Source organism: Panicum virgatum, chromosome 5K (assembly GCF_016808335.1).
Source record: "Panicum virgatum strain AP13 chromosome 5K, P.virgatum_v5, whole genome shotgun sequence".
NCBI classification, from domain to species: domain Eukaryota; kingdom Viridiplantae; phylum Streptophyta; class Magnoliopsida; order Poales; family Poaceae; genus Panicum; species Panicum virgatum.
The window spans coordinates 5612742-5684830 of NC_053140.1; the positions used below are offsets into that span (position 1 = coordinate 5612742).

The 72089-nt window shown below is 44.8% G+C and overlaps 4 protein-coding genes and 1 pseudogene across 5 annotated transcripts in view; 4 read left to right on the plus strand and 1 right to left on the minus strand.

The window, feature by feature from the left end:
• Positions 1-5758: 5758 nt before the first annotated feature.
• LOC120710451 (transcription factor MYB61-like) lies at positions 5759-7292 on the minus strand. Its single transcript, XM_039996134.1, has 3 exons — positions 6748-7292; positions 6478-6607; positions 5759-6375 (listed from the first exon to the last, which is right to left on the minus strand). The coding sequence occupies exons 1-3, from the start codon at positions 6884-6886 to the stop codon at positions 5874-5876; spliced, it is 771 nt and encodes a 256-aa protein (XP_039852068.1). The 5' UTR covers positions 6887-7292; the 3' UTR covers positions 5759-5873.
• An 8895-nt stretch (positions 7293-16187) lies between these two features.
• On the plus strand, positions 16188-17294 carry LOC120710452 (myb-related protein Hv33-like). The gene is made up of 2 exons (XM_039996135.1): positions 16188-16413; positions 16553-17294. Exons 1-2 carry the CDS (start codon positions 16248-16250, stop codon positions 17164-17166), a joined length of 780 nt encoding a protein of 259 aa, XP_039852069.1. The 5' UTR covers positions 16188-16247; the 3' UTR covers positions 17167-17294.
• Positions 17295-34186: 16892 nt separating this feature from the next.
• Positions 34187-59227, plus strand: LOC120709439 (annotated as a pseudogene).
• Positions 59228-65746: 6519 nt separating this feature from the next.
• LOC120705871 (myb-related protein Hv33-like) lies at positions 65747-66899 on the plus strand. Its single transcript, XM_039990406.1, has 2 exons — positions 65747-65941; positions 66081-66899. Exons 1-2 carry the CDS (start codon positions 65776-65778, stop codon positions 66692-66694), a joined length of 780 nt encoding a protein of 259 aa, XP_039846340.1. The 5' UTR covers positions 65747-65775; the 3' UTR covers positions 66695-66899.
• A 4304-nt stretch (positions 66900-71203) lies between these two features.
• LOC120705869 (dihydrolipoyllysine-residue acetyltransferase component of acetoin cleaving system-like) overlaps positions 71204-72089 on the plus strand; it is a 2315-nt gene continuing 1429 nt past the window's right edge. Inside the window, exon 1 of one of the 2 annotated variants that reach the window (XR_005688089.1) lies at positions 71204-72082. Coding sequence is in view for 1 of the 2 variants with exons in the window: in XM_039990405.1 (XP_039846339.1) it covers positions 71396-72082 (687 nt within the window). In the remaining variant the exon portion in view is untranslated. The remainder of the gene's footprint in view (positions 72083-72089) is intronic. The other variant, XM_039990405.1, reaches the window with a different exon arrangement.

Sequence of the window (72089 nt, forward strand, 5' to 3'; positions counted from 1 at the left end):
CACCCACAGCTAGGGGTGGTAAAGGGCCTAACATTTTGAACTAGAAAATCTAAGGATCGGGCCCTAAAAGGGCCGGGCTCTAAATATATGTATTTTTGAACTAAAAATTTTAAGGGCCTTATTGGGCTGTGAAGAGTCCACTAGGGCCATGGCCCATTACCACCCCTACCCACAGCATACACACCACTCCCACCAGACCGCGATAACGCACTATGAAATTTATTCAAATAATAAGATTACAATGACATTGTTCCACACTCCGGCCGCCACGAGCGAAACATATAGCAATGGCATCTTGCATCTAAATGTATAGTACACACGGATCGGATGTGGCCACCTACACTGCCGGGGCGCGGGGTGACCACGAGTCCAGGGCCAACCGGGGGATCGGATGTCGGCGCCGGCGGACTTGTGACCGGATTGGCGGTGCCGAGGAGCATCCGGGCATCGTGCCGCAGCGTGCCGGCGGCGAGGTCTACATCTGTATATCACACACATATACGCATAATTGCGCCATCATCAATTATATATGAGCAAAGAGATGGAAATGCATGTCGTGTATGAAATTTATATTACCTTCACTCTTAAATATATGATGATGTTGAAAAGAAGGTGATTTGTTTAAAACTAACTCATTTATTTATTTATTTATTTTAAATAAATGATATAAGAGCGCGGAGGAATTATTATTATATCTGCACACATAGATGAAAAGGGCACGTAGTGGTTACAAAAGCCCTTAGTAGCACCTTAGACCCCTGGGTTCTACTTCCTGTGGAAGCGAATATTTTAGGATTTAACGATATTGTTTTTTAAGTGGTAGGCGACGTTTCTGTCGATAGCGAGACACCTAGTGACTCTTAGAAGATGCTATAAGAGTAGGGTTTATTACGTACACATGTTCATGGATATGGGTGTGCGTGCGGTATGGATGTTTGGGTTGTACTGTGTATTCGGAGAAAAAAATCTGCACACATGCATAGAACGCTAGCCTGATTAATGGAATGAACTGCATAGACCGTACCTGCTGGTGATGTGCGAGCCTCGGAGGAATGTGGAGAAGAGACGAGTAGGACGAGCAGTAGACAGCCGCAGATCAGGAGACGATGAGGAGACGGTCTTGGAGCAGAGGCGCGCCACATTGCCACTACAGTAGGTACCTAGCTAGCAAGCTGATCAGGCCGATCGGCCAGTGAACAGGGTGAATAATGTGAACTACGGATCGGAGAGGGAAAGCTGCTGGTTGGGAGAGAAGAGCTAGCTAGTATATATGCAACCGTTGGTGCTGTGTATCTATAGGCAAGGGTGCCGATCAAGAAGGTTGACCTTTACCAAGATACTATGGCATAGACAAATAATCTCAAACAAAATAGTAAAATACATCTAGAATTAATGCTGCCCTAGCTGGTCCTAAAGATCCAGTTCATCGTGCTTTGCCTACAATGAGGCGGTACTCTCTCCGTCTAAAAACCAAATTATCTTTAGTTTCGTTAAATTTATTGAAAGAGATCGGGTGCTCTAGCCTAAGAGGGGGAGGGGGTGAATTAGGCACTAATAAAAACTTAGACCTATGGCTCCAACTAGTTTGCACAAAACTTAAACTAAAACATGCTATCTAGATGTGCAACTAGGTTGTTCTAGTGTGAAACCCCTATCCCAAAAGAGTTTAGCAACCTATAGCCTTTCCTATCAAGAAACTACTCTATGAAAGTAAAGGCATACAAATTGCTAGTTTGAAATGCGGAAGCTTAAAGAGCGGGATAGGAGATAGCAAACTCTTGACGCGGGTGTTTATCCCGTGGTTCGGTTAGCCACAAAGGCACACCTACATCCACGTTGTTGTAGCACTCACTAAGAGTATTGCTACTCGGCCACCAAGTCTCTTCCGTGAACACAATCACGGTCACCTTGGCCCCGGGTTCCACTAAGGAGCTTCTCCACAAAGGATGGGGGTCTCCACGTCCCCCGCACAAAGTGTCTTCGCCGCTCCACACCAAGTCGGAGGGTCGATGACGTTGCCGGCGAGCTTCACACTCCAAGGTGCCGGCGCACCAAGCTCTTGTTTTGGTTCACTAGAGAACCACAGCACAAAGGCTCAAGGCCTTGCAATCACACTCACTAAGAGCTAATCTAGCACTCACACTTTACAAAGCTAGTGCTATAAGCTAAGGATATGATCTATGAGCTCTTGTATGGCTTGGAGATGTTCTTGGATGTGTATGAGGTGTCTTGGGACTCCAGCAATCTTCAAATGGCCGGGGTGAGGCGTATATATAGGCCCCCAAGTCTTGTAGCCGTTGCTCCAACGGTCAGCTGAAAATCTGCGTATCACCGGAAGAACCGATGCCTCTTGGCGGGGTAGCGTCGGTTCATCCGGTCACTCATAACCCAAAGTAACCGTTGAGCTTCTGACAGCTAACGCAGTGATCACCGGTTGAACCGATGCTTTGTACCGATGCATCACTGGTTCATCCGGTGCTTAAGAATCTTCTCCTGGGCGCTGACGTCATTGCACCGATGCCATACTCCGATGTACCGTCGGTTAAACCGGTGCTGAAGAAATTTCTCTTGGGCACTTGACATCGTCTCTGGAACATAGGACGCCAATGCACCGATGCCCCTTTTTGACCCGTCGGTTCAACCGGTGCCTATAGGCTGACTTGGCTTCAATTCCCTTCTGTACCAGAATTCCATAGCGTCGGTTCTTCCGACTACCATCGGATGCACCGATGCCCTTGGCGTCGGTTCTTCCGGTGCTCCTGATCCGAAGAGCTTCCAGGGCGCTGCCCTGAGACCTGCGAGGGGCGGCTCCCCCTCGACCCCCGTCCGCTAACCGGGTAGCGGAACCCCCGTAGGGGCGGCCCTTCGGGCCTTGCTACGCCTATCTTCTCTCTCTTTGTCATCACTTGAACCTAAAATCCTGAGAATGATCATCTTAACAAACATATTAGTCCAAGTGTTGTGTTGTCATTCGATCACCAAAATCACTCGAAATGGCATAAATGGTTCCATGTTCGTTAAATTTATAGAAAAAAGTATCAACATCACAAATAGGTATACTACGAAACATATTTTGCGGTGATGTAAATGGTGATATTCTTATCAATAAACTAGTTTAGCATAGAAAAAAAATCTAGAGATGCATTCTTTTTCGCTCCAATTACCCTCGAACCACGCACGCCAAGCACGAGTTGAGTGTCATCGTTAGTCTTAATTGTTTCTCTCCATGGGCGCAGATCCTGACGCCGAATCATGTTACAGGATTGTAAAACGGCGTAGATTTGACTTGTCTCCACTGCTTGCGTAGCACGTCCGTGTACATGCATGTTCATGTAGTACCTTCAACGATACTAGGTCAACTATGCTCCGGCACACACTGGACAGCTACTTGGAGTAGCCATCAACGCAAGATCTTTGTCAGCCATGGGTGGATCGGATATAATTTTTTGGGGGCAAGTCACAAGAGCTAGCTCGCTCCCTCCTAAGTCTTCTCAGCATATCGACCACGGAGATATTGCCGTACTCCACTGAAACTTTTCAAAGCAGAGAGTAGTACACCAAATGCTTGTCTAGATACAGTATGAAAATTGGGCGCAAACAGCTGATATCGATGAGACGAACTTATTAGCCGCAGACAGACACTCTGTTCTGTCGAACTGCAAGATTGTTGCCAGGAAAAAGGTTTACAGCAACTAGAAGGCCACCAGTTCATCAGCATCTTTTGTACAGTAGTGAGCCTGCCTAAACGTACTCTGAAGTATTGATTCATCAATCATGCCCCGACACAACTCTGAAGCTAGCGCTCTGTTCTATCATGCATCTATGTGCAGCTCGCCATGTGCTGATGTGCAGCGCATGGTCCATGTGGAACGGCGGCGTGGTTGCCAGTTGTCGCATCATATCGCTGGCGGCGGCGGCGGCAAGGCGGCGGAGGCGCGGCGCTGCCCAGAAGCTTCCGCGCACCGTACAGCGCGCCGGCGAGGTCGTCTGCATCTGGATAGAGTGCCAATGGCACCTCTGCGCGGTGCACTGGATCTCAGTTAAAATTATGGAGCACAAATGCACAATTCAAGCAGGTTATTAGACCTGGCTAGCTTCAACACAGACAAGTAAATCCCATATATATGCCGCGTGCAGTTGGATAATTGACATGGAAAAACAATGCAATAAAACTAGCACAGACCTGATGGTGTGCGAGCTTCTGAGCCATCTGGAGATGAGATGAGGACAAGTAGTAGCAAGACGATCGCTAGCAGAGACGATGTTGTTCTCGCACAGTCCATGATCATCACTAGCTGGCTGGCTAGCTGATCGGTCAGGTTAGTGCCTTAGTGGAGGATCAAGGACTCGCCGTTGCTCTGCGAGTATTTATATATAGGCGCGGAGAGAGGATGATTGTGTTATTAGCAAATTAAGTTCACTGCACCTGCAGCTACCATTCGCGATAGATTTCTTAGTTCTCTGCACCATTTGCCATGATCCACACGCTAGGGTTTCGCTCTCCCTTCACCTGGAGGCTGGAGCCGGGGCCAAATTAATTGCTAATCATTATCAGCACCACCGTGAACTACCCTGGCGGCCGGCGGCTCGACGCTGTCTCTGTCTGTCTCCCCGACAGAGTCTCGATCGGAAGCCAGCATACATGCACCTTCCCGAGCGGCGAGTCAGCGCCGCTCGAGATGCGCGCGCAGGGTGCAGATGCGGCGAAGCCCGATCAAGTGGGCACGGGAACGGAGCCGCGCTCGAGATGCGTAGAAAGAGAGGGGGAGATTCGACTTGTCGAAGGACGTGATTCGGCACCTCGAGCACCGCAGCGCGCGTGCAAGGCATTGGATCGAAGGACGGCCGGAGTTGGTGGCGACGGCGGCGCGGCCGCGGCTTGCGTCGCCGTCGTTGGAGTCGGATGCAGGCCTGTTTGACCAGCATGGCCCGGCCCATTTCTCGCTTGGAGCCCGTGCAGGCGTCAGTCTCGGTTGGTCGAGGCCCATTCATAGGATTCCGGCCCAATAGCAGTGCCTCCACCGGGAGATTTGTTTTGTAGAAGAAAAGCTATTCTTCGCCCCCTTCAATTTTCACTACAGTCACTTTTGCCTCTCTAATTAAAAAAAACTGAATTTGACTGGGGATTGAAAAATTCGTTTTTCTAAACCAGACGGTTAAATCGGGCTACCGTGAGAATTGAGCAGGGATAAACAGATCTTGCTACTTCTTTCTACGTATCTCTCTGATCAGAACTGTGCTGGGCTTGACCCGCTCTACAACCATAGCCAGCTCAAAGAAAAAGACCCCCGCTTGATTCTGCAGGCTGCAGGTCAAGCACCAACGTTGAAAGAACCTTGTCGTCTGGTCTCGAGAGCCGAGCCGACCAAGTTGCCATTTAATTTGAAATTAGGCTCCAACAGCCCTGCATACTATATTTCTATGCAGGGCATGTGGAGTGGGGAGTCGGGACTACACTCTGTCAGCAACGAGCAGCCAACGACTCAGTCGTCAACTCGTTTGTGGGAGGGAGGACGAACAACAATCCAGCCGTGGCTCCACCAGTTAATTCGCATGTCGTATGCGATGGGTCTTGTCTGAAAATTTGAAGTATGGGTTCATGCACATCGCCACTGTTACTGTTGTTCATATACAGATACCAGTTCACACTGATTGTATTGTTCATTCAGAGTTAACAATCAAGAACAGACTCGGATCCTTTGTTTAATTTTTACTTTCATTGATTTCGTTTTTGCACATTTAATTAGACACACACACATACACACACAAACACACACTCATGTTACATGAAGCAACTTGAATTTGTGTTACCCAGGAACAAATGGAGCCGAACACTGAAAAGGAAAACAAGAACAAGAAGCAAACTAAAGAAATCAGCAGAACGCATGACCTTCCCAGAAGCTGATCGACCCATCTTGGTTGCCGTCAAGGTAGAAATCCCCGAACAGGAAGCTCGCGTCATCGACCATCGCCTTGAGGAACCCGTCGTCGCAGCCTCCCGCCTCCGTGCACGCGCTCGTGGTGCTCGTCGGCGACGGCGCTACCGACTCCGCAGCTGCGGCGTTCCCGGCCACAAGAGGAGAACCACCTGCCGCCGCGGTGCTACCGGCGGCAGCTGGGTCGGCGACATAGCCGGCAGGGCGCGGACGGTCCTCGGGAGCCGGGACTGGGTTGAACTGCACGGCTGGCGGTGGCGGATGTGTCCCGCTCCCGCCGTCCTCGCCGCCACGGCGGTGGTGGCTCGCGGCGGGCTCTTTGCTCCCGGTCGTGGACGACGCCTCCTTCTGCCGGAGCTTCTTGCGCAGCCGCGCGTTCCAGAAGTTCTTGATCTCGTTGTCCGACCTCCCGGGCAGCCTCGCCGCGATCTGGGACCAGCTGCGCAGGCAATGATCAAATTAGCACCTAATCTATGCATGAAGCTGAGGTCTGAGGACATGTGGCAATGGCGGAGTAGCGGTTAAGCTCAAGCTCAGCTACCTGTTGCCAAGTGCTTTGTGGAGCGCAATGATGAGGTCCTCCTCCTGCTGGGAGAAGCGGCCGCGCTTGAGGTCCGGCCGCAGGTAGTTCATCCACCGCAGCCGGCAGCTTTTGCCGCACCTCTGCAAGCCTGCAAGCAACAATGAACACACGCCACATGAGCAGCCAAGAACCATGGTGAATTGTAATTCTAGCCAGAAGCTCAGATAGCTAAAAGCTTAAGCTGAAACTGAGCACTGAGGCGATACCAATAATAATGCAGCACGGTACCTGCAAGTTCAGGGATGGAGCTCCAGCAGCTGACGCCGAAGCGGGCGATGTGGGACGTGAGCCTCTCGTCCTCCTCCGGCGACCACAGCCCTTTCCTCACCTTCTTCTCCTCGGAGCAGCAAGGGTGTACCCTCCCCATCTGCTGCTGCCCGCCCAGCAATGGCGTGCTCTTGATTCCCAATCGACCTACTAGCTAGCTAGCTCTCACAAGTCACAATCAGAATGGCATGTGCACACTAGAAAAAGTCTGGCTCACTGGATTAAGTACTCGATCGATGCCCTGGTGACAATCTGTCGGATTTGTTAGAAACGTTTTGCTTAGTAAATTGGGGCAGCCGCTGCATCTTGCGCCATTGTTTATCCCCAATGGCCCATGCGTCGTGTACTACTATATGCAGGGAGTCTTTTGTAATTGCGTGATGATGGCTGTAAAGCACCCATGTTCAATCAGGAGCGAGGCAGCATGCAGCCGGAGCCGGGAAGCTAGCTTAGCTAGTTTAACGTGCAGCCGCAGCTTGCTGCCATCGCAAAAGCAGCCACACTCTTGTCTCTAGCTGCGTCCTTTCATAATGATGCGTGATGGGCTTCCGACATGCTTGGACCCTTTATACAGGCGTTGCGGACATAAAGTGTGCTCTTGTGCTTCTTCCCCCATTCAAATGCTGCATCGATGCGTTGATTGGTCACGTTATGACATACTTTTTGCCTATTGATTAATTATTGATGATAAACAGTCTAATAACGCCACCAATTTGCTTACTAAAAAATATACTCGCATGCACTCCCTCGTGTCACAAGCAAGTGATACTTTGAATATCTTCACCCAGTAGTTAAACTTCTGACAAAATAAAAAAAATTCTGAACCGAGTTACCATATTGCTGAATCACATTCAATAAAAAGGTGTTAATAATCGTGCTCAGTGGTTATTATTAAAAACTTATTCAGTATCTAGTTAGATGTAGCTATACCTAAGATGTACAATTGCATATGGTTGTTATGATATATCACAAGTATAATTTTATTTTATTTATTTGTAGAGCACAAGTATACATTTATGAAACCATCACTCTCAAATCAAATTCACTCACATTATTTTCAAATATCCAACATAATGTAACACATAAATAACTGAAGTTTCAAAGGGTTGACTAATAAGAGTTCACTCCAAAATGTTACTTAATTATTTGTGACTATATTAGTATATAATACGGTTCTTTCTTCTAGCCAACAAACAATTAAAACCACAATTTAGTCATTTGTTTTTGGAAAAGAGTCAATATTTCATGATATGTCATTCGGTTATGTACCACAAAACCACTATTCAAAAAGTAAAACAGTCGGACGAAAACACCATAGAATCAGAAAAACAACAGCTAGTTCCTATGAGCTCGTGTAGTCATTACCTGCTGGATTAGTTTTTAAATTTTCAGGGTTACTGTTAATTTGAGGCGTGCTGCATATGCATGCATGGATATCTGCTCATCTGAGGTAGTAGGAATTACTGGAAAATCTTTTTGTCACTTTGTGCAGAACGTGTTAGGCCTTTGGAAGTGTAGGGGTTTATACATATATAATAAGTGTAGGGCCGTTATTACCTAACCTCTCCGTCACATCATGCATGAAATGAAACCTTTGTGTGGTGCATGCACGCATGTAGTAGTACTAACAGATGGCTATCCCGTGTAAAAAAAAACAGATGGATACGAAACATCAATGGCCTACACTTTTGGCCCGTGACGATATTATCCACTGAAATTCCGGAAAAGCTATGGAATTACATGTGTCTTGATGCAAGGACACACATGCACGAATATGGTCCTCCTGTGTCTTTTAAGTTTTGACCATTTCCGTTTTGAATCGTACACGACTCTAAACTATTTGGATCAAAAAATGATTAATTAAATTGCAATAGAAAATTTAACCACATGTGCCCTGTCTTGAATCAATGAACAAATTACTAAATCTGTAAGACCTCATCAGAATGCAACAACAAGATGGCGGCGGCCGGCCGGTTCATGCATCGTACATGCGTGCATGACGATTGACACGGCCGCCCGGGAGATTTTGCTTATTCATGCACGGGCCATATCAACCACGAGAGCACGTATATAATTAAAAGCCGGTTGGTTTGATAGCTACCTTCTACCACATTTTCACGTGCCAATGTGCCATGTGGGGGTTAATAAACAAACCCTAGATGGATGGCCTGCTCCAATAAATCACAACCAAGACACTCGCATGAGTCCACGACACTTCTCTGAGCGAGAGATTTAGTTACACACCGTTACGTGATAATTAAGCACCTAAACAAAAATCAATAACATCCATGAATATTTCTCGATAAGGGAAATTTTATTATTTCCAAGTTTTCACATCGAGATGATGCGAACTTAGAAATAATCAAAATCAAGAACAAGTTATTATGATCCATTGCTTACCTGCTACTACCATGCATTATTAGGTCCGGTTAATTTTCATATTACAAAACTAGCAACTTGAGCTTTTTTATTTTCAATCAGCACTCATCCAATCCCCTAAAAAGGCAATTAGAGAACAATATCTATAAGGGAAAAGGATGTGATCAATTGCAAGGAATCTAACGCACCTCTTGGTCTGTGCTGAAGCATTCCATGGGACGACAGATACTCACTCTATTCGGCTGGCTGTGACTGGTGCTGATTTGTTATAAGAGAAAAGTACTGTTGGTTGGCGGTGGCTAATGGCTGGTGTTGATTTGGTGTGAGAGAAAAACATTGTTGGCTGGTTAGCTGACAAGCCAGCCGAACAGAATGCATGATGTATCCATGCCAAGCTAGCGCTGCTGCGATCATGCATATGGTGTTGTTGAGAATGTGTATCATTTTGTAGGGCAACCAAAGTACAAAAGCCTTCAGGATAGAACAACTCACAATAAGGGGTCATTGTGAAAGCTTAATTTGTTCAGTCATTAGTTTCCATTAATGTATTATCGTGTGATCTAAATGAGGTTTAAATGACTACACTATTGTGATATATGGAGAGACTAATGAGCATTATTGCGCAACTAATAATGTCCTTGCCTTGACTCTTGACTATCAATAATGGTGAGAAATGCCGGCCAATAATATAGTATATATGTTCAATCCGCCTAGCAACTCGATACTCTGATTATCAAAATAAGACATCATAATCCAACAAGATGCAGGCGGCTCTTTGTCCATATGTATGATGCTGAAGGGAACGGAGCGAAGTTTTTTCATGCCCGAGAGTCCATGGTAAATTTACCCATCCTTTTATAGAAACATCGATCCTTCAGTACGTACTTACACTCTACAACATTCCCTTTTCATGTTGCAATCACAGTTAGAATAGACGCATGTATATGCTTCTGCAAAAGCAGCACATCCTTTACTCTCTAAAAGAAACCCAGCACACATATGAGGACATACATTGTGTTCATAATCCTTTAATTTCTGCATGAGTTTATTCGACAATAAGGGACTCTTTGGCACGGCTCCCTGAGGAGCTTCACCACCGGCCAGCTCCTTCAAGAGCTATACCAAACGGTACTTTTCCAAAAAGCTTCGGCACTAAATAGCTTTTATGAAACCGAAACCATTTTTACACTAACGCAGTGGGAGCCAGTGAAGCTGCAAAATGTGGCTCTACGGCTCCTCTTGCTACAGTGCAGAAGCCGCGCCAAATGGACCCCGAATTTAGCATGAAAATTGCAATAGCATTCATCAACTTAATTACGGGGATTGCTACACAACAACCAGGTTCAAAATTAAATACATAAAGTCAAAAGTGATGACCAACTGGCGCCTGGCTAGACAGCTACTCTAGATCAGTATGTTGAGTGGCACCGTGTCAATTGTGTTGCTAAAATGACAGTTTGATTCCCACTAACAATTTTGTCTAAAGCTATAGATGCTTGAACTTTACCTATATGGACTGAGGGTCCAAAATTAATGTTATCCATGTGTCCTGTCCTCTCTGAGTTGCCAGCTAGTGACAAGATATGACTGCCTTTGAGTAATTGATTGAGTTTGAGCTGATCATGCAGAGACATGTGATCATCGACACTGCTTTGATCGCAGATCCTAGCTTGTTTATAATTACCTAGGAACCAGAACAGGAGTCAAAGGACCAATACCGCCAATAAACCGGTCCAGGGAAAACCTTAAACTTGACCAAATACAAGTCCAAGGAAAACCTTGCTAATAACATGCTTTCCTGCTTCAAAAGCAATGTGTGTGTCTATATATATGGCTCATAGTCATAGTACACGTTCCTTGTTGGTGCAATGTAACCACCCAGCCCAACCACCAATCATGCAGATAAAACTAATTAAGCAGCAGAGGTGCGAAAGGGTATTCCATGTGTTGCTTCCCAGTGTAATTGTTTCCCCACAGAAATCTAGAGAATTTTCTTTTCTGACCATAGCTAGCTTAGCTACACATATTGGCATTGATATCAAGTTGATCCGTGTTTACCTACTACCATGCATCGTCAGATGCAACTAATTATCCTATCCCTTTTTGCACAGATAATTGAATGAACTATCCTAGCTATTCGGCTACTGCGGCCCACCAGCAACTTGATCGTATTATCCAATAATCAATCTCCCCTCATAAGGTAATGGGAACAATAAGATCGATGGAAGAATGAGAACAATGTGATCATTGCTTGGAATCCGTTGAGGTTGAGGCAGCACTTTTGTTGGTGAACGAACCTTTACATGGGATAATTCGTGGTGTTCACATCTACATCCAATGAAAGTAGCTTGAGAATGAAGCATGAAAGTAGTATGTTCATGGAAAGCGTGCGCGTCGAACACCTTCATTCATGTTGGTTGCATTGTGTGGAGACAATTTCCAACAAATTAAAAAAAAATAGGTGTATTTCTTCATAATACGCCACTCTATTTCCAACAAATTAAAAAAAATAGGTGTATTTCTTCATAATACGCCGCTCTATTCGGCTGGCTGTGGCGGGTGCTGATTTACTGTAAGAGAAATATACTCCTGACTGGCTTGTGTCCGATGCTGATTTGGTGTGAGAGAAAAACATTGCTGCTGGTTGCCAGCAGAATAGAGCGGTAGGAGATCTGGACACCAATATACTGTATCATTTTGATGGGGAGCTTGATAACAAGCTCAGATACAACCTTACAAGGCAACCAAAACCTAAGAAAAGGTCATGGACAACACTGTAAATGATTGACAAACCCCTCGATGACAGCAAACAAACAAATTAAAAGAGAAAAAATATTAGAATTATAAAACACAACAACCAGCTTAACTTTAATTTGCAGCCCCACTTGCATCGAGTATGTAGCGTCTCAAATTAAAGCAGGCTAATTCATCATGCGGAAAACAAATTAAATCAACAATTATCAGCATTTGCAGACGAATGCATCCTATTTAATTCAACAATCAAACAAACCCACCCAAGCTAGCTAAGCTTTTGTGATGTCTGTAATACATGCATGCGCAACATACACAGTAGCATGCACAGCAGCAGCATGAGACAAATTAATTAAAAAGACGCAGATGCCATCAGCCATTTGATCGCTGTCGAGCTAGTGGCCATGTTGAGCATCTAATGCACCTACTAATCTCTGCCCGATAATGATTTAGTATTACTCCCGTCAGTTAATCTCTCCCGCAATGTATATAGCACTAGATCCAGCCTCTGAGAGCTGCAGATGAATATGCATACATCAGGTTGCTGCTGTATAATAATCTATTCAGGCAAGTTGCATTTGCATTGTCTAATAATAAGCAATTTCTTCTCATCATGGTTTGGGTCCTGTGCACTGGGGAATTTAATCCTATGCATGCACCTAAGCAAGGACACTGACACAGTTTTAATTAATAAGCTGAAATGTTAGATTAGTTGCGAGTACATACAAACAGTGGCCGCCATAAGTTTGTCGCATATGCAACCTTAACTATCATCACACATGCATAATGCAGGATTAAATTATTTAATAATTGCGGAACACATGTCAAGGGAATATACTAGCTAGCTAGCAACCATGTGATTTGATCACTACTACAAAAACTGCTTTTTATCCCGGGCAACAACTCCCTTTAGTCCCAGTTTTTGAACCGGGGTAGGGAGCCCGGGACTAAAGCTCCCCGATCTTTGGTCCCGGGTCAAATAACCGGGACCAAAGGGTCATGTGGCAAAGTAAAAACTATTCTGCGCAACCTAGGACTCAAACCTGAGATGTCTCGGCTCGCGCATAGCTTCTTTATCACCCCACCTACACAGCGCATGTGAGCTTGGATGGGATGATTTCCCTTTATACTAACACATGAAGACCCCTTTGGTCCGGGTTGGAGCCACCAACCGGGACCAAAAACCCCCTTTGATCCGGGTTGGTGGTACCACCCGGGACTAAAGAATTGGGTCTTTAGTCCCGGTTGGAGCCACCAACTGGGACCAAAGGGGGATTAAAGACCTATTTCATCCCCTAGCCGTTGGAACCGGGACTAAAGACCCCTTTAGTTCCGGGTACAATACCAGCCGGGACAAATGTGAAGGACCAAAGACCATTTCTGTAGTAGTGGATTGAGTTCAGAATATGGGTAATTCCTGGCAAATTAATTAAATAATTAGCCCCCACCTCTAACCCAAGAGTGAGGATCATTGAGGATCATTTTTTCCTCGCTCATCAATATTAATTACCTGTTATATCTTGACTGATCATGTACTCGGTAAAGTATCACATCCACAATTCTATATTTTGTGAATGCCAAGCGATGGCTATTTGGTCAGTGTTAGCCTAAATGTAAATTCTAAACAGTCAGTTGCCTGTCGTTTAGCTATTTATTCGGACTAAACGACCATTAAAATGGATTAGACGGTCATTTAACCGGATTGAATGATCATTAAATGGGATAAACAACGGACATGATTAGCCACTGTGTATTGTTTACATGGTGTGTACATGGGCTAAACGGCCGTGTAGGCGAATAGTGATGGTTGAATGTGGTGGTTGTCTTAATTAACCTGTAATGACAATACTTATTATTTATCTACTAATCTGTCAGATCTGGAACAACAGGACTGCTCATAAGGCAGAATGTTCTGGAGTAGGGATGGGGCATAGTCCATACCTTATCCTGTTGTAACTAGCCAGAACAGAAAGAAACTAATTGAGTAGTACTCGGGTAGGACTCCTAAAGCTAGTATTCGGCTAGTATTTCCATGTACCCCTATCCCCCAGACTATATAAATGCAGACAGAGACCCCTCCAAACAATAATCATCTAAGACAATACAAACCGCCGCACAGGACATAGGGTATTACGCATATTGCGCCCCGAACCTATCTAAAGTCTAAAGTTTCGTGTTTCTTACACCTTCGAGTTTCTAATCTCGGCGACACCCTATCTACAACTTACCACCTCGAGGGCATCCCTCGGTGGGTTTGACGGCTAAACACTGACATAATCTATATCAAAGAATTTGTAATTTTGCCATATGAAACATCGCAATTGTGTCTAACAACTTGCTGTAAATGTGGCTTTCTGCTGCACATTTTTTTTTCTGGGCAATAATGGAATTATATGTAAAAAGGGGCAGCAATAACTTAGTACCACAACTTATTTCAACTACAAATCGTTTTTTTTTAAAAGAAGGCAGGAGCGCTGCCAAATCATACAAATCGTAGCCATAAGCATATATCTATTGGCCGCATTTTAGGCCCAGGCTACTAATCCAAGTTTGCCAACTTATATTGCTTATTATATTTGCAATCACCAAAGTTTGTATATATTGTTCGCATATATACAGCTGCTAATTAGAAGTTGTGAGATGCATGCACATATGTTTACCTGACGATGGCGTATAGCATGCATATATAGCCGCCTCTTACGAACTTAATTTCCAATCAAGCAACTTGCCTCTCTCAGGGTGTATGCTTTTTGTCTCTTCCTGCAGCTGGCTAGCGTGAATAATAGGATGGAATGTTGGCAACATCATCCCAAGCTAGCTGACATGTACTATAAGGCCAATGCAATTCGTGGTCCAGTTTATTGTGATGACCGTGAACTTGGCAAAATGGTCATCACCACCAAAGGCCAAGGGTAGCTGACAAAAGGTCATGGTCTTATAGCTTGGTTTGTGACTATGATCATCCTAATTTAAATAACCTTTCTATCGGCTAGGGGTCATAATTTGATCTAAGTGCACTTTCAATGAAGCAAACACATTTGATGCATGCATGTTACTGCTGCAGTTTTGACCAGCTTTTTCCTCACGAAAAAGATTGGCCACCAGTGCTAGATATACCTGAGTTATCCCATGATTCATGATTGGTTGCATTTAGTCTTTTGCTGGATGGAACTACCAACTCCCTCGATCACGGCTGTACATGTAATAACATTAGCATGGTGATGCTGATACCATTAATATCGTAGGCTTAAAAGAACACATGCTAAATACCTGAAAATGCCAAAAATGTATTTAATTTTTCTATTGGCCAATGTTCTTTATACTAACAAATTCCGTCATTTTCAGAATTAATAATCCCGTGTGGTCCTGTGCATAGAGATCCAGCATTGCTTTGTGTGAGCAAACGTAGCACCAGCTAGCTGGCTATCACATTCATGCATATACTAACATTCAATCCACTCATGGATCACTGCCGGAGATAGAGGCTCTAGTACCTGAAGCCCTGTTTGTACCGGTTTTCCAACCGGTACCGCCTCTCCGCTACTAAATAGCTTACCATTCAACCGGTACTAAATGGCTTCTTGCTAAAAAAAAAATAAAGGGAGGTCTGACCTCCAGTCTAGGGCGAGGCGTCCTTGTCATTCTACCTACACATCATATCTGATTGGGTGGGAGATGGTTACATTTTGAAGTAACCCATAGAGTATCATTTAGTACCGGGTCATATTAGCACCTGGTAGGCCATTTAGTACCGGTTTCAAATGTGACTGGTACTAATGTGTTGGACGAATGGCCAGTTTTCTAGCCGTGGATGCTGTAATTTTTTCTCATATCACAAGTCCTATTCTCCCATACATGATATATCCATCATGGCACCTAATAAGTTTTAATGAACATCTAAATGATGAGTAAGAAAAGTGACATAAACATGCATACATAAGCACATGCTCGCAGGGTCACAACACACGTACGGTAACAATGGATGGTGACCTCCACTGAAACCACACACATTATACTATAGACTAGTATAAGACTGAGTCATGCACATCTCGCACTGGTTGGTTCAACAGGTACTAAAATTCAGAACAGGTACTAAAATTCAGAACAGGTTATATTCTTGGTCGCATGCGCCCTACTTGCTCTCCTCCAGGCAGGGAAATATTAGTGTGCAGAGGCATATGCCCTCTGTCTACAGATACATCTTATATATATTTATATACTGCAGCAGGCAGTGCAGTCACACACATGAGCAGCTAGCAGCATCAGCCAAACAAACCAAGCTGAGCTTGCCAATACAGCAGAACCAGAGCTAATAAAGCCACCACCTAGCAATGGTGCGGAAGCCGAGCCATGGCGACACCACCGGCGCCGGCAACGGGGGCACCGAGGCTACGAAGGAGAGGAAGGGGCTGTGGTCGCCGGAGGAGGACGAGCGCCTCTTCGCCCAAATCACCTACCACGGCGTCTCCACCTGGAGCTCCGTCGCGCAGCTTGCAGGCAAGGCCAAGGCGATTAATTCTTTGAGATCTCTAATTCTTTCGAATCTGATTTGGTGCTAAAATTTTGCATCATCAGTTATCTAGCGAAAAAATATAACCTGTTCTGACACCGCATCAATGGTGAATATAATGAGCAGGGCTGAGGAGGAGCGGCAAGAGCTGCCGGCTGCGGTGGATGAACTACCTGCGCCCGGACCTGAAGAAGGAGCCCATCTCCAAGCGCGAGGAGGAGATCATCATCTCCCTGCAGCAGTCCCTAGGCAACCGGTGGTCGGCAATCGCAGCGAAGATGCCCGGCAGGACGGACAACGAGATCAAGAACTACTGGAACTCCCGCATCAGGAAGCGCCTGAACGCCGCCGCCGCCAAGGCTGGCAGCGACGACGGTGCCAGCACCGAGCCAGCGCCGGCCGGCGAGGAGAAGGTGGAAGTGGAACCAACCAACAATGCGGCCACCGAAGCGGGGCCTATGCCCATACCCGAGCGTTTCCCGGTGTTCGCATGCCAGCTGCTCAACGGAGGAATCGGCGGCGGCAGCGGCAGCGGCGAGAACACCCCGTCGACTACTAGCAGCACGCAGCAGAAATCCAGTGAGGAAAGCGAGGCTTGCGTCGGCGACAGCAACATGATCCATTTTCTCTCGTTCGATGATCTCGATTACCCAGATGATTTGCTCATGGATTTACCGGGGGCCATGAACGCATGGGAGACAGAACTGTACCCTTCAAATTCCATGAGCTCGCTCAATTGATCCAGCACCATTGCCAACAATCATTGCGTAGCATATCATCATAGGTAGTATGAGTTATGTATGTGTGAAATTCTCGCTACTAGATTTTAAGTCGACGAATGTTCATGCTTGATGTATGAGCTGAATTAATTAAGAGGACTAAAGAGTAGCCAACTGTCGGTGTGGGTAAAAATCATTCTTGTCATTTACATTCTTTTTAGATGAGTTTTTTTGTTGGTAAAAGATACTATTGTAAGTACCTAGCTACCTTGTGTCAACTGTCAACTGTTTGTTCAGTTAATCAATAAGAGACTGTTCTGCTTGCTTTGAGTCTCCTGAAATTTCCTACCCAATGACAAATTAATTTGTCTTTTCGACCACAATCGGCAAGAACAACTGGAAAACGTATCGCGGGACAGCTAGTTTGCGGAAAATTTATGTTGTGTAAGGGATTTACAGAGCTAACAATTCGATCAAAGCTGATACTGAATTACTGATACGCTATTCAGCAGAGAGAGGTGACTGTGTCTGATGTTTTGCTGAAAGAGTCGATTCTTTTTCCTGCATATTTTACTCGAATGCTTTCAGTTCCAGTAATTTTCTCTAACCAAGTCTCCGACATAATTTTTATAAGCTACTTTCTACATACAGCAGCTTCATTCGATCTGTCCATGCTAAGTTTTGCTCTCGTCACTACTAGAAACGACGCCTTAGGCACCGGGCAGCAAGCGCCTTAGGTACTGGTTTTTGAACCGGTATCCCAAAACCGGAATATTTGGCATCATTCTTTAACACCGGGTAAAAGAACCGGTGCCTAAGGTAATTTTGGTCAAAAAAATATATTAAACCTGCAACCTCTTGCCTCGCGTGTAGCTCATTTACCATCTCACATACACATCACTTGTGATTGAGATGGAGATATTTTTCTTTTGTAGTAACTCATGGATGAGCCTAAGGTACCGGTTGATAATACCAACCGGTGCCTAACCAACTGGTACTAATGTAAACGTACCAGGTGGTAGCACCACACGGTGCCTATGAATAGCCTTAGGCACCGGTTGGTGTTACCAACCGGTACCTAAGACTTTTCATAGATTTTCATCCAACCCAAAAATATCGGTATGAAGAAGAACCAGTACCTATGCTAGCATTGGTACCGGGTCTTCTTTATGCCAGTGCTTTTGGGGTGGATCTTGACCTCTTTTCTAGTAGTGCGTGTAATCCGTAGCAGCCTTATGGGTGCTATGCGTGTTGTACTAAAACTCTTTACTCTACTTAATACAATTATCTTTTCTGAGTATTTGAGAAAAAATTATCGACGGCTGTCAGCATATACACTGGCATTCCTGACATGGATGGAGACCATGCAGGCGTAGCCCCGGGAGACGGGAGCTTGCTCGAGCTTCCGTCGGCGCGACCATGGATGATGGATGGTGCATGGCTGATGGCGCAACCGCTGCAGAAAAAGAATTGGTAAAGGCAGCGCACATGCAGCACGAGACAGTATTAGCGCGACAGCAAAGTTAATGTTTTCTGTTTATCCGCATACGCCCATGACCCTGTTGCTTCATCCTTCGCTTTACAGCAGATCTAGTCTAAGATCAGTCCAGCCTAGCGGCCTAGCGTGGCCTCGCTCGCTAGCTAGCCTCCTGTAGCTGCAGGTGCAGCTATATCTGAATGGTTAGTTTAGTTCAGTAGTGGCGGTAGCAGCCCAGGTGGTCAGGCCAGTCTCAGTGGAAGTTTTATGGACACAAATACTTAGACTGGGAACTAGATAACCGTGCCAGATGAGTTTCATGGTGATGAAACTCTCCTCACATCCTATGAAACTCCATCATTTTCTCTCCTTGACACGTCAACAAAATTGATGATATTTAATGTCATGAAACTCTTCATGAAACTTCCACTGAGACTGGCCTTAGCAATTGAAAATTGGAAAGCAAAGCCAGCCAGGTCTGCATTGGTGGATGGATGGATCATGGATGGATGCCTACTAGGTCCATGCCAAGCATGAGCTTAGCTGCTCTATCCCATGCAGCTGGACTAGCTTGGCTGTTGATTTGGAGCAGCACTTGTCCAATTACAATGCATACTGGTTGTTGCATACGCGTAGGCTAACAATGACTGATGACCAAGACTAATGATGATGATTACAAGCTATAAGTATAGGTACTAGCTAGGAGGACTAACAATGACTAAAAGGAGTACACTGTTACTCCATTTCACTAGCTAATTTCTAGAATGAATGATGCAACTATTTTTAAATCTTCCAAAGCATTTAATTATAGATAGAGAGTGAAAAGTACTAACATTGCAATAAAACCATGCTCTTGGAAGCACATTTTGGAATGAAATTATTCGCCTGATGACAAAAGACAAGGCGAGAGTACCAGTAAACAAATTCAAGTGAGCACCATTTGGTTGACAGTAATTAAATTAACTGTCAAATCACATTCATGCTTGATTGATTGACGCCGCGTAACTTTCTAGCCCTAGTCTAACCACCGGCTGTCGTCTTTCGTCCCAGTTAATTAACTCGTCGATCGTAGCAGAGATCAATTCACATGGACATACAGGTCGCAGTCACCAATCACGATGCACATGAATGGCTAGGTGCCTAGAGCTAGAAGACTAACAATGACTAATTGATATTCAAAGTACACACTTGCTTATATACTACGTGTACAGCAACTTTCAGCTCAGCTCGATCGCACTCGTGCTCCATACCGTCGTCTAATTGTATTACCCTACTTACTAGTCTAACCCCTCTGGCTCACGTCTTGTTCGCAATTAATTAAATCTTCATTAGGATCGTAGAAGAGATCAAATCACATGGGTATATAGGTCGCTGTGTCTGCTTGTACCCAAAAAAAATCTGTCTCTTTGTGAATTTTTTTTCGCTCTTTTCGAATGTGTCTGTTTTTTTTTAATCTCAACTGTAATGATGGAAGAAAGTCCAGTCGCCGTTAACTAGACTGCCTGTTGCTCGCAGCCGCGCAGGCCTGTTAGGCTCAAATGAGGCTGTTCCTAACTGGGCTCCATTGTTGGGCCGTAACAGAAAATGGAAATGGGAATGAGCGCACAATCAGGCCCAGAGGAGAAATAGATGGGCTGAAATCAACCGCTAGTTCTTTTCTTCCCAGACGAGTGCAAGATAATATTAGAAAATTGTTAGAGAAGTATTAGAAAATTAAAAAAATTGCAAAATAATATTAGAAAATTGTAGAAAATTATAAAAAATGTTAGAAAATTGTAGAGAATGTTAGAAAATTGTAGAAATTTATAGAAAATATTTTGTTGAAACAGTAGATTAGCAATCAGTTTAATTATTATTAGGACTGATTAGTGGTACATTTAGGTGTAGTTATTTGTAGTGATTAGCGTTGATATAGTACATTAGCAATCTAATTAATTAATCTTAAAAATTGCAAGATAATATTAGAAAATTTATAAAATGTTAGAAATTATTATAAATTATTATAAATCGTTAGAAAATCTTAGAAATTATTTAGGAAATATAAGGAACTATTAGAAATATTTAGATGTGTGCGATTGTATTGTATTGTTTTGATCTTACGTGGTAGGTATGGCCGGGGTTACTCCTGCATTGCTGGACCCAACAATAGACTTGGGTCACCGGTCCTTCCTTGCGAAGGTTCAACACCAAGAACTAAACGTGCTGCGTCCACGTCCACCTGCAGAGTTGGTTCCTGTAGACCCACGATGGGTGCCCTGGTGATATGTCGTCTATTTTCTGTTTTTATCCGTTATACATTTCGTTATATAATGTATTAACATTTGTGCACTATATGATGCAGGCTGAGCGAGGCAGGACTTCTCACTGTGGCTCGTCTTGCTGAGAGTGCTTTGGTGAAGCTAGACAGGTCTCTACTTTCAGCTCTCGTTGACAGATGGAGACCTGAGACACACATGTTCCACCTCCCTTGTGGGGAACTGGCACCGACCCTGCAGGACGTTGCGATGCTGCTTGGTCTTTCTATCACTGGAGACGCTGTCGGGCCCCACGTGGTACCTTCTACGTGGCTGGAGGATCTTGAGGAACGTTTTGCAGGTGTTGCCACCACGATTGATCCTGAAGATTTCAATGAGCACCCACAGTCGAAAGGCCCTTCCAAGTCATAGCTCCTACAGTTTCAGGTACAATTTCGTACAAAACGAAGTGTTGTTGTATTTTATGACTTTGAAATACCTCATGTGTTTCTTATTCTCAATGTTCGTACTTCATTGCAGCCAGATCTGTTGGCAGCCGATGCTGATGAGTACAGCGTGACTAGATCACTCGAGGCATACCTGTTGTGGTTGTTTGGGTACATCATGTTCAACAACTCACACGGCCACTGTGTGGATAGGGTGCTTCTGCCCTACGCACAGGAAATCGCCGATGCAGATGAGGATGCCATACCCTTATATAGTTGGGGTTCAGCGGTTCTTGCATGCACATATCGTGGACTCTGCAAGGCATCACGGCAGAATGATAGGAATGCTGTCCTAACGGGGTGCCCAATTCTGCTACAGCTTGGGTCTTACGAGAGGATTGCTATCGGTCGTCCCATGATTGACCAGTCACCGTACAAGCCGGATATGTACGGTGACACGGAGGACGACAGACTCACCATGGGGACTCTCTGGTACTCTCGACAGGTATGGACTCGATAAATATTTATATTCTATGCATACTATGGTCATACATTGTTCCCTCAATACCTTTCTTATGGACACATAATTTTTATTTTTGCAGAAAACATGGGCACATGTACAGACCCAGCGGTCTTATCCTGAGTTTGTTGCCGAATTTGATCGATTGACCCCAGAAGACATTGTGTGGGAGCCATACAGTCCTTCGGCTATAGCCGCACGTGCACCGCTTGGGATATTTTCGGTGTGCACACAAGACCAGGGCCTATGGATGACTACTGTAGCTTTGGTGTACGACGTTGCAGTTGAGGCCCACTGCCCGGATAGAGTCATGAGGCAGTTCGGTCGACGCCAGTCTTTCCCTGTGTCTTCAGCGTTGGATCGTGTTCAGTGCCACGATCATAGGTAACAAAAATGTATGAGCACCCATGTACTAATAACGTGAAACTAATTTCTATTTAACGTGCAGTTTATCAAGGACATTACTAATAACGTGAAACCCTGCCGACAGTACGAAGGTATGGTGTGATATTTACCGATCCGTATGTTTATAAGCAGTATTTAAATACGACTCCACACAGGGTACGGGTACCCCGGTTCTCAGCCCTATGGAGGGCCAGGTGCCTCGCAAGGGGCTCCATTTCAAGGAACCCAGTTTACCTCTATGCCACATGCTGGAGGGACTTTAGGTAAATATGTGGTGCATAATTTTATTTGCTTATGTTTTATGGTCAAAGGCTCATACGTTATTATTTATACTCAGGATCACAACAGTTCACCAAAGCGGGGCCGTCTTCGTATCACCCTATGCCGCCTCTAGGAGGATATGAAGGAGCTTCTTTCTATCCACCACCACCACCTCCAACACAGGGTACGTACAATAATTTGTACGGAATTGCATTCACCTATTGAATGTTGCTTAAAAAAAAATTTGTGATCTGTAGGGTGGTCTGAAGACAACGACGCGACCTCCTTGGACGACTTTACACGGTTGTTTGCTACGCCTGCCCAGGACTATGATCCCAGGTTGCATGCACTTGTGGCTCTGTTACGCTATCCTGCCAGAGACGTGAGGCCACTGGAACGTCATAGCTGACCTACAGATCACGTACACGCACAACGTAAGAGAGGTCGGAATGGTAGGGGTGGTTAGTTGTTGGCACTTGTTTCTCTATTGTTATTATGGACTGTTTCGACTGTTCGGATTATGGTTGTTTATGATTGTGGTAGTTTACTTGTCATTTATTTCTATAGATATTATTGATGTGAACTTGTTATGTTTGTTGGTTCCATAATGCTCGTGAAATAAGGGAAGTTCTTGCGAATTTTTTCCGTGATTTAATGAAGGACAAGTTAGGTGCGGGAGGAGTTAGCGGCCGAGATCCCGCCGACGATGATGACGACTACCGCATACAAAGTAAACTTTGTGACACGCTCGTATAGCTCAAAATAGGGACCATAGTGTATCTAGCTGCGAGTACAAAATCACAGGTTGCCACTGCTCAGCACGGCGATCACGGGTTTCCCATATGTCGCATTGTTTGCCCAGACAAACGTGACAAAAGACGACAGCCCAATAGCAGTGCCCTTTCACCATTTCAAAAAGATGTGACAACACGACAACCATACCAGCTCACCTTCAAAGTAGTCTCTCCGGCGAGGACGACGGAACTGTCATTCTACAGCGAAGGTCTGTGGCGTGTAGTGGGGAAGGCGGCATCTAGGCACGATCGACTGAGCGGCAGCAATGCAGTGCTGTGAGTCTGCATGCACTTAGATGCTCTGCATGCACAGAGATGCATCGAGTAGTCAGTTCGAGAATTGAATCTAGCAATTTCAGTGTTCGGTCAGCTAGCATCTTCACTGTGTTGTCATGTAGGCTTTTCAGGTGCATTTACACTCCACACTCCAGGTATCAGACCTTTGTGCGCCTATAAATACTCCGAAGTTTGTGAACTCCCAACAGCACTCAAACACCAAAGCTCATTGTATACCCAATGTCTGGAGGTGGGTCTAGCGGGAAGAATTACTACGGTTTTGGAAAAGGAAAAGGGGGAAAAAGGGAGACCCCATAATATGGGAGGGGCCTCTTGGACATGATTCCTTTCCGGAACCAGTGTTTGAGTTTCCGCCACAGCACAAGAGTGAATTTACCAATGAAACTCCTCTTCGACAATACGATAACAGTAGAGAACCGTGGCTGTTGGCGCTCCTTAAGTACTCACTTTATCCCTTGTTTATTCTTGATAATGGCATGAATTTAATATCAAAATCACTAACCGTCCTAACCCCGGCCTAATTATTGGTCATTTTCACACTTGCACATATATTTTGGAGGAACTTTGTTTTTGCAGGTTTTTGGCCTATTTTGAAGCATGAAATGACGAGGCCCGTGATCGAGCACTAACACGGAGAAAGACGAAGGCCAAAGCCCAAAGGGAGGACCAAAGCCCATGTTGATGCGAAGCCCATTCATGTACATCCATCCTCCAAGAGAGCTCAAAGGACCAAGCCCACGAAGATGAGATCAAGATACTTCGGGATTAAGCAAAGCAAATGAAGATTTAAGGAAGGATTCCCTATCCTATCCTTTCCTCGAAGATATCTCCAAGATAACAACGTCCAAAGGGGTGCAATCGTGAAGGACAGAAACTCTAGAAGATGCGAGGAGTCTACACGCGAAAGATGAGACCGAGGCGAGCCCGAAAGGGGGTAGGCCGGCCGGCCTAGGCCCATGGGGCCGGCCGGCCCAGCCCTTTTCTGAGACGGTTCGGCCTCCCCTTCGACTGGTGGCTTCCTCGGCTTATAAATAGCTCGCACCTTATTCAACTCGAGGCATCCATCCACCCAGAACTCGACGAAAACCTAGGGCCAAGACCGGAGGGAGACGACGGCCGCCGCAAGTCTTCGAAGTTGTCTAGGAAATGGCTTAGGCCGACCCTAGCCGCTGTGGCCTCCCTGCGTGGTTGTGCCATGGAGGAGTTCAAGAGCTAGTTGGATTCATCGATGGTGTGCACATGGTGGTGATGATCCAAACAAATCTATTATGTGAGTAATGATAATCATGTCTTCCAAATCTATTAGCGATCATGTTCTCTCTTTCGATTTCGTTCTTTTCTTTGGGTTTGCTTCATCTTAGATCTATTATCGAGATAGATCGCTTAGTATGATCTTGTAGTCATGGTGGCTAGAGGTTCATGGCGGAACTACCAAAGGGGGTTCGACTTGCCTCAGGGTATTTCGTTCAAAAGGGGGGCGTCGTGACAGGCCGTCTCCACAGAGTAGGCGGAGTATCGAGGGATCGGATTGGAGATTTTGAGTTTAAAGATGCTTTTGATTGAGATGCATGATTTATTCGCTCGTTAGCTTGAACTACAACTAGATGACAATAGGCCTAGTCATATCTTTGGTTTTGCTATGATTAAGCCTATGTTCATGGATGAGATCGACCTTTACATATCACTCATATCTATTAAAGGTTTACCCTTTATATGCAATCAATGCTTCATGTTTGGATAGATCCATTAGATTAGATGGAAAACCTTAGGTAATTCTTTGTCGATCCACGGATTGATAAACCTTGGGGGAATACTCTAAGGGAAAAGCTACACGAACCGTGCGCTTGCGGTATACAAATCGGGGCGCTAAGGAGCGTCAACAAACTTTTCTGGCGCCGTTGCCGGGGATCGGCAACACGAACCCTAGGGCGATCTATCTAGTTTTTGGACTAACCCTAATCTTATTATTGCATATATCCTGTGTTTCTTATTTGTGTCCATGAATGCAAATAAAACCCTAGACACAAAGTGATTGAGAAGTTCACAATGTCTGTACTTTAACAAGTCCAATCTCACTCAAGCAAGTTGATGGCTACGTGAAGACCCGCTCTTTAGTGGTAGGTGCTAACTTTTGTTAGTGGCCCAGCATTCGCTATCGAGTCCCCACACCCCAAAGCAAAAGATGATAAATAAGGTATGCCATCGTGTCAATTGATTTTAAAGACTAATGTTTTTGGAAAAAAAAATTATTTGTTCAAGCAATAGGTATGAAGCATGCCCGCGAAGAAAATCGTGCGATCGGATCATCATCATCTCCAAAGTGTTACTGTTGTAATGAGTTTTTCATCCAAGATCAGAGAAGTACCATGAGCAAATAATAGATTATTTTAAAGCTCCATCAAGTCTACTTTCCAACGCATCAAGAATCGTGAATTTTGGAGATCGGTGTGAAGAGTTATGGTAAAATCTTTCAACGCTGCGTGTTCTGAAATGTCTCGGGACAGAGCATAGTGCCGGAGTAAAACGACCATAACTTCTTTATCGGGAGTCCGTTTGGGATCAATGACCACTCGTTGAAAAGGTAATTTCATAAGGCTTTCCATGGAGTATAATTTTGGTAAATGTTCTGTGCAGGATGATCAAGGAATTCAACGGAGAAGAGGCAGCAACAAACAATGGAGAAAGTGATGACGATGTCGCAAGATGTTTGGAGAACCTTGTGCACAAAAGTTGATGATTTGAAGTTGACCAACGCTAGAGGCAACAAGATTATAGGAACCATGATGCCACCCATCTTCTCCATGGGGTGCTCAAGAAGCTTCTAGTCGAGTGCAATCAAAGAAAGAGACCGCTCTGATCATCGACACAAAGCACGGGAGCCTCCTTCGATCCCGACACCTTAGGCAAAGCAAGAACCATGGAGATAGACCATTGGTGCCATGCTACTCGCTGGTGAATCAATGGTGATGACCTTGAAGCCAAGGATGCACAACAAGACGCTCCGAAGACCACAAGATCAAGATCATCGACATCTTCGGATCGATTCGTAAGAAGTCATTGTTATCATCAATATTCTGCTCAACCTCAGAAGCAAATAGCAGCATATTTTTGGATATTCAAAAGCTCCACGAAGTTCCTGTCCCAATGAATCAAGAACCAAGTCAATCAGAGATTCCTACAAGCGGGTATGGCCAAAACATTGAAGTTTGTGCACTCTGAAAATTTCTGGACAGCACGCAGCGCCAAAAGTGAAACGGGCATAACTCCCTCGTTTGGACTCCGTTTAAAGCGAATGACCACTCGTTGTAAAGGTAATTTCATAAAATTTTCAATAGAGCTATATTTTGGTATATGTTCTGTTGAGTATACAGGAGAGATTCCACGAAGAAGAGGCAGGAGCAACGCAATGAGAACAAGATAGAAAAGATGACGATGACAACAATGAAGGGGAGCTTGGGCGATGTTTTCATCAAGAGTACATTCAGAAGCTTGGAGCAGAGGAAGAACCCCAATGACATTGGCAAATGAAGGCACAAGCGATCGACCTTCGACAAACGAGGATGTTGCATACAAACCACGACGGATTACAAGAGCGCAACATTCAACACATGGAGACGTGAGAAGCAAATCATAACGGACCACGAGGAGTGCATCAAGATGACATCTCGCACAAAGCACCACGACTCCAATGAGTATGAAAAAGCTCCGAGGCTAAGGTATACAGTGAATTCTCAAGATTCTATTGGTTTTGTTGATAATCTTTAAAAATCTCATGCTCGAACCAATAGTCGGAATGAAAGTTTAAATTCTATGCCTTGTTCTTTTCATGATGATAGGCTAGAGTTTCTTGAGAAGGTTGATTTCATGCTTAAAGAACCTCTGCCTAATAATGAGCTCCGCGCTATGCAAGAAACACATGCTGCATTTAATTACACCACGCCTTGTTGATGAAATTTAATTGAGGATGTGATTATGTTGCATATGTTTACAAATAATTGCAAATCTCGATCTTGCTTTACGCTTGGTCAAGCTCATGACCCTAAAAGAGCACATGTCGGGAGAGGCCCCGAATTTCACTAACCATGCAGGACATGAAACTCAAATGATGAGGAGAGAAATTGTGCCCAAAATTTTGAACACCATCATCAACATCTTCAAGTTTCAAGAACGGACGTCGCTAAGCCTCATCAATTTTGTGCACAAGTCCAGAGATTTACAATACAAGAAAGTTGAATATTCAGGATCTCCATCAAGTCCTCGGTTCAACGCATCCATGATCGATACAATTGAAGACCCACGGGAGAAGCTATGTCTCAAACATCGGAGATGCACGTGCTGAAATCAGCACGGGGCAGATTGCAGTGACGGGGAAAAGGGGGCATAACTCTCTCAATTGGAATGCGTTTTGGGCAAATGAAGACTTATTGGAAAGAAGATTTCGTGCACCTTGCATTGGATCAATTTTTTGGCGCAATTCTAAATCTGGACAGAGAGAAAAATCCGTGAAAAGAAAGGTAGCGATGAAGGACAACAAAGAAGGAGGTGACCATGATGTGAGAGACGATTGGGCAAGTTTTCCATTAAGCGTGATTGATCATGTCCAACATGGGAAGTGGAATAAGAGCTGCATGGAACACCTTCACCTCTTGCATGAAGGACCATGGCTTCGCATGAATTAGAAGGTATGTGAGAAAGTCGAGATCTATGACTTTAAATGAAGCGCTTTGCGGGAGGCAACCCGATCTTTTATTTTATATATATTAATATGACCGTCTACATTGCACTCTTTAATCGGAATATCAAGTAACATTGTACCATTGCTCTAACAAAAACCACGACTTCATGTTGTTCATTCTAAATGTTATTGAGGGAGCATTTTGTTATTTGATCTTGGGAAACTTGTAGACCTTTTTGTGTGCCTATTAGTGTTTTGAGTCTTTTTCTTTGTGTCTTTTTAGAGAGATTTATGAAGCATTGCACCACCCTTTGATTCTAAACTTGTAGCTAATTAACTTAGGCTAACTTTTTGTTTTGTTTTAGACCACCTCATCATGTCATATCATTTTATTCACCCACCCCGTGTTGTATTGCATACCATGTTGTTTGTCTCACCCTTGCATTGCATTGCATGTTGCATTTAAAAAAAATCTTTTCTAAAAACATTGACTAGCCTCGTTTTTTAGATCCTAAAACCCTTAGAAAAACCACTCATAGAGCAATCCCAAAACCATAGGGTATGTTTTTCATTCAAAAAAAAATCTAACTTTTGTTTCTCTCTAGTTTTTTTTGAAACCACCTTAGATAGAATTTCTATACCCAACACTCTCTCTCTTCAAAATTTTTGTTTTAAGCCAAAAATATAGGAAACCCATAAACCTACTTCTAAAACCTTGTTAGCTCGGTTGCTTGATCCTTTTTTGATAAATAACATTTTCATTGACAAAAGCCTCACTTCTTATGAAGTGTCGCGAAGGCTTTTTGTCACTCTTAGCAATTGTTTTTGAATAAACTAGTTGCGGAACAACATCGAAAGGTCCTTTCAACCTTGCTAGCACTTGTTTTTGCTAACTTTCATTTGCACTTTGCATCCATTTCATCGTTCATGCCCTCATTTTGCTAGCTTGGTCTCAATCTTATTGATGTATGCTTTCCTATCTATGTAATGCTAATCATGATAGCATTTACCTTTTGCAATCTTGTGTAAACATGGTGTTTAGACATGATTGAAGACCATCATCATTTAGTTACCAAGCTATGAGGTTGCATTTGGTTGATTTATAAGCTTTGCAATACGCTTTATTTTTTCTTGTGCTATGAAGGCCTATTGATCCTGGGATAGACATGGTGTTTTGACCTTGGTTAAATAAGTCTTTGTGGCTATAGAGAAGTTCGGCAATCTAGTTGTAAACATGGTGTTTAGAACTAGGTGTAAACATTGTCTTTGTTTATATACCTTCCTCTCATTTGCATTTACACTAGCACAAACGTACACTCACTAGGTTTTTATTTTTTTCGCTAAGCTAGCTATGCCACAATTTGAGATCTTAGGAATGGTAGGATTGTTGGCAATTGTCTCTACTCCCGACCGTCACCTTGGGGATAGATTGTGCACTTGAATTGTTTTGCAGGCATGACAAAGCGTTCCCATGAATTCGTGATCAAAGAAGAAATCAAATTTGTCAACATCTCCAAAGTTCGAAAGCAAGCCCCGCTGTTTTCATCAGATTTTACACATGGACAGAGATGTACAAGGAAGAAAAAGTTGATATTCAGAAGCTCCATGAAATTCCTGTTCCAACGCATCCAAGATCGATGAATTTGAAGACCCGTACAAGGAGATATGGCAAGAACATTCGACGTTGCGCGTTCTGAAATTCGTCGAGACATATTGCAGCGCTAGGTTGCAATAGACATAACTCTCTTGTTCGGAATCAATTTTGGGCGAATGAATACTCATTGGAAAGAAAAATTCGTGCACTTCGCAATGGAGCAATGTTTTAGTACATGTTCTGTTCTGGAAATTGAAAGAAAAATTCGTGAAGATGAGGCAGCAATGAGACAACGAGGAATTGAAGGTGGCGACGACGATGAGAAGCAAGGATTGGGACCATGACTTAGTACAAGAAGAAGTTGAAGGAAATTGAGGCAAGAAAGGTGAAGACACATTGAAGATGATATTCATACACATGAGGGAAGGACTTCAAGAATTTTAAGATGGTCCATCTTCTCCTTCTACGCCTAGCATCATGCTAAGCATGGGGGAGGATTTCATGGACAAGGAAGAAAGATCTCATGGGGTAAGATAATCACGGTTGCCACAAGATGCTCATGATTATTCTTCCATGCTTAGCACAATGCTTAAGTATGGGGGAGGCCGCGCTACACTTCATTACGAGCATCGAGAAGGACGGTAATTCTTCCTCAACTCTCTCTTTTTCTAAATGCTTGTACATATATGCCTTCAACCATAGATGCAACCTTTGTATATATCTCTCAACATATCACATGGCTTCTAGGAGGACAACCTAGTTTTGTTTTTATTTTCAATAAATGTAGGATCACCATCACTTTGTGCTCACCACATTGATACATTTTGGCAATGCCTTATGCTTATGGAAAAATGATGAAAGTTGCTGCATTGTTTTACCTACGCTATGTTGTATATGACTTGACCATTTGCTCTCAATTAAATGGAATTAAAAATACTGGCTCTTTTATTTGTGGAGGTTAAATGACTAAATTCTAAACCCACATATTCTATGTTGCTCTTTGATTTAAGTCTACCGATGACCTTACACCTTGTATTGTTTAATTTGAAAACTTAATTCCTATGCTATCTACATTTGTGAATCTCTTGCAAAGTTCTACCTACCAAAGCCTATACATACATATTCTTCCATGATGAAACCTTTAGATTGCAAACTTATATTTTGATGAGTTGGATTAAGATAGATTTCTTTGGTATGAGACTAAGAAGCTGGTCATTCCGTTCTTTTTGTGTAACCTTCTTTTTGCTAGCCTATTTATCCATGCATTGTGAGTTTCTACTTTGGGAATTTTGCAAACCTCGCTGGATATCCACCCTAAACCAAAAATATCTTTTTGTGATTACCTCCTTGACCACAACCCAATTTGAGTATGGATTATCATTTCGATGGAATCAAAAGAATCAAGGGCACCATATAAAGAAAAATTTTGGGAGACAAGGCTTTCCGAAGATTCAAGAGGTTCTACGAAGAAGAAGGTGAATTTGAGATACTTACCCTAGCTAGTTGGTTCTCCCACTATTCATACTCGAGGACGAGCATTCGTTCAAGTATGGGGGGATGGCTGGGTAAGTATTATATGCTATCAAAAGTTCTAAGGAGCAAAAAGAAAGAGAAAAATAGAAAAATGAAAAAAAGGAGAAAAGAAAAGGAAAATGAAAGAAAAAAAAGAGAAGAATAAAATGCTCCTTAGTTCTTTTTGGCTTCATTAATTTTTCAAGTTACTTTGAAGAATTATTCCATACTCAAATCTTCTAACCATGTGCAATCCGATAACGAGAACTTCATTTGTGTCTCGGGATCATCCATTTGCCACTTGCACATGTCCACCTATCTAAATATGTGTGTTTCATCTTTCTCCCTCTCCAACATTATTTTCCAATGACCTTTTTGACTAGTCTCAGTAAATCCAATAGATCTCTCTCTTAGTTTGACAATATTTCAGATATAATGTTTTGCTAGGATTGTTTTTACCTACCAAGCTCCACATAAGCATTCCACTTTTATATATGAGTAGAATAGGTTGAAGACAATCTAACGTAGGCTTGAGCGACTTGATGAGATGAGTATTTTCATGATCTTTTGCAAGAGAACCTCACTTATGTTTGATATGCATTCTTTTGAAAACTCTTCACGATGAAACAAGGTAAAGGTTTGAAGTTCGCTTAAGTTTGAGAGCATTGCATTTATTTATTATTGTGGCTTGTTCTTTAATTGCTAGTCTATCTTCCATAATGAAAAAGTAGCCGGTCACAAAACATGAACTTAAATGTTAAATACTTGAGAGAGCAATATGTCTTGTTATGTATGACTAAGTGCAGAGAGGACATTGAGGGGCAACGCTGATTTCTTTATAAGCAAAGCTCCTGGACTTACTCGAGGACGAGCAAGGTTTAAGCATGGGGGGAATGTTGGCGCTCCTTAAGTACCCACTTTATCCCTTGTTTATCCTTGATAATGGCATGAATTTAATATCAAAATCACTAACCGTCCTAACCCCAGCCTAATTATTGGTCATTTTCACACTGCACATATATTTTGGAGGAACTTCGTTTTTGTAGGTTTTTGGCCTATTTTGAAGCATGAAATGACGAGGCCCGTGATCGAGCACTAACACGGAGAAAGATGAAGGCCAAAGCCCAAAGGGAGGACCAAAGCCCATGTTGATTCGAAGCCCATTCATGCACATCCATCCTCCAAGAGAGCTCAAAGGACCAAGCCCACGAAGATGAGATCAAGATACTTCGGGATTAAGCAAAGCAAATGAAAATTTAAGGAAAGATTCCCTATCCTATCCTTTCCTCGAAGATATCTCCAAGATAACAACGTCCAAAGGGGTGCAATCGTGAAGGACAGAAACTCTAGAAGATGCGAGGAGTCTACACGCGAAAGATGAGACCGAGGCGAGCCCGAAAGGGGGTAGGCCGGCCGGCCTAGGCCCATGGGGCTGGCCGGCCCAGCCCTTTTCTGAGGCAGTTCGGCCTCCCCTTCGACCGGTGGCTTCCTCGGCTTATAAATAGCTCGCAACTTATTCAACTCGAGGCATCCATCCATCCAGAACACAACGAAAACCTAGGGCCAAGACCGGAGGGAGACGACGGCCGCCACAAGTCTTCGAAGTTGTCTAGGAAATGGCTTAGGCCGACCCTAGCCGTCGTGGCCTCCCTGCGTGGTTGTGCCATGGCGGAGTTCAAGAGCTAGTTGGATTTATCGATGGTGTGCACATGATGGTGATGATCCAAACAAATCTATTATGTGAGTAATGATAATCATGTCTTCCGAATCTATTAGCGATCATGTTCTCTCTTTCGATTTCGTTCTTTTCTTTGGGTTTGCTTCATCTTAGATCTATTATCGAGATAGATCGCTTAGCATGATCTTGTAGTCATGGTGGCTAGAGGTTCATGGCGGAACTACCAAAGGGGGTTCGACTTGCCTCAGGGTATTTCGTTCAAAAGGGGGGCGTCGTGACAGGCCGTCTCCACAGAGTAGGCGGAGTATCGAGGGATCGGATTGGAGATTTTGAGTTTAAAGATGCTTTTGATTGAGATACATGATTTATTTGCTCGTTAGCTTGAACTACAACTAGATGACGATAGGCCTAGTCCTATCTTTGGTTTTGCTATGATTAAGCCTATGTTCATGGATGAGATCAACCTTTACATATCACTCATATCTATTAAAGGTTTACCCTTTATATGCAATCAATGCTTCATGTTAGGATAGATCCATTAGATTAGATGGAAAACCCTAGGTAGTTTTTTGTCGATCCATGGATTGATAAACCTTGGGGGAATACTCTAAGGGAAAAGCTACACGAACCGTGCGCTTGCGGTATACAAATCGGGGCGCTAAGGAGCGTCAACAGTGGCCAAAATGCAGACATGGTGAGGACTGCTTAGTGCAGATGTGCACCGACGGGATGGATGGCGATTGGCGTTTCTTCAAATGCCCACACGCATGGGTAATACTCGGTTGTTTTATTTCTTTATCTTCATTGAGACACCTTACATGAAATTTATTTTGCAGTCTTCAGATGCTCCAGAAAACTGTGGTTTTACCAGGTGGGTTGATCCTGCACCAATTGATTCAGTTCAGGAGTTCATCGAGTACCTCCAGATAAAGATCTTTGATCTGGAATGCAAGGTGAACCATTACGAGGAAGTGAGCGAGGGTAACAAAGATGACGAAAATGATAATACCAGCAATGCTGCCGCTTCACAGGATGAACCATGCACTATTCCTTACTACAACTGCCCTTGTCACAAGAAGAAGAGCCATGTCCCTCCGGCACCACCGCCTGCACCACTTGCAATGGGTGGATACTGCGGAGAAGGCTCAATGCAGTTTGCTACATGGGGGTACAGCTACAAGGACTACCTAGTGCTAGTGACATGCTGCATCGTTGTGTTTTTTTTAAATTACCTAAGGCATGTTAGCTTAGTCCAGAATCTGTTTACCGTAGCAGCAGCGGTGCACGTACCACCATCCACTTCTGGGCCCACCCCTCCCTCCTCCAGCCATCATCGTCCTCAAAGCAGCAGCAGCAGCCGTGGCCGGTGGTGGTGCTGATCCACGGGTTTGGCCTGCACCCGACGTGAAAGTGGGCGGCGCAGGCGGGCCCGCTGTCCCTGCACTTCGACCTGGTGGTGCCCACGCTGCTCTTCTTCGGCGCCTCCGCCACGCGCGCGCCCGCCCGCTCCGACGCCTTCCAAGCCGCCACCCTCGCCGCACTCCTCACCGGCGGCGGCCACATCCCGGGCCGCGGCGCCGACCGCGCGGTGCACGTGGTGGGCACCAGCTATGGCGGGCTCGTGGCGTACCACCTGGCCCGGGAGCTGCACCGCCGCGGCGGCGGCGCCAGCGCCGGGAAGGTGGCGCTGTGCGACTCGGATGCGTGCAAGGGCGCGGAGGACGACCGCGCGCTGGCGGCGAGGGCCGGCGTGGCGGAGGTGACGGAGATGCTCGCGCCGGCCGACACTTATTCCAGTACACACCACTTATTCTGCCAAGAAGTACGCAGAGATTTATCTCGATCAGATTGTTCGTTTACATGGCATTCCAAAGACGATTATTTCTGATCGTGGGCCTCAGTTTATAGCACGTTTCTGGGAGCAAATGCAGGAATCCCTTGGAACAAAATTGATTCGTAGTTCAGCTTATCATCCACAAACAGATGGGCAAACTGAACGAATCAATCAAATCCTTGAAGACATGCTGAGGGCATGTGTTATTCAATATGGCAAGAATTGGGTTAAGTGCCTAGCACTGGCAGAGTTTTCATACAATAACAGCTATCAATCCAGCTTGCAAATGGCACCATTTGAAGCATTATACGGTCGAAGGTGTCGAACTCCTTTGAATTGGTCCCAAGCAGGGGAACGCAAAATTTTTGGGCCAGATTTAGTCTCTGAGGCAGAGGAGCAAGTCAGAGTTATCCAGGTTAATCTTAAAGCAGCCCAATCAAGACAGAAAAGTTATGCAGACAAAAGAAGAGATCCTTTACAATTCGAGGTAGGAGACTTTGTATATTTGCGAGTATCTCCTACTAAAGGTGTTCAACGCTTTGGCTTAAAAGGGAAATTAGCACCCCGATACATCGGACCATTTGAAATTATCGAAACTTGTGGACCCGTTGCCTACCGACTTCGTCTTCCTTCTCAGTTGGCCGCCATTCATGATGTCTTCCATGTATCACAACTTCGGAAGTGCACCAGAGTACCTACTGAAATCCTTGAACCACAGGATATCGAGATTGAATCCGATCTATCTTATACGGAGTATCCAATCAAGATTCTTGACACAAAAGAAAGAAGTACTAGAAGGGAGAAAGTTAAAATGTACAAAATCCAGTGGAATCAGCATACTGTAGAAGAAGCTACTTGGGAAACTGAAAATTTTCTCCAAAGAAACTTTCCAGACTTTCTTAGAACCAATCCAGGTACCAAGTCTTTGCATCCTTTTCTTCCTGTAATCTCGGGACGAGATTTCCTTTTAGGGGGGAAGGCTGTAACACCCCGGGTGTTTACACAGTAATTAAATAGGTGTCTGCACAGTAATTGTGTTTGTTGCTATGCATCTTGTGCTTGAAATGCGTAAAAAGGATCTTTTTGTAATTATGAAAGGTTATATGTGTAATTATGATTTTTATGCGAGGTCCTTTATAAAGTTATTTGTGTAATTATAGTTTTAGTGGAGGGTGTTTGTGCAAAATTTCAGTGCATTTAATGCATGGTAGTCATTTTGCTTGTAAGTCTACATTTGAAGTGATTTTGCTTTGAAAAAGACAAAATTCCTAGAGTTTAAAATCCCTCTTGTGTTTTCAAATTTAGCTCTCTATCCTTTGGTCAAATAAATTTTTGCACAACATCAAAGTTGTAGCTTTTGAAAAATTGAACAACTTTCATGTTGGGCACTTTTTCATTTGAGCTTTGGTTTAAAAGTTATCGCTGTTTTACAGTGGGGTCCCTGGAACTTTTGGTAATTGCAAAACGAACCTTTTCTTCCACCTCAACCCCCTGCTCTGCTTCTCGCCGCCGGCCACCGACAGCGCCGCCGTGGAGCGCCTTCCCGGCTTTCCCGGCCATTACTTCGCCGTGCGCTGGCTCCCACGCGTCGCCGGCGAGCTCCTCCCCCTCCTGTTGCCTCGCGCTGGAGCCCCCACCCCTCGCCACGCGACGCCGCCGTGGAGAGTCCAAACCAGAGACCCAGCTCTCGATCTTTCGCGCGCCTGAGCACTACAAGAACCCCAGGATTCGATTTCACTCGCTCCTTTGCTCTCTCCTCGCTCCCACGCTGCAGAACACCACCGCCGCCCCGCTTGAACCCCGGCGAGCTCCACCCCGCCGCGGAGCCGCCAACCCAGACCCGCTCCACCCCTACATCCCCCACCATTAGCTGTCACACCCGGTTTTAAGGACAAAACCGAATGCATAGCTATATGTATGCCAGGATCAAGTTTCATACATATAGAGACATCATAAGTGAATAATCAGTAACAGTATCACGAAAAAGAAAAACTAAAACAATTAAAAGACTATCAGAGTTTACAGCTTATCCTGGAAACGGAGACTCCAAACTTCACAGGCAATCGACTGGGGGTTGCGTACGCCTAGAACTCAGCATCATCTTCAAAATACTTCTCACACCTTCTTCTTCTGAGCAGCAGTAAGTAAGGGTGAGTACACTTATGGTTGGTACTCAGCAAGGCCACAAGAAATAACCAGAAAATGATTTATATCCATCTTTAAGTTCATTAATCATGTGAGGGTCCAAGCCGCTCTTGACCGTGAGCACGGCTAACCGGTTAGTTTTAACTCTGCAGAGGTTGTACACTTTCACCACAATTCGCGTAAAAGTTCCGAAGAACTTTGAACCCAACCACGCATATGTGCTGATCAGGCACAATACCACACTTCCGAGGTGTGATTGCATAGGGACGCTACGAGGCCTTTACAAAGAATTCCTATATGTATGTGTTGGTCCCTGCCGTGCGGTCCCTCAGAAGACGCAGCTTCCTTCACCCGCTCCACAACACAAACTCATAACCACCAAGCGGAACAACCCCAACACAACATATAGTTCATCTAATTACTTAGCCAAGACCAGAGCCCATTAGTATTGTGGTTGTACGGTTTTCTTGGGTGGTTCTCCATGTTCCAATTAAATCATATCATCTTGTGAATAAAGCATAGATAGAAAGATGGTTAGGGTCACTTGCCTTTCTCCAACGAAAAGCTACTCTTACTGCTCTTCAGCTCTTGCTTGCATGGAAAACTTGACCTTCAAACTTCGAACATCGATACTTCTACTCGGAGCAATCAACGAGCAACCATACAAAGCAAACAAAAAGATACAACTAAGAACAATACACCAAACAAGATAAAAGCTTTGAAAGAACGCACTAAAGGATAGGGCTCGTTGCTATGGTTACGAGAGCGCAAGAAACGCGGAAAACGGAACTAAAACGGCGATTCTTCAGAATATACGGTGCTTCAGAGATCTAGTCGCGATTAACTAAAGAGTTAAGAGCTAGCGGAAAGATTTGCAAGACACAGAAAACTGTGCTCACAGAGGATAACAAGGTCACAAAGCTATCGCACATGTTGCAAGGATCACGTGAGCGCAAGAATCGATAAAAAAAATGGAGCTAAAACGAAGAAGATATGGCTAAAACAAGATTCTAGGGACTTGTTTGCAATAGATTTAAACTTTCAGGGGCTAGCTCTAAAGAAACTAGGGACTAAAACGAGATTTAACGTAAGATACAGGGGCTAGCTTGCAAAACAACGCACTAAGGATGGTGGGTTCTATTTTGGAAAAGCTCAGGGTGTTTTCTGTAAAGATTTGGACTAAAACAGAAATAGTTTTGAACTGCGATGCACGGAGGGTTGATTTTGGAAAAACGGAGGGGTTTATTTGCAAAAATGACCACGGTTGAACGGTATTTGGTTTAGTTGACTCGGGTCATATTAGATCTGGGCCGCTGGATCTAAATCGGACGGCGGGAGTGGATTGGGGTGGGCTGGCGGCGGCGCAGAGCTAGAGCGGGCGGAGCGGAGCTCGCGGCGGCGCATGGCGGATGGCGGCGACGGCGAACAAGACCGAGCGGAGCAGAGCGAGAGAGAGAGGGAAGAAAAGACGGAGGAAGTTGCTCACCGGAGAAGAAGAAAATCGTCGGAGTCGAGGAAGAAGGCACGGGGTCGACGGCGAAATGGCGACGACTCACGAGAAGGAAGACACCACGACGAAGAGGACAACGAGCTGAGAACTGGGGTGGCGTCGGATTTCACCGGAGATGCACGGATGCGGAGGATGGTGGGATTCTGGGGAAAAGATTATTTTAGGGATTCCCAAACAAGGAGCCTCCCTACGGGTAGTCTATATTTTTGTGTGGAATTGCCATGAGAGGTTGGTTTAATATATAGAGAGAAAAGTCTCGCCATCCCACATCAACTAGCAATGTGGTACTAAACCTCCCTCCCATGCTAATGGGCTTTACGTGCCTTTAGCCCATTAGGGAACACATGAATGGGCCCTTGAGGTCCATTAGGGATTTATGCACTTTTGATAGACTTAGCCCATTTAAAATTTCGGAATTAATTATTTTCGAAATTAAAATAATTCTAGAAAAATCTAGAATTCATATTTAAAGTCCGAAAAATATTCCAAATGGCCCGAAAATTCTAGGAAAAATCCTAGAAATATATTGGGACCAAACGAACTCAAATAAAATATTTGGAGCTCATGAGAAGATTTGGAAGAGCCTCTAAAAATTAGAGTTTGCTCTAGGGAAAATGGGAAAAGAATCCAGAAAAATCCGGAAAATTCCCGGGAAGAATTTTTGATGATAGAACACGTTTTGAAAGGTTGTTACACTCAACAACACTATGCATGTGACATGAATGCATCACCAGAAGAACAACATCATTTAATTTGTAAAACAACCAATATTTATTTTCTTTTACACTAAATTCTCTGTGAAGAAAAATAAATGTTGAGAAAATTTTAAAATTTTGAGAAAATTGTTGTTTTATTTTTAATTTTAATCACATCCTGAAATTCAAAAATTTCAGGGTGTGACATTAGCACCGCCTCGACCTCGCGCAGCTCCCAGGCCATTTTCCCTCACCCGAACACCACCGGAGCCACCCCGCCGCCGTGCTCCGAGCCCGCAAGCCGCCGCTCGCCGTCGACACCCCCTCTCCGACCGCCCTAGCTTCGATTCCAAGCACCCAGAGGTGCGCCTTGAACCCGTGAGGCTCACGCACCCCTCCACCCTCGCCGCCGGTGAGCCCCTCGCCAGGAAACCGCCAGTCAAACCTCGCCTCCCCCTCTGACCCGACCCGAGGACCTCGGTTTTGAATTTGAGAAAGCTCAGGGGGTTGTCTGCGATGTCAGTGATTCAGAGGAATAGTGCTCTAAGGACTTGTTTGAAATAGTTTGCTGTGATCTTTGAAATTCAATATCAATTTGTAGAAAATTCGTAAAATAGAAAATCTTGATGTTTTGGAATCCTCTTGAAGAGCTCTATGCAGTAGAACCATAATATGTTAGGTTTTAGTTGCAAGTTTTTGCTGTATAAATGGTTTTGTGTCACTAGGTAAATAAATACTAGTTATTTAATCTTTTTCTTATCTGATGCTTGGAAGCTGATATTGCTATGAAATTTTGGTGGTAGTTTACTCATGTAACACTAGATTTTCTATAAAAATTTCATGATCAGTTCTTTGTTGTAGCTATTTATTTGATTTAATCTTTGTTTAATAGACTTTATTCATGGTAAATAGTTTCTGTTCTTATTAAATCATGAAAATATTCATGAGTGTTCTTCTGGAGTATGTTAGCTTGTCCAGGAAGTTTGAGCCTTAGTTCATGGCTAGATCAGGGGCTAAAATATAAATCTTGCTAATCTGTTGTCTGTTTTATTTATTTTCTCAGATTTATTTCGATGCAGATAAAATCATGAAAAATTCACAGTAGATAGATCTTACCTGTGTAGATCTCCTGTTAAATTTTGTGCTTCTGTTTTGATCTATTTTGATCTGTATAATTCAAGCTTGTACTAGTTGTTGCCGGCATAAATGATTTATTGTGATTAAATGATTACATGTCTTGACATGATTTTTGTAGGGTAGATTACTTTGTTCATGTTCTGTTTAGAGTAATTTTGGTAGAGTTTATTACTGTTTGTACTCTAATTTGTTGATTTATTTACAAACCATGACTTAGTGGTATAGTAAATCACCACCACTCATTTTATGAAGTTAGTTAACTTCTTTTGTGCTGATTGATCATGATGCCTTGTGTAGTTAAATTTGTTATTTAACTACTCTATAAACGATTGCCCATGTTTGTTTATAATGTTGTTCTTGCATTACATATAGACACGACTGCCTTATCGGACGGGACGTACGAGCTGATCCCGGAATCTGACGGAGGTGATCTCGACGCTCAAGTAAACACTGCGGAACTAACTGAAGCCCCGAACCAAAGTTCGGAAGAGCCTAGCGCTGAAATAGTTAGCAACTACCGAGAAGGCAAGCCCCGGACATAACCTATATTTCAAATTATTATCATTTACTGTTATTACTTACTTGTGCATTTACAGTTCTTAGGATTTGAATTGAAACCCTAGTTGCATGATCCTAGGAACCTATGTACTGAACACTAGACTTGAGTTCGAGTAATTGCTAAGCTTATAGGGACGGTAAAAGTCGAGTGATTGCCTGTCACTCGCGAGCTTTATAGGAATTGCTTGTTTACTTTCTGTTATCAATATAAGGACGACGGACGGGGTTTTGTTCGATATCATGTCCTATGTGAGACCCCGTCTGTGTTGATGAACTTGCTAAGGTCGCGGTGTGTGGTAGTGCTGGTTAAGTTTTTGAAAGTACTAGTCACATGCCGTAAATATGGTACGCGGCAAGCCTAGTAGCCGATTGGACCGGGGAGTGGATATACCTGACACTCTCTCTTAGAGATAGGTTTTATTTTATGTTGCGCAACACCACGACTTCTAGGGACAAGGGTGGACCGAGCACGGGTGGACCTTGGAGCCCTGTAGTCGGGGAGAGTGTTCCTATCCACAAGCCGGAAAGAAAGGTCAACGGTTGTTTGGGAATGACCCGACGGTGTTCCAGACGTGTGTGCTAGGTTATCCTTGCAAGGTTGAATTTCGATTCAGAATCGTCCGCCTCTCACGATGAAATGAGACTGCTTGATCTCTTTGCCACACAGAGTAATAAGAGCAACAATATTCTTATTAATCTTGATGTTTGCTTAGAAGTTCCACCATGAATGGTTAGTAGATGCTTACATAGAATGGTTAATCAACTAGAATCTTGCAGCTAAAACTTGAAAGTAAGGACCTACTCTTTATTGCTTTTCAGCAAAGGAAAACCAGAGCCTTACAAAGCCTTGCATAGTCTAGCTAAGGTGGGCTACTTATACCCGTTGTCGGTTAAGTCTTGCTGAGTATTAGAATACTCAGCCTTGCTGTTGAAACCCTTTTTCAGGTATGACTTTTGAGGATCAGGTCGCTAGCTTGACCTATCCTTGCTCGTTGCCTCCTGGCTGGTCCGTAGAATGGGATACGTCTTCGGCCGGCAATGACTATGACGAGTGATACCAGGCTTGGGCTAGCTTGGTATACTTTTGGCGACGTGTTGTAGTGATCGTGTTTCATCTTCCGCTGTTTAGACTCTGAACTTATAATCATGGCTTGTATAACTGCTTTACTTAAGTTGGCTTTGTAATAAGGTTTTTAACTGGTTTGTAATCATTACTATGCCTGTGTTGTAAAAATTTTGGTTGTAATATCTCTGGACTCGCCTTCGTGCGGGGTATGCTTGTTCGATCCAAGAATCGGTGGTTGTATCGGGACGTTACCCGACAGACCAAAAATTGTTCCGTTTGAAGTGTGTTTAAGCTAATGTTGCCTTTATGGTGATGGTTTACGCACTTGAGCCGGGATAATTTAGGCGGTTCTGCCACAGCTGGCATCAGAGCTACAAGCATATACCAGAGGTGTTGGAACCTTAAAAATCGCTTTCCATATAAAATTGGAACCATAAAGAATTTCGGAAAACTACGTTGGATTCGTTAAGAGTTGTGTTTAGAACGTAAAGTCCTAGGGAATTTATGGGAATTACTAGGTGGTTATTTTTGTATGGTTTATGTTATCTGACTTCCAGCACTTTATATTTTGTCAAACCATACTCACAAGCAACTCTTAATTTTTGTAACGACGCACCTACGTGAGGTAAGATGGTAAGGATCCTCAGTCAGCTGAGGGAGTCTGACCTTCCCGTCGGTGATGCGAGCCGAACGCTGCCCTCAAGCAGTGGCTTACTTGAGGTGCTTCCAATATACCGACTATTAGTTGACTATATTGGAAGTAAAGTGTGCTCAGTCAGCTGAGGGAGTCTGACCTTCCCGTCGGTGATGCGAACCGAACGCTGCGCTCAAGCAGTGACTTACTTGAGCTGCTGCCAATATACCGATCTCGGTCGACTATATTGGGAGTAAAGGAACTCGTGAATACGCCACTATGTAGCGTATGTTAACGTTGGCCATACGGCGGAAATTGTATGGCTGCCGCTTCTATAGTGAGCGGTAATGTCTGGGAACGCTTTCATGGGTGCTGGCATGAAAGGTTCATTGGGGTTATATATTTATGTTCTGTCAATCTTATGCAGGTACGCTAACCACGATTCGATAAGATAAGAACGGTTAGAATGTATCGACTAGCTATATAGGGAGAGCCGTATTTATGTATGCCACCGTGCTAACCACGTAAGCCCAACGATAGTTGGCAGTTGTTTATCTTGTGAGGACGGTCAGGACGTGCATGCATATTTGGTTAATGTTTGATTGGTTCATAATAGTTGAAGTTGCTACATGAGCTTGTTAAAGAATTTCTAGTATGAATCCTTATAAGATAAGTGTTAGTGTGCTTAAAACATGAGTGAGTGAAATTTTGATTTTAGGAGCATGCTTGTTAAATGCTTAGACCTTCTTGGTTGAAAAATATGGTTTCAAGTCATGCCTTCCTCCTAAGCCCCATCTTGTTGTTATAAGGATCTTTTCATTCCTTAGAATCTCAAATGATGAACCAGTACCGATTGTGGTTTATTATTCTTTGAGTTTGGAATCATATCATCTTGTGAATTAGAATCACATTTGTTTTACCGCAGTCTTCTTAAAGCTTTATTTGAGAAGTCTTGAGATAATTGTATTACTCACATTTGAATCCTTTTTGATTCAGATGGCGACTTGTTCCCAGATCTTTTGGGATGAGGAGGGAAATGCTCATACCGATTGTCTGTACTGGGAGGGTTTTCCGAGGATTCTTTGGGATTCACTTCGTATCTTCCACTACCCAGATCCACCCCAGTACACGGGACGCCAGTTTTCGGAGGATGGAATTAAGAAGAACAGAGTTAAGATGATCATTCCTCAGCACCCCCACCTTGGAGTGGCCACCAATTGAGATTGAGGTGATTGGGTATCGTCTTGTGGATGCGTTTGAGAAAGCAGCTCTCAACGCTATCACCACTTTTTGTGAGCACCATCCCGAGGAGGTAGCAGCATATCCTATTGGTTTGTTTCCAGCAGTCAGTGCTGGCAATGCAGAGTGGCTGTTCAGGGTCACACACTTTGGGCACTTGATTGGTGATGTAGCGGATGAGACTATCGAGGCAGTAGTCAGATATATGAATGCCCAGTCTCACTACCAGATACTTCAGCAGCGACACATGGACCAGGTGATAGACTTGGCCCAGAGTTTTCAGCGAGGCCTTCGTCTGAAGGATATTCAGATTGAGGGACTTCAGGATGCCGTGGCTGGGAGGGATACTGCTATTGCACAGTTTGAGCATCAGGCTATGGAGTATGGTGCTGAGATAGAGTAGCGCAACACAGTTATCGGTTTTCTTCAGGCGCAGGTGAATGAGCTGCAAGCAGATTGGGCTGATGCTTTAGCACATGTTGGTATGCTCCAGGAGCAACTAGATGCCCCAGCTGAGCCGGCAGTAGCAGAGGAGGACCCAGAGGAGATTGAGGGAGTATCTGACTTAGATTCAGAGCACGCACTTGCTGAGCCTAACCCTCAGCCGGACGACTCTTCTTCCGGTAGTGCCTCTTCTGTGGGCAACCTCGACGACTTCTAGGCGTCTTAGACTTGTCCTAGATAGTTGTGTTCTCTTGTTGTATCATATGTATATAGGGAAGATGTTATTGTAAAATAGCCTTAGGGAGGAGTACCACTTGTTGTATTATATGTGGTAAGGTTAAGCGATGTTAGGTTGTAAGAACAAGGCTGCTTTGGATGTAATATAAGTAGCGACTACCAGTTTGGGAATAATAATCTTCTACTTAGCAAATCTCTTTATTTGTGCATTTTCACGCCGTTTGATGAATACAAGAGGTTGCAAATTTTTGTGGCATATGTGCTCATCAAATGTTAGCATGTTGAATCTGTGAGACTAAATTTTAGTCCAACCCCTTCTATGATCTCTGTTGTTTAGCAACATAGCACATAGCGATGAAGAGCGAATTGATAGATTATTTCCTTTACCCTTTGCTCTCAGCATTGAGTCTCTATACGATTGAGCATGAAGCTATCTAGCAGCTGACCAGTTTTGATTTTTGTGGGTTGCACATTTATGTGTTGTGCACATTGTGCTACACCGCATCTAGTTACATTTTTGCTGATTTTGTTTTATCCAAATGTATGATCATTGCATGTACCATTGATTTTGGAAGCGAGAAATATGTATCTAATGGATGTCTTCCATGATTACAGATGGTTGGTCATACACGCGGAACTCCTGATGGCTTCGGTTGTGAAAATGGCAGTGGATCTCAGTAACCACCGCCACCCCCGTCGAATCTGGCCGAGTTAATGGCCATGCAAACAGAGCTGCTTCGCCAGCTAGTCCATGGGCAACAAAATCAGCCACGCCAACAGTATGGAGGAAGGGAGGCACAACCAGCGGGTTACCAGGAATTCTTTGGTACCCAACCTCCACTTTTCAGCAAAGCTGATGACCGATTGGATGCCGATGCTTGGCTTCGTACAATCAATTCCAAGTTTGCTTTGTTAGCGGTACCATGTATTGATGCGAACAAGGCCCCCTTTGCCGCCCAGCAGCTTCGCGGTCCTGCACGTATATGGTGGGATAATTATTGTGAAATGCAGCCTGCTGAACATATCATATCTTGGGAGGAATTCAGAACTGCATTCAGATCACATCATATTCCGGAAGGACTAATTGAAAGAAAGTTGAATGAATTCTTGGCTCTAGATCAGGGAACCCGCACTGTTCTTCAATATGCACAGACCTTCAATCATCTGTGCCAATATGCGGGCCATCATGCTGATACTGATGCCAAGAAACGTGATCGTTTCCGTCGTGGCCTCAATACTAAGCTCAAAGAACGTTTAAACTTGGTTCAGCCCAATACCTATAATGAGCTGGTTAATATGGCCATTACACAGGAAGATTGTATTGCTGCACATCGTGCTGAGAAAAAGCAGAAGGCACCAACGGGACCCTCGAATGCCCAGCCACCGAGGTATCGCCTGGTGCAAAATACTCCACCAAGGCCTCCACAAAGAAATGTCCCAGTGGGTAGGTTTGTCTTTAGGCCGCCTCAGCAACAAGGAGGATTCAGACCTCCAGTGCCTCAGCAACAGCAACAGCAGCAGTTTAGCCCAAGGTCGAATGCCCCACAGTTCAATAGTGGGAATAGTAATAATCGATGTTTCAACTGCGGCAGTGCTTCTCATTTTGCCAAGAATTGTCCACAACCCAGAAGGAATAATCCAGGGCAAAACTCTAATCAGAACAACAACAACAACAACAACAACAACAAGGGCAAGGGCAAGAGGCAAATGGTGCAAGTCCGGCAAGGGCGAGTTAATTTCACTACTCTTGCAGACCTTCCAGCAGGAGCACCAGTTATGACGGGTACTTTCTCTATCCGCAATAAACCCACAGTCATATTATTTGATTCTGGTGCAACGCATAGTTTTATAAGTGCCAAATTTGGAGCCAGATTAGGATTGGATTTTTGTCATACTAAGGGATATTTTATGATAACAACCCCTGGTGGGAGGATAGCTTCCAATCAAATCACTACACATGTACCCCTTAAGTTGGGTAGTAAAGTGATAAAGACAGATTTGATTTTGTTGAATTTAGAAGGCATGGATGTTATTTTGGGCATGGATTGGATGACTAAACATAAAGTACTGTTAGATATCTCTTCCCGAGCTATCGAGATAGATTCACCACATCAAGGAGCCACCATACTCTATCTGCCGCAACGAGAGCGCATTAACTCTTGTGCTTATGCCACAAAAGAAATTAAACTTGAAGATATCCCTATCGTGTGGGAGTATGCGGATGTATTTCCAGAGGATTTACCTGGAATGCCTCCTGATAGGGACATCGAGTTTGTTATCGAACTTCAACCCGGTACCGCTCCTATTTCTAAGAGGTCGTACCGAATGCCTCCAAATGAATTAGCAGAATTGAAAGTCCAACTCCAAGACCTTCTTGACAAAGGTTTTATACGTCCAAGTTCTTCACCCTGGGGATGTTCAGCCCTGTTTGTGAAGAAGAAAGACAATAGTTTGAGGCTATGTGTTGATTATCGACCACTCAATGCGGTCACTATTAAAAACAAGTATCCTCTTCCCCGCATTGATATTCTGTTTGATCAGTTAGCTGGAGCTAAGGTTTTCTCTAAGATTGATCTTCGTTCTGGCTACCATCAAATAAAGATCAAGCCTTGTGATATTCCAAAGACTGCTTTCTCTACCAGATATGGACTATATGAATATTTGGTTATGTCTTTTGGTCTTACCAACGCCCCAGCATATTTTATGTACTTGATGAATTCAGTCTTCATGCCGGAGCTGGATAAATTCGTCGTGGTTTTCATTGACGATATCTTGATCTACTCCAAGAATGAAGAAGATCATGCTGAACATTTGCGTATCGTTCTCCAACGATTACGAGATCATCATCTTTATGCCAAATTCTCCAAGTGTGAATTTTGGTTGGACAGTGTGAAATTCTTAGGTCACACTATCTCCAGTGATGGTATATCTGTTGATCCAACTAAAGTACAAGAAGTGATGGATTGGGAATCTCCTATTTCAGTTCATCAAATTCGCAGTTTTCTTGGTTTAGCTGGATATTATCGTCGATTCATTACTGATTTCTCCAGAATAGCCAAGCCTATGACGGAGTTATTGAAGAAGGGAGTGAAGTTTGTTTGGAATGATAAGTGTGAAGAAGCTTTCCAAACTCTCAAAGCAAGATTAACTACCGCTCCAGTATTGTCTACACCGGACAGTACTAAACCTTTTGATGTCTATTGTGATGCATCGGGTACGGGACTTGGTTGTGTGCTTATGCAGGACAACCGGGTTATCTCTTATGCATCAAGAGCTCTCCGGGATCATGAGAAGAATTATCCAACCCATGATCTAGAGTTAGCAGCTGTTATTCACGCTCTTAAGATGTGGAGACATCATCTTATGGGAACTCACTGTAATATTTACACTGACCATAAGAGCCTCAAATATATCTTTACTCAAGCTGATCTCAACATGAGGCAGAGACGCTGGCTAGAGTTGATAAAGGATTATGATCTAGAAGTGCACTATCATCCCGGAAAGGCTAATGTGGTTGCGGATGCACTCAGCCGCAAGTCACAATGCCATTGTCTATCTGTAGAACCATTCAATGAAACTCTATGCCAGGAAATGATGAAGTTAAACCTAGAAATGGTACCTCAAGGAAGTTTGAACCATATATCCCTTGAGCCTACACTTCATGATAGCATCATCATGGGACAATTACATGATGAGGGTATCAAGGTCATCAAGGAAAAGTTATCACAGGGAGAAGCAAAGTATAAATGTTTCAGAGTGGATCATAGGGGAGTTCTATGGTTTGAATCCCGACTGGTGGTACCTAAGGATCATCAGCTTAGAAAGCAAATCCTTGATGAAGCACATCTTTCGAAATTTTCGATTCATCCCGGTGGTACCAAGATGTACCATGATCTCAAACAAAATTTCTGGTGGACTCGAATGAAAAGACAGATCGCCAGGTATGTTTCTGAGTGTGATGTCTGTCAAAGAGTTAAAGCTAGTCATTTGAAAGTAGCTGGTACTCTCCAACCTTTATCTATTCCATCCTGGAAATGGGAGGACATCAGTATGGATTTTATCGTTGGTTTACCCACTACTCCTCATAAGCATGATTCTGTTTGGGTAATCGTTGATAGACTCACCAAGACCGCTCATTTTATTCCAGTACACACCACTTATTCTGCCAAGAAGTACGCAGAGATTTATCTCGATCAGATTGTTTGTTTACATGGCATTCCAAAGACGATTATTTCTGATCGTGGGCCTCAGTTTATAGCACGTTTCTGGGAGCAAATGCAGGAATCCCTTGGAACAAAATTGATTCGTAGTTCAGCTTATCATCCACAAACAGATGGGCAAACTGAACGAATCAATCAAATCCTTGAAGACATGCTGAGGGCATGTGTTATTCAATATGGCAAGAATTGGGTTAAGTGCCTAGCACTGGCAGAGTTTTCATACAATAACAGCTATCAATCCAGCTTGCAAATGGCACCATTTGAAGCATTATACGGTCGAAGGTGTCGAACTCCTTTGAATTGGTCCCAAGCAGGGGAACGCAAAATTTTTGGGCCAGATTTAGTCTCTGAGGCAGAGGAGCAAGTCAGAGTTATCCAGGTTAATCTTAAAGCAGCCCAATCAAGACAGAAAAGTTATGCAGACAAAAGAAGAGATCCTTTACAATTCGAGGTAGGAGACTTTGTATATTTGCGAGTATCTCCTACTAAAGGTGTTCAACGCTTTGGCTTAAAAGGGAAATTAGCACCCCGATACATCGGACCATTTGAAATTATCGAAACTTGTGGACCCGTTGCCTACCGACTTCGTCTTCCTTCTCAGTTGGCCGCCATTCATGATGTCTTCCATGTATCACAACTTCGGAAGTGCACCATAGTACCTACTGAAATCCTTGAACCACAGGATATCGAGATTGAATCCGATCTATCTTATACGGAGTATCCAATCAAGATTCTTGACACAAAAGAAAGAAGTACTAGAAGGGAGAAAGTTAAAATGTACAAAATCCAGTGGAATCAGCATACTGTAGAAGAAGCTACTTGGGAAACTGAAAATTTTCTCCAAAGAAACTTTCCAGACTTTCTTAGAACCAATCCAGGTACCAAGTCTTTGCATCCTTTTCTTCCTGTAATCTCGGGACGAGATTTCCTTTTAGGGGGGAAGGCTGTAACACCCCGGGTGTTTACACAGTAATTAAATAGGTGTCTGCACAGTAATTGTGTTTGTTGCTATGCATCTTGTGCTTGAAATGCGTAAAAAGGATCTTTTTGTAATTATGAAAGGTTATATGTGTAATTATGATTTTTATGCGAGGTCCTTTATAAAGTTATTTGTGTAATTATAGTTTTAGTGGAGGGTGTTTGTGCAAAATTTCAGTGCATTTAATGCATGGTAGTCATTTTGCTTGTAAGTCTACATTTGAAGTGATTTTGCTTTGAAAAAGACAAAATTCCTAGAGTTTAAAATCCCTCTTGTGTTTTCAAATTTAGCTCTCTATCCTTTGGTCAAATAAATTTTTGCACAACATCAAAGTTGTAGCTTTTGAAAAATTGAACAACTTTCATGTTGGGCACTTTTTCATTTGAGCTTTGGTTTAAAAGTTATCGCTGTTTTACAGTGGGGTCCCTGGAACTTTTGGTAATTGCAAAACGAACCTTTTCTTCCACCTCAACCCCCTGCTCTGCTTCTCGCCGCCGGCCACCGACAGCGCCGCCGTGGAGCGCCTTCCCGGCTTTCCCGGCCATTACTTCGCCGTGCGCTGGCTCCCACGCGTCGCCGGCGAGCTCCTCCCCCTCCTGTTGCCTCGCGCTGGAGCCCCCACCCCTCGCCACGCGACGCCGCCGTGGAGAGCCCAAACCAGAGACCCAGCTCTCGATCTTTCGCGCGCCTGAGCACTACAAGAACCCCAGGATTCGATTTCACTCGCTCCTTTGCTCTCTCCTCGCTCCCACGCTGCAGAACACCACCGCCGCCCCGCTTGAACCCCGGCGAGCTCCACCCCGCCGCGGAGCCGCCAACCCAGACCCGCTCCACCCCTACATCCCCCACCATTAGCACCGCCTCGACCTCGCGCAGCTCCCAGGCCATTTTCCCTCACCCGAACACCACCGGAGCCACCCCGCCGCCGTGCTCCGAGCCCGCAAGCCGCCGCTCGCCGTCGACACCCCCTCTCCGACCGCCCTAGCTTCGATTCCAAGCACCCAGAGGTGCGCCTTGAACCCGTGAGGCTCACGCACCCCTCCACCCTCGCCGCCGGTGAGCCCCTCGCCGGGAAACCGCCAGTCAAACCTCGCCTCCCCCTCTGACCCGACCCGAGGACCTCGGTTTTGAATTTGAGAAAGCTCAGGGGGTTGTCTGCGATGTCAGTGATTCAGAGGAATAGTGCTCTAAGGACTTGTTTGAAATAGTTTGCTGTGATCTTTGAAATTCAATATCAATTTGTAGAAAATTCGTAAAATAGAAAATCTTGATGTTTTGGAATCCTCTTGAAGAGCTCTATGCAGTAGAACCATAATATGTTAGGTTTTAGTTGCAAGTTTTTGCTGTATAAATGGTTTTGTGTCACTAGGTAAATAAATACTAGTTATTTAATCTTTTTCTTATCTGATGCTTGGAAGCTGATATTGCTATGAAATTTTGGTGGTAGTTTACTCATGTAACACTAGATTTGCTATAAAAATTTCATGATCAGTTCTTTGTTGTAGCTATTTATTTGATTTAATCTTTGTTTAATAGACTTTATTCATGGTAAATAGTTTCTGTTCTTATTAAATCATGAAAATATTCCTGAGTGTTCTTCTGGAGTATGTTAGCTTGTCCAGGAAGTTTGAGCCTTAGTTCATGGCTAGATCAGGGGCTAAAATATAAATCTTGCTAATCTGTTGTCTGTTTTATTTATTTTCTCAGATTTATTTCGGTACAGATAAAATCATGAAAAATTCACAGTAGATAGATCTTACCTGTGTAGATCTCCTGTTAAATTTTGAGCTTCTTTTTTGATATATTTTGATCTGTATAATTCAAGCTTGTACTAGTTGTTGCAGGCATAAATGATTTATTGTGATTAAATGATTACATGTCTTGACATGATTTTTGTAGGGTAGATTACTTTGTTCATGTTCTGTTTAGAGTAATTTTGGTAGAGTTTATTACTGTTTGTACTCTAATTTGTTGATTTATTTACAAACCATGACTTAGTGGTATAGTAAATCACCACCACTCATTTTATGAAGTTAGTTAACTTCTTTTGTGCTGATTGATCATGATGCCTTGTGTAGTTAAATTTGTTATTTAACTACTCTATAAACGATTGCCCATGTTTGTTTATAATGTTGTTCTTGCATTACATATAGACACGACTGCCTTATCGGACGGGACGTACGAGCTGATCCCGGAATCTGACGGAGGTGATCTCGACGCTCAAGTAAACACTGCGGAACTAACTGAAGCCCCGAACCAAAGTTCGGAAGAGCCTAGCGCTGAAATAGTTAGCAACTACCGAGAAGGCAAGCCCCGGACATAACCTATATTTCAAATTATTATCATTTACTGTTATTACTTACTTGTGCATTTACAGTTCTTAGGATTTGAATTGAAACCCTAGTTGCATGATCCTAGGAACCTATGTACTGAACACTAGACTTGAGTTCGAGTAATTGCTAAGCTTATAGGGACGGTAAAAGTCGAGTGATTGCCTGTCACTCGCGAGCTTTATAGGAATTGCTTGTTTACTTTCTGTTATCAATATAAGGACGACGGACGGGGTTTTGTTCGATATCATGTCCTATGTGAGACCCCGTCTGTGTTGATGAACTTGCTAAGGTCGCGGTGTGTGGTAGTGCTGGTTAAGTTTTTGAAAGTACTAGTCACATGCCGTAAATATGGTACGCGGCAAGCCTAGTAGCCGATTGGACCGGGGAGTGGATATACCTGACACTCTCTCTTAGAGATAGGTTTTATTTTATGTTGCGCAACACCACGACTTCTAGGGACAAGGGTGGACCGAGCACGGGTGGACCTTGGAGCCCTGTAGTCGGGGAGAGTGTTCCTATCCACAAGCCGGAAAGAAAGGTCAACGGTTGTTTGGGAATGACCCGACGGTGTTCCAGACGTGTGTGCTAGGTTATCCTTGCAAGGTTGAATTTCGATTCAGAATCGTCCGCCTCTCACGATGAAATGAGACTGCTTGATCTCTTTGCCACACAGAGTAATAAGAGCAACAATATTCTTATTAATCTTGATGTTTGCTTAGAAGTTCCACCATGAATGGTTAGTAGATGCTTACATAGAATGGTTAATCAACTAGAATCTTGCAGCTAAAACTTGAAAGTAAGGACCTACTCTTTATTGCTTTTCAGCAAAGGAAAACCAGAGCCTTACAAAGCCTTGCATAGTCTAGCTAAGGTGGGCTACTTATACCCGTTGTCGGTTAAGTCTTGCTGAGTATTAGAATACTCAGCCTTGCTGTTGAAACCCTTTTTCAGGTATGACTTTTGAGGATCAGGTCGCTAGCTTGACCTATCCTTGCTCGTTGCCTCCTGGCTGGTCCGTAGAATGGGATACGTCTTCGGCCGGCAATGACTATGACGAGTGATACCAGGCTTGGGCTAGCTTGGTATACTTTTGGCGACGTGTTGTAGTGATCGTGTTTCATCTTCCGCTGTTTAGACTCTGAACTTATAATCATGGCTTGTATAACTGCTTTACTTAAGTTGGCTTTGTAATAAGGTTTTTAACTGGTTTGTAATCATTACTATGCCTGTGTTGTAAAAATTTTGGTTGTAATATCTCTGGACTCGCCTTCGTGCGGGGTATGCTTGTTCGATCCAAGAATCGGTGGTTGTATCGGGACGTTACCCGACAGACCAAAAATTGTTCCGTTTGAAGTGTGTTTAAGCTAATGTTGCCTTTATGGTGATGGTTTACGCACTTGAGCTGGGATAATTTAGGCGGTTCTGCCACAATACTAAAGTAAGCTAGGCGAGATGTCAAAACAACTCGGTCCTCATGGTTCACCAGGCAGCAACCATCCCTCAACATGTCAACTCGATCCTACCACCGCGGTAGCACTCATCTGCCAGTCTACCACCACGGTAGCGCCGACTCCAGCATACCCAGCTGCCCTAGCCTCAGCCAAAACCCTTCATATCCTAGTCTCAACTCTGGATATGCATAACTACTCAAATGCATGTATGAGCACACTCAATCACTCAAGTACCGGTATATGTAATCGATCCTAAACCAGGGCTACAACTAGACGTCCTCACATGGATGCAACCGCTCAAATAGGGGTCGATGAAACTTGCCTTCGCTTACGTACGCGTCGGCGGCGGCAGCTTCCTGCTCGCGGTACGGGTCTTCTGGCTCCGGCTCGCGGTACTGGCCTTCGTACTCCTTGGCAGGCTCCTCCTCGGTCACTCCGTGATCTACGGGCGAAAACGGCACAACCGGCAAACAAACACAAGAAAGCTATAAAATAAGCTCAAATGGAGATGAAAATAGGAGGAATAGATAGTATATGATTTGAGAAGAGTTTAGAAAAAAGAGTTACGTGAAAAGGAGTTGATATGAAGGAGATATTGAGTTTACAGTATTGGTTCGTATTCAATTCTGAAAATAGAATGATTTTGATTAAGTGCTCACAGCCTGATGGGTGTTTTGGGCCTTTATTAGTATTGTGTAGTTAATGGTCGGGGAGCTGCCTGCCATCTCACCTTGGCACGGAACAGCTCGAGGAAGAGGGTCAGCTGTTGGGGCTTCGTCTCGTGAGTGAGCTGGGCTCGTGAGGAGTGGTTCAGCTAGCGGAGCGAAGCGGCTCAGTGTGCTTGGGCTGATGATGGGGCTCATCACCGCCTCGCTCCTTTTATAGGCGAGGAGAGTAGCAGCGGCATCGCGCAGGGACGGGCGACAGCGTGGGCCGCGGCAGCTCGTCGTCAACGCGAACAGTGGCAGCGCTGAAGGCGCGAGCGTTGAGGCGGCAAAGCCGGCGAGGACGCTGCAGCGGCATGGGCGAGGTGGGGACGCGGAGGTGGGCGGCACGGCGTGGTGCCGACGGCAGTGCGCGGTCCCGTCGTGGGGCCGGCGTGTCGCGCGTGCGCGAGCGAGAGCGAGCGCGGGTGAGGACGGCAGGAAGGGGGCGTCGGCTTCTTTTGTAGACGAGGTGAGGCGATTCGCGCGGCGGAGAAAAAAATCTCGGCCGGCACTGTGCGCGACGACCGAGGTGGGTGCTGCCATATTTGCATGATGGGTTATTTAATATTGTGAGCACTCTTGCCGGCTTCCAGGAAATTGAGTGAGTGCTGCCATGACGGGTCATTTCAAGGTCAATGGTGTGGGTACTCTGTGGCTTTCATGGGATGATGAAGTTATGGCGAAGGAGGTAGGCGCTGTCATGATTGCCTGGGAATTATGGCGTAGTACGGTGACTCAAGAGGCTTCTATGGTAAGAGACGAGATGATTTTTGTCGTAGGTGCAAGCATGCATATGCTGGTTACTGAAGGGAACGAATGTACTAACGCAAAGCAAGAGTATAAAATAGTTTGCCTAATAGTTATGTAATACCTCATATAACGTTAGTATTATTTTACGTTACTAGTTTAATTGCAACATAAGTTTTATTTTAGTGATTGTTGGAAATTGAGGTGGCCCTAATACCCACTAAGTTGAGGATCTACCCCTATGACACACCAACTCACTTCAGAGTCGGACAGCTTCTAGTTACTTAGTGTACCGGCTCCTTTTGACGGCAGAGCCGCCTTTTGCTTCCGGGAGGCAGAGCCTACCAATAGATGAAGCTGGCTTCCGGGTGACAGAGCCAACCTTCGATGAAGCCCAGACCCTTTTGTGATCCCGGGTGGCAGAGCCAACTTTCGATGGATCACAACTTATACACTAAGTACTTAAATTTAACCGGGAGACTAACACTTATAAAAACACTTACCTTATTGGAGCAACAAAGTTACAAAGGAACACACACCTTTAAGTGACTAGCCTAGCACTCACACTTCTAGCCCTACTACAACTCATCTACCTTGCTCATGGATGGATGTCATGGCAAGGAGGGGGGCTCTATTTATAGGCCAAGGGGAGCCAGGGTATTAGGACAAGTGTCCCCCTTCTAGAGAATTCCAAAATATTCTAACATTTTACAAATTCTAGAGTACTCCATAAAAAATATCTCACTCTTGCTTAGTGGAGAATGTTCTAGAGGGTTGCCTTGCATTTCTTTCAATAGTGATGAAAACTGGAATGTTACACTCCTCCGCGACATGCTCCAGGTACGTACACGGTATACCGTATACGTATACTGGCATCCGTACATACACGAAATGTACGTACGCATCGAGCTAGGCTGACTGAGCCCGTCCAACCAAAGTGGAGGCCATCATAAGAGATGGGGCCCACCACCAGTCCTGGGTTTGGTCAGGGGCTGGCCCACATGAGTTTGGTAACTGATTGATCGTCCCAGCGCCATCTCATCTCCTCTCGCGTACACTTGAAGCATAGGAGGAGGACTAGGGCGCCACCATGACGCGAGCATAGCGTCATGCATGCATGCACGGGCTCCTCCAATTGAACCCCTAATCGCAGAGAACGCAACCTGGCTGCAGTATCAGGTTGTTTCTTCAGAAGAGCAATGTGATCAGATCAAATAACTTCTTGCTCGAATGCTGCATTTGCAGAAGTACTTCGGGGACAAGAGGGAGGATAAGATCGCGCTCATCAAAGGGATCACCACCGGGGAAGGCTTCCAGCTCGATCCTCTGCCTCAGGTACGGCCTGGCCGAACCAAGCAGTAAGATAGGGCATCATCATCATCATAGAATGAATCGATTTCAACCTATGGCAGGAGGTTTTGATCATCTGGGGCGAGTTCGACCAGATCTTCCCTGTGGAGAAAGCCCACAAGATGAAAGAGTAAGTTCATGCTGTTGCTGTCCCTGCTTGCTAAATCACAGTCCATTTTCTTCAGTAATCAGACAGCCAGCCAGACACTCATTTGGTTCTTCAACGCAACCTAGCTTTTAATAATCTAGTGAAAACATGCTAGTTAACGCATGACCGATGAGATGAAATATAGGTACTAATAAACATCTGAACTCTGCACGCACATGCAGGAAGCTTGGGGAGAAGGCGACGGTGATCCCGAACACGGGGCACCTGCCGCAGCAGGAGAATCCCAAGCTCTTCAACAAAATCCTCCTCGACTTCCTGCTGCACCCGGCGGCCACCTCCAACGGCAGCGCCGCCGCCAAATAGCGCCTGCTATTCGCGCCACCTTGATGTTGCGTGCATCCGGTGATCGTTCGTGGAGATCCTGCCTTCTCTTTTTTTTTCCAGCCTGTTTTTAAACGCAGAGGCAATGCAGATTGCTTTGTTTTACCAATGCAAGGTGTAGGGAGAGAGTTTGCAGCCTTGCTTCTTTTCAATTTTTTCTTCTTCTTCTTTGCGAGCACTTGATCGCGAAGCTAAATCAGCGGTCGAGCGCTAATTGAGAAACCAACGCGCGACGCACATGTGTCCAGATGACCACCCCATGAAACACTGCTGCGTGCGCCCCCTACCTGGCTACCTCCCTCTGCCCAGATTCCGTTCACAGTGCTGCACACATCCCCCCGCCCAGATTCCATTCTCTTTCTGGTTTTCCCCTCTCTCATGTTGTCTCGAGAAAATAATGTTTTCTTTTTTCCCTAACATTTGCTTTTCCATATTTTGTGCTTCGAATTTTGTTCCTATTTTTTCTCAATATTGTTTCAACAACTTATAAGCAAAATATTCCAAATGAGATGCTTACCGTCATTATGTTGTGTTTCCGAGATATTCTTTTGACAAAATTTTCATAGAAAGTATGCTAAAAAGTTATCTCGAGAAGTTGTATTTATTTTACAATCTGTACGTTGAACTTATTTATCAAAGTTGTGTGAAAAGTTTTTCTGATAACATTCACATGGAAGTTATGTTCAAAATTATTCTTTAATAAGTAGGCTGAAAAGGTTATACGTAAAAAATGTACATACCGGGATATTGTGTTAAAAGTTATGTGAAAAGTTTTTTCTTTTACAGTTTGTATGGTGAACTTATGTATCAAAGTTGTGCGAAAAGTTTTTCTGATAACATTCACATGGAAGTTAGGTTCAAAATTATTCATTAATAAGTAGGTTGAAAAAGTTATACGTAAAAGATCTATGTATCATGACAGTTGTGTTAAAAGGTATCCTGAAAATGGATTGGAAGTTATAGATAAAAGTTATGCAAATCATAAAAGATGTGTTGAAAATTTATTGTCTAATAGTTATGCTGGAAAACACCATCCAATAGTTATTTGGAAGAAGTTATACCGGCTCATAAGTTTTAACTTTCTAAAAATAGAAAAGTAGTGGAGAAGAAAACTTTCCAAAAAAGGAAAATTCGGATGCTGTCCGATCGATCGATGTCACAAAGAAGCTGCACATAAGAAGCGTCCATAACTCCACATACCAACGGGGGCGATTTTTCTGAAGAACACTTTTGAGCCGTCTTAGGGCTTTGTTCAGTCGAATGGACCTGTGAGGTGAAAGCCTGCGAGCCCACCATGCATTGATCTATCGTCGAGTCATTCAGTTTGAAGCTTTCTTTAAGTAGTATAAACAAAAATCAAGCGATTTCTTTGGAAATATATATGAAGAACGAGGAGCCGGCTCCTTTCGTCTGCCAGTGTTTTTGTTTCAGTTCGAGGCTGTAGTCGTACCTCTTACGATCGTAAGAGATCAAACAACCTTGTCCGCCACTGACTCTTTTTTTCCAATGTTTGATGATATTCCTGTTCCTCTAGTGTTTGAACGGCTCAAGGGAGCCTTGCAGGGAACAACTGATGAGCAGGCGCCGACTGTGGAGATGGTCGGGGCGGCTCTGGACCGTCTTGAGGTAGCTGCGCGCCAGGGCCACGACGAGCCGATCATGCCAATGCTGCCTGCTTCACTGCTGGATGCGGATGTCGACACGACTGCGGCTCCAGCGGCGAGCGCGGCCGCCGGAACGCCCACGCAGAACGACCGCCCACCAGAGATGGCACTCGACAGCTTCTTCGCTACTCCGCCTAGACCTGCTGTGCTTGCCATGCCGCAGGTCCAGCGGAAGGCTCCAGCAAGACCCCGGCGCAGTTACGACATGAGCAACGTACGTCGGAGTGCGCGGCTGGCCAAGAAGCCGGCGTTGCCGGCAGTCCAGCGTGCACAGGTCAACCTGTGCCGCAAGCTGGGACTGGTGTCGGATGAGCACGTCCCTGTTGAGCAAATTCTGGCAGAATATGTCGCCATGTACAATGGACCGCTGCCTTCCCAAATCGTGGCCGCGCTGTCCTCGGTGTTCGGCCTCGACGACGACCTAACGGACCAGCTTGATGGTGCCATGCTGGAGCTGGTGGGCGAGGGAGTACAGGAGCTCCAGGAGGGAGGTGACCCGGCTGCCCTGTAGGCGCAGCCTGGACTTGCTGAGCTTTCATTTTGCTCATGTATCGCTTATCTTTCAACTTCAGCGTTCAGTACCGTAGTGTCGTCATGCTACTTCGTGCTTCGTTCCTTGCCTCGGACTCGCCGGGCAACTAGCGTCTTCATGTTTCTTCGTGAGTTCATGCTGCGGAACTGCCGGGCAACCGTTGTGACTTTCTGCACTAAGACTACCCAAGTTTGTGTAATTGATTTGCATTCAACCAGACTGTTGCTTCGCATGTCCAACTTCTTCAGTTTGATCAGCCCAAGGCCTCGCTTCCTTCGCTGCTTGAGATTTGTCCCTGGTGGATGCGGCCACCAGACTCGTGAGTTTCCGTTGCTCCCAAATGATAGCACCCAATATTGATGTGGTTTGCTGGAACGTGAGAGGGCTGAACAATGCATCACGTTGCTTCACTGTGCATGACATGCTAGCTGCAACAAATTGTCATTTGGCTTGTCTTGAGGAGACCAAACTGTCAAACATCGATGGGGTGCTCCACGCGGCCGGGCCACCCGCCGCGCCGCTCGCCTGCCACGCCTGCCCACGCCACGCGCCACAGGGCCGTCATCACCGCCGCGCCGCTCGCCGCTTGCCTGCCTCGACGCCCGAGCTAAGCAAAGAATTGATTTCCCCTTTTTTCACATAATGTAATGGGTTGGGGTTTGAATTTTTTTTTCCCTTTTATTTGTTTCCAATATCTACTCAGCTGTTGAGTTGTTTAGCATTTATTTTCAATATTATTTAAGAGCTTGTTTTAATCCGTTGAAATTATGTATTGACTTTATGTTGTTGGTGGCGTTTAGAGATGGATAGGGCATGGATGTACACAGCACGAAGGACGGATGCATATTTCCATGAAGAACTTAATAAATTAATTCAAGCTACGGAAAATCATGCAAGAATTAAGAAGACACATCTGATACATTGCCCGTGCAAGCCCTACAAAAATATGAGAGTATTTAGCGATACAACTATAATTAGATCGCATGTCTTGATTAGTGGTTTCATAGACAACTACATGATTTGGAATAAACATGGTGAAGAAGCAGCACCTCCGAGAGAGAATCAATTCGAAGAAATATTGCAAGACCCCAGTTTAATATATTGTTTGATGATTATGATGATGCGTGCGGTGGTGATGAAGATGTTGGTGGTGGCTATAGTGATGGTTTGGATGGGGGGCCCATCGATATTGGCAGTCATGGTGATAGCGATGAACTTGATAATGGTGATTTCCTGAGCTAGTTGTTGCAGCACACCAAAGCAGAGCTGTTGGTCGGTAGTGCAAAGGGGATAGAAAATTTCGAGACGGTGAAGAAATCAGCAGAGGGAAATATATATTTCCTGGATAAGCACAGCTGGTCAGATAGTAGCTTCAATGATCTCCTGGTTATGTTGGCCTGGTTGATTCCGAAGCCAAATAAAGTGCCAGCAAACACATATCGAGCAAAGAAGCTTGTCAGCCCGTTCACAATGGGTGTGGAAAGAATTCATGCATGCCTAAATCATTGTGTTTTGTGTGTTTTGTATCGTGGGGATACTTTCAAAGACTTGGACAAATACCATGTATGTTCTGCAAATAGATACAAAAACAATACTAGTTATTGTGGTGGCGATAACCAAGGTCCAACAGACAGGAACAAAAGGAAGAGGCAGGGTGCCTCAGTGGAGCCACCAGACACTACTTTGGGCATATTCGAGAAGCAGAGGCGAATTTCTGCGATGGTTATGTGGTACCTCTCGGTTGCCGACCATCTAAGATGCTTCTTCTTGAACCCAAAGGATACTGAATTGATGCGCTGGTGGGATTCAGATAAGCGCAAGAAGGGCGACGGAAAGCTTCGACATCCAGCTGATGCTCGCCAGTGGAAGAAGTTCGATGAGCAGTATTATTTGGAATTTGGAAAGGACCCGAGGAATGTTAGATTTGCGTTGAGTACGGAAGGAATGAATCCATTTGGTGACAAGACTAGCACGCACAACACATGGCCGGTGATCTTGACGATGTACAACCTGCCTACATGGTTGTGCCAGAAGAGAAAATATCTTCTATTGTCCATCCTTATACAAGGACCCAAGCATCCTGACATCGATATTGATGTTTTCCTTGAACCTTTGATGCAAGAGATGGAAACACTATGGAAGGAGGGTATCGATATGTTTGACGGTTTTACACGGCAGACCTTTAATCTCAGAGCTATTATCTTCACCACCATCCATGATTAACAGGCTCTATTTGTCCTTTCAGAACAGATCAAAGGTAGGACGGGCTGCACGGTCTGCGTGGATGAGATTGTATCATCTTTTCTGGAAGGTTCTAGAAAGTTAGTTTACCTTGGATATAGACATTTCTTGGTGGAAAGACATCGTTACCGAAGTAAGAAGTTCCACAACTTTTTTGATGGCAAGCCTGAACTACATTCTGCTCCAGTAAAATGAGATGGGCATTATGTTTTCAAAATGGTGAGGGCCATCCAGGTCAGTTACGGGAAGGTGACAAAAGATGGGAAGAAGAAAAATAGAGATAAGACACCAATCGCAGGCGTACCATTAAAGAAACACTCCATATTCTACAAGTACTTGCCGTATTGGGGTGATCTTGAGGTCTACCATGCAATCGATGGGATGCACCTGAAGAAGAATGTGTTTGGTAACACGATTGGGCTCCTTTCAGAGACATCATCAAAGACAAAGGATACCTTAAAGTAACGTTAAGACCTGGTAGCCATGGAGATAAGAAAGGATCTTCACCCTATTGAAAAAGGAAATGGAAGATATGAACTTCCTTCGGCTTCCTACAACTTGACACATGATAAGAAGAAGGCAATGTGCGAGAGCTTATGGGGGATCAGAGTGCCTAGTCATTTTTCATCCAACATAAAGAAACTAGTCTCGATGAAAGACCTCTCGCTATGCGGATATAACTGTCACGATTGTCATGTGTTGTTGACGGTGTTCCTCCCTATTGCAATTAGAGCGATCAAGCCAGTATACGTGGAGATGGTAATCACTCGGCTATGCTATTTCTTCAACAAGATTTATCAAAAGGTGATCAACGAAGATGAATTGAATGATCTTCAAGAATTTATTGGGGAGACTATGCCACAACTCGAGATGTGCTTCCCTCCTGGTTATTTTGATATAACAGAGCATTTAATGATTCACATGGTGGACCAAATATGTGCATGGTTTAGGGTTGCGAGTACATACAAACAGTGGCCGCCATAAGTTTGTCGCATATGCAACCTTAACTATCATCACACATGCATAATGCAGGATTAAATTATTTAATAATTGCGGAACACATGTCAAGGGAATATACTAGCTAGCTAGCAACCGTGTGATTTGATTGAGTTCAGAATATGGGTAATTCCTGGCAAAGTAATTAAATAATTAGCCCCCACCTCTAACCCAAGAGAGAGGATCATTTTTTTCCCTCGCTCATCAATATTATTTACCTGTTATCTTGACTGATCATGTGCTGGGTAAAGTATCACATCCACAATTCTATATTTTGTGAATGCCAAGCAATGGTTTAGTACAAACATGTGGTCAGTGTTAGCCTAAATGGTAAACTCTAAACAGTCAGTTGCCTGTTGTTTAGCTATTTATTCGGACTAAACAACCGTTTAAATGGATTAAATGGTCATTTAACTGGATTGAATGACGGACACAATTGGCCACTGCGTATTGTTTACACGGTGTGTACACAGGCTAAATGGCCGTGTAGGCGAATAGTGATGGTTGAATGTGGTGCTTGTCTTAATTAACTTGTAATGACAATACTGATTATTTATCTACTAATCTGTCAGATCCGGGACAACGGGACTGCTCATAAGACATAATGTTCTGGAGTAGGGATAGGGCATGGTCCATACCTTATTCTATTGTAACTAGTCAGAACAGAAGGAAACTAATCGAGTAGTACTCGGGTAGGACTCCTAAAGCTAGTAGTTTGACAGCTAAACACTGACATAATCTATATCAAAGAATTTGTAATTTTGCCATATGAAACATCGCAATTTCGTCTAACAACTTGCTGTAAATGTGGCCTTCTGCTGCACCTTTTTTTCTGGTCAATAATGGAATTATATGTAAAAAAGGGGTACGGATAACTTAGTACCACGACTTATTTCAACTACAAATCGTTGCCATAAGCATATATCTATTGGCCGCATTTTAGGCCCAGGCTACTAATGCAAGTTTGCCAACTTATATTGCTTATTATATTTGCGTTCACCAAGATTTGTATATATATTGTTCGCATATATACTAGCTAGTAGCAAGCGAGAACTTGTAATTAATAAATATCTACAGCTGGTAATTAGAAGTTGTGAGATGCATGCATATGTTTACCTGACGATAGCGTAGTATGCATATATAGCCGCCTCTTACGAATTTAATTTCCAATCAAGCAACTTGCCTCTCTCAGGGTGTATGCTTTTTGTCTCTTCCTGCAGCTGGCTAGCGTGAATCAGTGGCCGAGCCAGGATCAAAATTTACCTATGGCGAACTTACCACTACTCATTTGTATAAAAAAACATAATCATCGAATATGTATAAATTTACTATATATCAGTTCAAAATTTTCAAATACAGTATAGCAACATGTGCAAGTAGGGTTGAATTAATAGAACCGCTGATTCCATAATCTAACTCTCACCTTTTAATTTCTTTTCCAATCCTGCTACTTGGCGTCGTCGACGGTTACCGGCGGCAGCAGCGCCATCAGCATCTTGAGCAGGATTAGCCAGCTCCCCGTCCCCGTACGCCTCCATCACGTGCTGCGGCGCTGGCCGCTGGCCCTGCTCGGCTCTGCTCTCCATCCGTGGCTCCATGCAGGCAAGCGGCGCTAACTAAGGTGCGCACGAAGCGATCTGGAGGATGTCTAGGCGGCGTGGGAGGCGAGATTGGCGGCGAGCGGAGTCACAACGCCAAGGGGGAGCAAGGGCGACGCCGCGTCGGTGCCTCCATGGCTCCAACCCTCCGTCCATCAAACTTCAGGGCTTCAAGCCGTATGAGTGTGTATACGACGGTTCGTCTTCTATTTGACAATGGGCTTGTGATGGGCTGATGCTGGCCCAACTGCTTAAAGGCCCAAATCGAATCGTTATCTTCTTCCTCCATAAACTAGACTGACGAACAGACTTCCATGGCTGTCCATGGTGCTTGGCGCAGCAGCTCAAGCTCTAGGCGCCCGGGGAAGGGGAGGGGGGGTTCGGGTTCGTCGCCGGCCAGGTATGGCGGCCGCCATGGCTCGCCATACTGGTGGCTCCGCCACTGGCGTGAATAATAGGATGGAATGGTTGGCAACATCGCCCCAAGCTAGCTGACATGTACTATAAGGCCAATGCAATTAGTGGTCCAGTTTATTGTGATGACCATGAACTTGGCAAAATGGTCATCACCACCAAAGGAAAAGGGTAGCTGACAAAAGGTAATGGTCTTATAGCTTGGTTTGTGACTATGATCATCCTAATTTAAATAACCTTTCTATCGGCTAGGGGTCATAATTTGATCTAAGTGCACTTTCAATGAAGCAAACACATTTGATGCATGCATGTTACTGTTGCAGTTTTGACCAGCTTTTTCCTCACGAAAAAGATTGGCCACCAGTGCTAGATATACCTGAGTTATCCCATGATTCATGATTGGTTGCATTTAGTCTTTTGCTGGATGGAACTACCAACTCCCTCGATCACGGCTGTACATGTAATAACATTAGCATGGTGATCTGATGCTGATACCATTAATATCGTAGGCTTAAAAGAACACATGCTAAAAACCTGAAAATGCCAAAAATGTATTTAATTTTTCTATTGGCCAATGTTCTTTATACTAACAAATTCCGTCGTTTTCAGAATTAATAATCCCGTGTGTCCTGTGCATAGAGATCCAGCATTGCTTTGTGTGAGCAAACGTAGCACCAGCTAGCTGGCTATCACATTCATGCATATACTAACATTCAATCCACTCATGGATCACTGCCGTAGATAGAGGCTCTAGTACCTGAAGCCCTGTTTTGTACTGGTTTTCCAACCGGTATTAAATAGCTTACCATTCAACCGGTACTAAATGGCTTCCTGCTAAAAAAATAAAGGGAGGTCTGACCTCCAGTCTCGCGCGAGGCTTTCTTACCATTCCACCTGCACATCATATCTGATTAGGTGGAAGATGGTTACTTTTTGAAGTAACCCATAGAGCATCATTTAGTACCGGGTCACACTAGCACCCGGTAGGCCATTTAGTACCGGTTTCAAATGTGACCGGTACTAATGTGTTGGACGAAAGGCCAGTTTTCTAGCCGTGGATGCTGTAATTTTCTCATATCACAAGTCCTATTCTCCCATATATGATATATCCATCATGGCACCTAATAAGTTTCAATGAACATCTAAATGATGAGTAGGCAAAGTGACATAAACATGCATATATAAGCACATGCTCGCAGGGTCACAACACACGGTAACAATGGATGGTGACCTCCACTGAAACCACACACATTATACTATAGTCTATAGACTAGTTTAAGACTGAGTCATGCATGCACGCATGCTCTTGGTCTTGGTCGCATGCGCCCTACTTGCTCTCCTCCAGGCAGGGAAATTAATGTGCAGAGGCATATACCCTCTGTCTACAGATACACCTTATATATATTTATATACTGCAGGCAGTGCAGTCACACACATGAGCAGCTAGCAGCATCAGCCAACAAACCAAGCTGAGCTTGCCAATACAGCAGAACGAGAGCTAAGCCACCACCTAGCAATGGCGCAGAAGCCGAGCCATGGCGACACCACCGGCGCCGGCAACGGGGGCACCGAGGCTACGAAGGAGAGGAAGGGGCTGTGGTCGCCGGAGGAGGACGAGCGCCTCTTCGCCCAAATCACCTACCACGGCGTCTCCACCTGGAGCTCCGTCGCGCAGCTTGCAGGCAAGGCCAAGGCGATTAATTCTTTCAGATCTCTAATTCTTTCGAATCTAATTTGGTGCTAAAATTTTGCATCATCAGTTAGCTAGCGAAAAAATATAGCCTGTTCTGACACCGCATCAATTGTGAATATAATGAGCAGGGCTGAGGAGGAGCGAGAAGAGCTGCCGGCTGCGGTGGATGAACTACCTGCGCCCGGACCTGAAGAAGGAGCCCATCTCCAAGCGCGAGGAGGAGATCATCATCTCCCTGCAGCAGTCCCTAGGCAACCGGTGGTCGGCAATCGCGGCGAAGATGCCCGGCAGGACGGACAACGAGATCAAGAACTACTGGAACTCCCGCATCAGGAAGCGCCTGAACGCCGCCGCCGCCAAGGCTGGCAGCGACGACAGTGCCAGCACCGAGCCAGCGCCGGCCGGCGAGGAGAAGGTGGAAGTGGAACCAACCAACAATGCGGCCACCGAAGCGGGGCCTATGCCCATACCCGAGCGTTTCCCGGTGTTCGCATGCCAGCTGCTCAACGGAGGAATCGGCGGCGGCAGCGGCAGCGGCGAGAACACCCCGTCGACTACTAGCAGCACGCAGCAGAACTCCGGTGAGGAAAGCGAGGCTTGCGTCGGCGACAGCAACATGATCCATTTCCTCTCGTTCGATGATCTCGATTACCCAGCTGATTTGCTCATGGATTTACCGGGGGCCATGAACGCATGGGAGACCGAACTGTACCCTTCAAATTCCATGAGCTCGCTCAATTGATCCAGCACCATTGCCAACAATCATTGCGTAGCATATCATCATAGGTAGTATGAGTTATGTATGTGTGAAATTCTCGCTACTAGATTTTAAGTCGACGAATGTTCATGCTTGATGTATGAGCTGAATTAATTAAGAGGACTATAGAGTAGCCAACTGTCGGTGTGGGTAAAAATCATACTTGTCATTTACATTCTTTTTAGATGAGTTTTTTTGTTGGTAAAAGATACTATTGTAAGTACCTAGCTACCTTGTGTCAACTGTTTGTTCAGTTAATCAATAAGAGACTGTTCTGCTTGCTTTGAGTCTCCTGAAATTTCCTACCCATGACAAATTAATTTGTCTTTTCGACCACAATCGGCAAGAACAACTGGAAAACGTATCGCGGGACAGCTAGTTTGCGGAAAATTTATGTTGTGTAAGGGATTTACAGAGCTAACAATTCGATCAAAGCTGATACTGAATTACTGATACGCTATTCAGCAGAGAGAAGTGACTGTGTCTAATGTTTTGCTGAAAGAGTCGATTCTTTTTCCTGCATATTTTACTCGAATGCTTTCAGTTCCAGTAATTTTCTCTAACCAAGTCTCCGACATAGTTTTTATAAGCTACTTTCTACATACAGCAGCTTCATTCGATCTGTCCATGCTACGTTTTGCTCTCGTCACTACTAGAAACGACGCGCACCGGGCAGCAAGCGCGGTACCGGTTTTTGAACCGGTATCCCGAAACCGGGATATTTGGCATCGTTCTTTAACACCGGGTAAAGGAACCGGTGCCTAAGGTAATTTTGGTCAAAAAAATATATTAAACCTGGAAGAGGCCCGCACACCGGGTAAAGGAACCGGTGCCTAAGTTAATTTTGGTCAAAAAAATATATTAAACCTGGAAAAGGCCCGCACATGCGCGTGCGGTGGCTGGGATTCAAACCTGCAACCTCTTGCCTCGCATGTAGCTCCTTTACCATCTCACATACACATCACTTGTGATTGAGATGGAGATATTTTCCTTTTGTAGTAACCCATGGATGAGCCTAAAGGTACCGGTTGATAATACCAATCGGTGCCTAACCAACCGGTACTAATGTAAACGTACCAGGTGGTAGCACCATCCGGTGCCTATGAATAGCCTTAGGCACCGGTTGGTGTTACCAACCGGTACCTAAGGCTTTTCATAGGTTTTCATCCAATCCAAAAATATCGGTATGAAGAAGAACCGGTACCTATGCTAGCATTGGTACCGGGTATTCTTTATGCCGGTACTTTTAGGGTGGACCTTGACCTCTTTTCTAGTAGTGCGTGTAATCCGTAGCAGCCTTATGGGTGCTATGCGCGTTGTACTAAAACTGTTTACTCTACTTAATACAATTATCTTTTCTGAGTATTTGAGAAAAAATTATCGACGGCTGTCAGCCTATACACTGGCATTCCTGACATGGATGGAGACCATGCAGGCGTAGCCCCGGGAGGCGGGAGCTTGCTCGAGCTGCCGTCGGCGCGACCATGGATGATGGATGGTGCATGGCTGATGGCGCAACCGCTGCAGAAAAAGAATTGGTAAAGGCAGCGCACATGCAGCACGAGACAGTATTAGCGCGACAGCAAAGTTAATGTTTTCTGTTTATCCGCATACGCCCATGACCCTGTTGCTTCATCCTTCGCTTTACATCAGATCTAATCTAAGATCAGTCCAGCCTAGCGGCCTAGCGTGGCCTCGCTCGCTAGCTAGCCTCCTGTAGCTGCAGGTGCAGCTATATCTTAATGGTTAGTTTAGTTCAGTAGTGGTGGTAGCAGCCCAGGTGGTCAGTCCAGTCTCAGTGGAAGTTTTATGGACACAAATATCTAGATTGAGAACTAGGTAACCGTGCCAGATGAGTTTCATGGTGATGAAACTCTCCTCACATTCCATGAAACTCCATCATTTTCTCTCCTTGACACATCAGCAAAATTGATGATATTTAATGTCATGAAACTCTCCATGAAACTTCCACTAAGACTGGCCTTAGCAATTGAAAATTGGAAAGCAAAGCCAGCCAGGTCTGCATTGGTGGATGGATGGATGGATCATGGATGGATGCCTACTAGGTCCATGCCAAGCATGAGCTTACCTGCTCTATCCCATGCAGCTGGACTAGCTTGGCTGTTGATTTGGAGCAGCACTTGTCAAGGAGTACACTGTTACTCCATTTCACTAGCTAATTTCTAGAATGAATGATGCAACTATTTTTAAATCTTCCAAAGCATTTAATTATAGATAGAGAGTGAAAAGTACTAACATTGCAATAAAACCATGCTCTTGGAAGCACATTTTGGAATGAAATTATTCGCCTGATGACAAAAGACAAGGCGAGAGTACCAGTAAACAAATTCAAGTGAGCACCATTTGGTTGACAGTAATTAAATTAACTGTCAAATCACATTCATGCTTGATTGATTGACGCCGCGTAACTTTCTAGCCCTAGTCTAACCACCGGCTGTCGTCTTTCGTCCCAGTTAATTAACTCGTCGATCGTAGCAGAGATCAATTCACATGGACATACAGGTCGCAATCACCAATCACGATGCATGAATGGCTAGGTGCCTAGAGCTAGAAGACTAACAATGACTAATTGATATTCAAAGTACACACTTGCCCCTTTCAAAAAAAAAAAAGTACACACTTGCTGATATACTACGTGTACAGCAACTTTCAGCTCAGCTCGATCGCACTCGTGCTCAATACCGTCGTCTAATTTTATTACCCTACTTACTCGTCTAACCCCTCTGGCTCATGTCTTGTTCGTAATTAATTAAATCTTCATTAGGATCGTAGAAGAGATCAAATCACATGGGTATATAGGTCGCTGTGTCTGCTTGTACCCAAAAAAATCTGTCTCTTTGTGAAATTTTTTTCCGCTCTTTTCGAATGTGTCTGTTTTTTTTAACCTCAACTGTAATGATGGAAGAAAGTCTAGTCGCCGTTAACTGGACTGCCTGTTGCTCGCAGCCGCGCAGGCCTGTTAGGCTCAAATGAGGGTGTTCCTAACTGGGCTCCATTGTTGGGCCGTTACAGAAAATGGAAATGGGAATGAGCGCACAATCGGGCCGAACTGCCAGAGGAGAAATAGATGGGCTGAAATCAACCGCTAGTTCTTTTCTTCCCAGACGAGTGCCTTGCGCGCCAAGGCGCGCGTAATTTATTTACTTGTTTCTATTTGGCAATATAAATTTATATAGAGATTTGTAGTAGATGTATAGATAAATGAATATATATAGATAGAAATAGGACATTTATTTTTAAAGCAAAAAAGGTAAAAAAATAGTAGCTAAAATCCGACGTCTCAATCTTGCCGTCGAAGACGGCCGGGAGCAGTCCTCGGGCATCTCCTCACCATGCAATGCGCGGCTATCATGCCCGACCTGCGGCACCGCGGCATACCGAAGCGAGGCCGGGTCGCCCGCAAGTGACGGCATGAACTCGCCGCACCCGTCGAGGGCGTGCCCGGCGGCCCGCCCAAACTCGCCGCGTGGCTCTCCGGCCTAGCTTCACTGCCGTCGTTGCAGTAGAGCGCACACCCATTCGGAGGCCACCAAAATTACCGATCGAAAGTTCTAGATTCAGATATTTTACAGTGAGCCAGTGACCGAATGGAGAGCTGATACGTGGACCATTCGTGTCTCAAGACTTCAAAGATAACGATGGCACGACCAATCACATGCACTGTCAATTTAGGATCGAATGGTGGGAATCTTTTTTACTGACGTGGATGATCTGCCCTTGCGCCGACCTTCGGGGCTATCATATATAAAAATTAGGGCCGTGATTAGATTCAAAAAATTTATCTCAAAAACATCACATCAAATATTTGAGCACATGCATGGAATACTAAGTAAAATCTATTTACAACACTTTTTACACGGGTAGGTTGTAAATCGCGAGACGAATCTAAACAGCCTATTTAATTTATGATTTGAAATATTGATGCTACAGTAACCATTCACTAGTTATGAGTTAATCATAAATTAAGTATACTCATTAGATTCGTCTCGTGATTTTATTTCATGAACGGATAGCCCAATTTTTTTTGGCCGACGTGGACCTATCGGCATGCCTTCGGGGTTATCATATATAGAAATGTCTCTCATGAAATTATTCAATCATGACAAGCTGGTCGTCAGAGATTATCGATGCAGGTGCAGCACACAATTTCTCAAAAAAAAAAAAGGTGCAGCACACATTCCGCTGGCACAGGATGGCTTTTGCTTTCGCCAACCAAGCGGTAGGTGGCGACCAATAGGATTAGCCGATTAGGAGTGGCTGATACTTCACTTCCACTTCTCTCTCGCCATGTAATCGACGTCCCAACGAACTGACAACACAGGCCTTCTAGAAGCCTTACCGCACTTTTCCACGATGGATTCTTGGTGTTGAAAGCTAAAGTCGTTGCGCAGAGGTTGGGCTAATGACAGGTGGGACCCGCCCCTTAAATATAGTGGTAGTGCGGTCAAACCCATATTAATATGCATGCGAGTTCCTTTACTCGATCATCACTGGAAAATTTTGAACTCTAACAAACTGAAGTTGATGGGATCGAACAAAATGCACCACCACCTGCCATAGAAAAGCTCAGGAGAACGACGAGTGCTCTGCTCCGGCCGGCTACTAGGACAAAGCCGAGGGGCAGAGCAAGCAGCCGCTACTAACAGAGAGGCACGAGGAGGAGCCATGGGGTTCGGCGTGGTGTCCCTGCTCAACGCGGTGTTCCGGCGCATGTTCACCTCGGCCGGCCTCCGCCCCGCCTCCGCCACCGTCGACGCCGACGACACCACCATCCACTTCTGGGCCCACCCCTCCCTCCTCCAGCCATCATCGTCCTCGGAGCAGCAGCAGCCGCCGCCGCGGCCGGTGGTGGTGCTGATCCACGGGTTCGGCCCGGACCCGACGTGGCAGTGGGCGGCGCAGGCGGGCCAGCTGTCCCGCCACTTCGACCTGGTGGTGCCCACGCTGCTCTTCTTCGGCGCCTCCGCCACGCGCGCGCCCGCCCGCTCCGATGCCTTCCAGGCCGCCGCCCTCGCCGCGCTCCTCACCGGCGGCGGCCACCTCCCGGGCCTCGGCGCCGACCGCGCGGTGCACGTGGTGGGCACCAGCTACGGCGGGCTCGTGGCGTACCACCTGGCCCGGGAGCTGCACCGCCGCGGCGGCGGCGCCCGCGCCGGGAAGGTGGCGCTGTGCGACTCGGATGCGTGCAAGGGCGCGGAGGACGACCGCGAGCTGGCGGCGAGGGCCGGCGTGGCGGAGGTGACAGAGCTGCTCGCGCCGGCCGACACCCGGGCGCTGCGGCGGCTGATGGCCGTCTGCGCCCACCGCCCCGTCAAGTACATCCCCGAGTGCCTCCTCCGCGACATGCTCCGGGTACGTA

Coding starts and splice junctions, on each gene's coding strand:
- LOC120705871 (XM_039990406.1), top strand. CDS start 65,776: ATGGCGCAGAAGCCGAGCCATGGCGACACCACCGGCGCCGGCAACGGG. Junction 65,942..66,080: donor CTCCGTCGCGCAGCTTGCAG/GCAAGGCCAAGG, acceptor TATAATGAGCAG/GGCTGAGGAGGAGCGAGAAG.
- LOC120710451 (XM_039996134.1), bottom strand. CDS start 6,886: ATGGGGAGGGTACACCCTTGCTGCTCCGAGGAGAAGAAGGTGAGGAAA. Junction 6,608..6,747: donor CTCCATCCCTGAACTTGCAG/GTACCGTGCTGC, acceptor TGTTGCTTGCAG/GCTTGCAGAGGTGCGGCAAA. Junction 6,376..6,477: donor CACAAAGCACTTGGCAACAG/GTAGCTGAGCTT, acceptor TTGCCTGCGCAG/CTGGTCCCAGATCGCGGCGA.
- LOC120710452 (XM_039996135.1), top strand. CDS start 16,248: ATGGTGCGGAAGCCGAGCCATGGCGACACCACCGGCGCCGGCAACGGG. Junction 16,414..16,552: donor CTCCGTCGCGCAGCTTGCAG/GCAAGGCCAAGG, acceptor TATAATGAGCAG/GGCTGAGGAGGAGCGGCAAG.